The 72089-nt window shown below is 36.6% G+C and overlaps 2 long non-coding RNA genes across 3 annotated transcripts; one reads left to right on the top strand and one right to left on the bottom strand.

The window, feature by feature from the left end:
- Window positions 1-36166: 36166 nt before the first annotated feature.
- On the bottom strand, window positions 36167-61149 carry LOC106033818 (uncharacterized). The gene is made up of 4 exons (XR_007165762.2): window positions 60860-61149; window positions 58707-58817; window positions 42847-42898; window positions 36167-36852 (listed from the first exon to the last, which is right to left on the bottom strand). It is a non-coding gene; the product is annotated as an uncharacterized lncRNA (long non-coding RNA).
- A 1238-nt stretch (window positions 61150-62387) lies between these two features.
- On the top strand, window positions 62388-71591 carry LOC106033800 (uncharacterized). 2 transcript variants are annotated; one of them, XR_001205564.3, is made up of 6 exons: window positions 62388-62473; window positions 63901-63995; window positions 66643-66717; window positions 67325-67373; window positions 68257-68331; window positions 71359-71591. It is a non-coding gene; the product is annotated as an uncharacterized lncRNA (long non-coding RNA). The 2 variants fall into 2 exon arrangements; XR_001205563.3 differs by lacking the exon at window positions 66643-66717.
- Window positions 71592-72089: the final 498 nt, after the last annotated feature.

Here is a 72089-nt window from a genome sequence, read left to right as displayed (position 1 = left end):
ATTCTATTTTAACCTCGTTTGCGTTCTGCTTGATTTCCCTAACTTCTTATCCAAAACCAAGGTCTCAGTGCCCTGCCACATATTTTTCTTCACTCTTTGGGGTAGATGCCAACTGGGAAAGCATGTATATTTTCTCCAAGAAATTATTATTTATTTTCCTGATACAATATGAAAAATAAGGTTAGGTAGAAACTCGTCTCATGCATATGTAAAATTTTGTTTTGTTTAAAAGAAATAATTTTCACATATTGGAAATGCATTTTTGTCTTTAGATTAGTGCAGAAAGTTATCCTTCTCCATTTGCAGCATAGAAATAACAAATGTGTTTAATTTTTGTTTTGTTTTGTTTTTCTCTAGTGGTTTAGCTTGTCCAGTATGTACTCTGTTCCATTTCATCTTTTATTTTTGGTCAAGTATATATACAGTTTTATCTCTGCATGGTACACAGGAGAGGGAATAGAATTGAGCTCAAACCAGTTGCCTGTCTCAGAAGCTAGTCATTTTCAGCATTCAGTGTTTTCCAAGATAGTAGATAGGTTTTTTTGAGGGGGAGGGGATAGTAGAAAAGAATTCTTAGGCATACATGGGTCTTGGATATATATATGTAATTTGTCCTCTTAAGAAACACCAATGTGAAAGTCACTTCTGGAAAAGATATCAAGAAGTTTAGTAATTGTGCATGTGCAAATGTGTATTAGACACTTTGATATCTACAAATGACATTTCATATGTAAGTATGTAGGTATGGAAAGCAATGTTGCTTAATATGTGACTTCTTTCCTTCAAATATCAGAGAACTATGAAAAGTAATTATTTTTTTCATTATCTTTTTTCCTTGATTTCCTTTATCTGTACTTCTTTTACATGTATTTTTCTTAATTATACTAATGTATGTTCCTAGTTATTTAAATTCTTCTTAAGTTTGTTATGTTTTATGACGTTATGTATGTGCTGTTATTACAGAATATACTAGTATGATATCAGTAAGGATTAACTGAAATTTTCAAATATTTCATAATTTGACTTACAAAACAAAATTGAGACAAGAGACTCTATCATTCACTTTAGTGTATGCAAAGTTTGTTCTATATAGCTAATATTTTTGAAAAGTTAGATATAATTATTAGTCTTATCATTGAGTACAAATATATTTTTTATGTAACTTTCATTTTAAAATTGTACTAATTTTGATCATTAAATCTAGTTAGATAGATTAACTTTTTAATTCAACAATTTCTATACTTTCAGTCATCCCCCTAAGAACTCATCTGCCTTACACTTTGATAAAACTAAGAACTTGTGCTGCATTTTGAATGAAACCTTTTAGAAATTTGTTCTGTCTACCCTCAGATTAAGACTGCTATATTTTACATGAAGTGATAAAAATCAAATGATTTAATCCTAATTCACATAACAAGAAGAAAAGATTTAGCATATAGATACATAAAATGCGACTTGTTAGATAAAAATCAATGATATTTCTTCTTTGTAATGACTGTAAGAACTTTAAAAAACACAATATAAGTAAGAAACAAGCCTTCATATCAAATTATGTTTTGGTAATTTTATTTCTGATGAAATTTTAATTATGTTTGAAAATTATTATTTGAAAATGTCTTCTTTTTTTTTTTTTTTAAATAGGTAAATATATGGTAAAGTGCAGGTTTCTCACCAAAAATTAACAGACTCTTTTAGCATTGTTTCCATGAAGTCAACTCAAAAGTGTCTGTAACCGTGATAAATACTAATACAAGGAATTAATTATCTTAACATCATAGAACTTTTCTCAAAATCTCTTTGGAAAATTAAAATGTCTTTTTAAATTTAACTGATGAAATTATGTTGTCTGCAATACGAACACTACAACGATTTATTTTCCTCTTTTTAAAAAACATATAATTGTCTGTATATGAGCTGTGACCTGTTTCCCATGCCTGTGTTTTTTTAGGGGACTTTTGCTGTAGCATTTTGATGACAAAGGTAATTGAATTGATACAGATCACCCAGCACAATAAGTTATTTCTATTTCCATACTAGGTTTTGCTACAGTGTAAAACAATTGCTACATAACACTTGATGTTTTGAATGAAAATGTCTGAAATTGTGTTTAATGTTTGGCTGTGGCTTGTTTGGAAACAACAGGCAGTCACCAGTGCCTCAGAGCCTGGTTTATCCACTTCTCAAAGAGGGTTATTATTTACTACCTCAAAGGCACAGTAAGGATTAATGAATGCGTATAACCAGGTGAACATTCCTGTACAGAAGAGAAAGGCAGGGCAGTTACACTAGGAACTGCCAAAACAGACCAGAAATCTAAGCCAGTGGTTACCATTTTGTTTGTTTGTTTGTTTGTTTTATGTCTTCACTGTCTCATAGTCACCTCCATATCTTAACTAGGATTGTGGCACTCTACCTGTCCCTCCTCAGCCTCATGGCTCTTCTGTCCTTCAGGCATCTGCCCCACCCTGAATGTAAACTCATAGGAACTGATATTCTCCCTCTGAGTATGGTTCACAACAGCCACTTTAGTGTTTAAAATCATTATAGTACTGTCTTAGGGGAAAATATATATATATGTATATATATTCTCCCATGAAAGTTTTCATCCGATTCCCAAAAGATAATGTCAATGCTGTTTACTCTAAATCCCACTGTTCTCAGATAACACTTCCTATCTCCCTTGTGGGCAGCTCCTCTTCCTCATGCGTGGAATAAAGATCATTTTCCAAGGAGCTGTTGCAGATTTTGCCCTTCACAGGAGATTTAAGCTTGTTCTGCATTTGCAATAAAAAAAAGCTGTGTAAAAGCAGAAAGTGTCAGCTTTGAAGAAAGATGCGATATTTCTACAGAACATGAGGGACATTAGAGGATTTTTTGTGAAGAGGTCTTGACACAGATTTCCTCTTCCCTTCCAGGTACTGTCGCCCAAAGAGGTGCTCATTTCAAATGAGTTAGCATTTCAGTCTTGTGCAATTGTTTAATGTTGCTTTCCTTTGACGAATTGTGCCTTTTCAACTAAACAAAACAAGTTTAAAAAAGAACTGTGTAAGAAGCTGGTTAGGTAATATCCATGTAAAATCTTCAAAGCTGTGTGTAGAAATCAAGCTAAGGCAATTGAAACCAACTCAGATAAGTTAAATAAGTGATACTGGGATTCACAACTGGAGTTGTTTTGAAGATACCTGTATACCCTTACAGATACGCTATACGTTTATAAGTGTATTTATTCAAATTGCTTCTGTTCTGGTATTCATTTGACTTGAGAGCTGAATAGCTGAGAGAACAAAGGTCAAATTCTCCCTTCAGATAGGCATGTTCAGTTCTCACTTATTTAATGAGATCTGAACTTTAAGGGCAGTGCTGTTTCCCAAGTGTTGCTAATGCAGCTGAAGTCTTGAAGTAATAGAGTCTCAGGGGACGCTTTGTTCTAAAAATTTCAGATAAACTTCAGCTGGTATGATTCAGATATACTAAAATTAATCTTAGCACAAATATTTGAGCTCATTGTCATCTTTCTGGTTATTTATTAAATGTACTTTTGCTTGGTATGTCAAAAGAATATACTATTATACTGGGATATTGACCATATTGATGATGATGATGATGATGATTATTATTTTTAACATAAGCAGGAGCTCAGCCCTTAAACTAGAAATAAATTCAATATTGAGTGGGCTATAAACAAAATTATATTTTTATATTTTTTCATCACAACACCCCTCTTTGTTTTGGACTGGTTAACTTAGGGGTGAAATCGTCTCTGGCAGGGGAGGAAGAATTATATTTGGTGTGGGGAAATACCTCCATTATTTTTGAGGAACTCACATTCCCTGTAGATAGCAGTGTCCAAAGAGTAGTTTGATAGACATGCCACCCTGGTGGGTTTGCTCTTGTATAACCTGTACAACTGGAAAAAAAAACCTTTGAACGTGAAGTTAGAAAACACTAACTTCTGAAGAATTTAAAAGCTATTCTCTGCAGAGCCACCCTCACCAATTGCTCTCAAACTCCACATGGCTCCTATGTGACAAAGTGCCAGCAGGACTTCGCACTCGCTGTCCCCAGACTGCAGCAAATGAACGGGAAGCTTTGATCTCCTTCACTGCCTGGTTCTGCCAATATTGCAAGGGGGCAAAAAGAGATTGTTTCTTTTATACTCTGAATAATCCTACTGCTGGCAGCAGACAGCTATGAGGGAAACTTCCTTATGACATGAAAAGACAGGAACATGAGGAAGGGGAGGATAAGGATATGTTGAGACGGACAGAATTAGGATTGGGCATTGTGGTTAACATGTTGGGAAGCAAGTGATGACTGTCTGGCAAGGGCTGCAGAGACAAAGGACCAGAGGAGAACAGAGGGAAACGAAGTGAAAAGGGACCCTCTTTTTCTTACAAAAAATATTTATGAAACACATAGACATTATCGGACTATCATGGCTATGAATATCATGGCTACTGTTATAGTCATGAAAGTAACTGAAGGGACAGAAATCTTTCCTCTCTGTGATCGTGAGACAAATATTCCATGGAGTTTAATGAGGGAGGAAGAAATTTATTTACAATGTAATAGGCTGTCATGATTGTGATCACGAATAATCTTGTAAATATTAAATCTAATGATTCTTAAATTGTCAGCATTTATGTTAACCTAAACTAGCTTTTTTCAAATGTAGATGTTTATATGTCAGAACAACCATGGAGAATGGAAGGGACATTTTACTAGGAAAAAAACAAACAAAAAAAACCATCAAAATTAAAATCACCTCGAGTAAGTAATTGAATAAGTCTTCACAAGACAGAAGGCTATCATCCAGCTTGTCCCAAGGTCTCCAGTCACTACATCTGTGCAAGGAGTTTTTAACATCTGGATTCAGATCAAAATTGGTAAATGACATTAAAAATAACTAATAGTCTTAGAGTTTTACTGTAGGTTTTGATATATTTTCAAAAGACTGTTTCTTCATCTCCTAGGTTAATGCATTCTCCTGATAACAGGTTGAGACTACGAAATTAACATTTTTTTTTGCTTGTTTTGTTTTGTTTCATTTTGTTTTGTAGGGAAACCATACCCCTAAACCATTCATAATTACAAAAGAAAATACATACTGAAGGGTGACAATTTCATCATGAAGAACAGCTGTTTTAAGTCCCCCCACATTTCTCATTTGATGAAGCTTTGAAAGCATTTCCTTAATTTTGAAGGCTCTTTTCGAATCATAACACTGATTCTTGGGTATAGACTATATGGACTGTATAGACTATATAGACGATAGACTTGGGTATATAACTGTACGTATCCTAATTTCAGTTCAGAAGGAAGAGATTCTGAAACTTTGTTCTCTGGTTCATCTTCATGAGTTTTAGTATTGCTCTCAGTGTATGAAAGGCAGACTATCATGATGCTGTTAACTTCAGTTATGTGAACATGGAAACAGATTTGCTTCTTGAAAAGTATTTGAGGACTTTACCTCTTTACCCAAATAAGGACAAAAATCTTTATAATCCCTAAATGTTCTTGTGGAAAAAAAAAGGCAGTGAGTAGAAGTGGGAGTAGATGTTGGTTGGATCAATCAAAATATGCTGTGTCAGTCTTTTTGAACCATCTGATCTTTCAGCTTCTTTCTTGTATAATAGGCAAGCTACTACTACTAAGAACTAGGAAGATGACATTTTTGTATTGAAGCTGAACCTTGGATTATTCAAGTCTCCAAGTAGCTGTTGCTTCTAATATTAAAATAGAAATGTACCTTTTTAAAAGGTTACACAGCATTGCAAATTTAACCTCAACTGCAAACCCATCTCCACTAAAGATGGATTACTTGTTGACTGTAAGGTCCAAACATCATCCTTCCTCATTTTTGTGCATGCTAGTTGTTCCTGGTGTTACTAAAGCAGTGGTAGATTAGGTTAGATTAGAATTTAATTAGCTTTTAAAGCAATTATACAAAGAAAGTAGTAATTCAGCTTGATTGATCACAATTCCACTGAGAAACAAAAATTAAAATGTATATTTTATAGATACATATATTTTTAGGTTCACTATTAGCCTCAGATTACTGATAGAAAGAAGACTGCTTTACCCCAAAATATCTCTTGTGTTCATATAAATGCTTATTTAAATATCTCTTGTGTTCATATTAAGTGCTCGAGAGAGTCCAGAGAAGGGCAACGAAGCTGGTGAGGGGTCTGGAGAACAAGTCTTACGAGGAGCGGCTGAGGGAGCTGGGGTTGTTTAGCCTCAAGAACAGGAGGCTCAGGGGAGACCTCATCGCTCTCTATAGGTACCTTAAAGGAGGCTGTAGAGAGGTGGGGGTTGGTCTATTCTCCCGCATGCCTGGTGACAGGACGAGGGGGAATGGGCTAAAGTTGCGCCAGGGGAGGTTTAGGTTGGATGTTAGGAAGAACTTTACTGAAAGGGTTGTTAGGCATTGGAATGGACTGCCCAGGGAGGTGGTTGAGTCGCCATCCCTGGAGGTCTTTAAAAGATGTTTAGATGTAGCCCTTAGTGATATGGTTTAGTGTAGGACTTGTTAGTGTTAGGACAGAGGTTGGACTCAGTGATCTTAGAGGTCTCTTCCAACCTAGACGATTCTGTGATTCTGTGAAATATAGCAATATAAGAAAGAGTGCCAAACTAACTCCTGAAAAAAGAAGGCTGGATTGCAATAAAACATTAGAAGAATATAAGAATTATCACATATGGTTCCCCAGAAATGTTTATGAATCTATTGATCACCCACAATACCTCTTTCTATTTCTTTTAGGTTTAATGGCTTGACATTCTGAAAGTATTTTAATGTTCACCTTTTCTACTCCATTCTCCACATGGAAGAAGTACACTATCAAGCTTTATCACTTTAGTTCCTGAAAAGCAATCAGACATTAAAACCATTTTTTGCTAACATAGAATGTGGCCCTATTACCTTCACACAGGTCTCAGCCAGTACTTGCATATTGATAGCTGATTAATTCAAGTCACCTCTCCTTTCTAGATGTATAGATGGCATGGCATTCACAGAGGAATGTAAAAGCAGGAAGACAGCTGAAGCCTGAAAACTAATAAGCAACCGTCCTGGAGAACTTCATAAGTACAGCTGAATGCTCTCAAAGTCTGGATTCAAAAATTACATTAGTAAGGGAGGTTTGGTCATTTGTTCAAAAATGCATGCCCTTTTTGCTTTCCCTTGACATTTGTAACATACAAAGTAATTGAAACCACATTCAGGGCAGTTAAGGTAGCTTTGTGAATAACAGTAATTCAGCAGGTGGTAACAACACTAATTTGGAAAGGAACAGAACTGACCTCTTCGTTCTTTTACAGCTAGAGATTTTTAACTTTTATTTGTGAGAAAGCTCCAAAGAGAATGTAAAAAAAGTCGGCAATACATTGAAAATTTTAAAATTAATTCTCTTATCACTGAGATGCAGCCTTGATGTCACAGTAATGAATACATTAGAAATACCCAGCAATTAGATTTTCTTTGTTTCTAATCACAGACACTTAGTTTAGGTAGCTTAGATCTACAGTTTTGGATTGATAAGAAACAAACAGCTTATAGTTTCAGAAAGATCTTATACAAGCAAAACACAAATGAGGTTTCCTTTTGGCTCAGAAATGAAAGAGGACCCAATCTGGAACATTAGATCTCCCAGCAAGAACAAGTGGCCCATTTTAAATCATTTTACTGCAACAGCAGCTGCAGTTAGGTTCATGCAGCACTTTCCCAGACATCATAGAGGTACATTGCCAGAAAGTAGGAATACAGATTTTCTTGCAGGATTCCAATTCTGCAAACACAACATCATAACAGGTGTTCATGACAAATTTATTTAACACCAAAAAATCTAGTATTCTGGAAAGTTAAATCTGTCATTTTGAGTCTGAATCATAGTCTTTGTTTATTTGACATCTTTATAGCATGAATCACTTTGAGTGCCTTTCAGTAAATTGTCATAGCACTAAGTCATAAGGAATGTATCATTATCACCTTTTTACAGATAAGAAGAGCAAGCACAAGGAAGTGGAGAGAGCTTTTATTGCAAAACAAGGGCTAAAAACATTATAACCAGCTGAAAGACTGCTCAAAAGATAGCAATATCTACTGCCTTGCTGTAAGACTAAGCTCCAAACTTCAGTTTACATCTACATTCATGAAATGCCTCATTCAGTGCTTAGTGCCACTTGTGCTACCAATACAAACTAGTACTAGCTAATTTTAAAGTTGGAGGTAGAAGCCTTATAATAATTTTAAATAGTTTTAGGGGGTTATATTGATCATTGCCATCAATTTACTGGCAAAGCTTTTCTCCTGTTCTGTTTTTCTCTTTTTTTACGGGGGCAATTTCCTTCTGTTATTACCTATCACCTATAAATATACCTGACTTTTTCCCTTCTCCTTTCTTTCTCCCAAAGAAGATTTATGTTCACTGCCAATACAAAAATCTATGGATACATAATGATCTGTTTTTAACTTTTATTTTTTTCGATGTTGGTTATCCAATTGTTCTGGATCAATATATATGTCCTAATTGAATCGAACATAAAATGTATGACAGTCTGCACCTCCAGTTTTAATACTTCTACTTCCATGGTTCGTTTGCAGCTCCAGTTGTTAAGCTTTCATTATAGCATAATTTTGACATTACATTTATTTCTTCAGAAATCAATTTTGCTGCCATGATAAATAACAAAATTACCTCAAGAAGGTCAGAAAAGTCCATGGCATTTCTTCTGCTTACAGGTCACTTGCAAATGTATCCTTCTCCCTGTGTTTGACTTGACAAACATCACAAATGATAGACCAGCTGAATTGCATTGAGATTTAGATCTAGAAGTGTGTGGGACGGGAGAATGTAATTGAATGTTTTACAACAACATATGTTTGTGACCAATGGTGTTACTCAAAATTGTAAATAATGAAAGAAATTGATATTGTGAGTGTAGTTTGTCTAGCATCTCTCAATTATACAAGCACTGGATATGTATCAAGTTTATGCTATTGTGTAAATTTTTATTAGACACTATAAAGGGTTTACACTTTTGTAACAATATGCAAATAGATGCATTTAATTTGCTTACAGACCTATCAAAATAAAACTCTCAATGGGTATCTAGACAGCAGTAAACAACCCTTTCAGGAGTTTGCTGCTGACCTTTTTATAACTGCTAGGCTTCCTGGTACTGTAGGGAATATAAAACTTACTACAGCTTCTCTAGCTTCTCTTCAGCAGCAGATAACAACAGATAATGCTTTAGAGGGCTGTGTATTCTTACAGTATGCACAAGTTCATGATAATATGTATAAGGGGGCCACATGGACATAATTTTCTTTACTGACAAGTGGGATAGGGGTGTTCTGAAAAAGCATCAGGAGCTGAAGGGTGTAGGCCCAGACTGCTGTTCAAAGACTCCTACTCTAGTAGTGCTCAGGTGATGCAGGTTCACGAAACAGTGATTTTCATAGATATTTTTATTTTTGTTAAGTAAAGCAACCCATGGAAGTAATTCTGTCCTCACTGACCATAGGGACCTCTGGGTGGCTAAACACCTACTCTTGGAGATACACTACAGTTTATTATCTGTCTTCCTGCTTCTGTCAGGAAATGAAAAAGCAGACAAAAAAGCTCCACTAAAGGAAATTTGAAGCCTTTCGTATCAGAGAAAGGAGAATTATCTTCTAGGAAAAACAAACAAATACAAAACATGACAGCTTCAGAAAGACTATGATGATTCTCTGCATTGTTTTTGTTTTTATCCAACGATTGTTAACAATCTTCACTTCCAGCATCATGACCTGAAGAATAGCAACTTACTGCTTCCTTTGCCTGTATTTTAGACTGATTTTTTTTTTTTTAATATTAGCACTTCATTTAAAGGATATTATTAAGAGGGAATCCTGCAGACTACCTGACTTAGCAGCATTCGGATTGGTTGCAGAAAAGTCAAGTACACAGTGGGAAGAGTGGGTAGATGTGAATTAAAGATGGAGTTCTCTTGGATCCTGGGAGAGGAGTTAATCTGTGTCACTCATTTCTCAGCTGAGTATCATTTCCTCTAGACAAGTTGCTCTGAAAGAGAAAAGAAATGGTGAAGGGCAGGAGAGTCTTTTGTGTTGTGAATCTTGTGAAGAGCGACACTTCTGAAAACCTCTAAGTCTAATGCCTTAACTTCAAATGGGATTTAAAACAGTTTCCTGTTATTGACCTCATTTTCTTTCGGTCTAGGTAGCATCTTGGGCAGCACTGCATGTTTCTGGTTGCTGCCTGGGGCACCTGAGAAGTACCCCTGCTTTGTTTGTGTTACTGTTATTGTGCTTGTAATCTGTTTCTAGTCCAAATCTCCACTGAAATCATCAGAATTGTCCTGAAGTAAAACTGGGCAGCAGCATCCGTAACAGGCTTGCCCAATTTGTTATTCTGAAATGATGATTACTCTGTCCCTCCTCCAGCTAAACACCTAAATAGATGTGCAATACAATTGGTCTAATGCCTCCAGTCAAATACTTGTTTAAGTGCACTTCTGGATGGCGTCCAGTCTTAGTTAATGGAGATTTCAAGATGGAAGTGCTACAGAAGCGCAAAGGATTACAACTGCCATTGTACAAGTACATTCTGTTCCATTTATTAACGTATTTATGTCTATAATTTCAATGCAATTTCCCCTGCTTGTATTTTAACCACTAAAAAGGAATGTTTGCTAGAGTAAATGTGCCTAAACAACACTTTTCTTACCTTCTTTTCCTACCTGTAAAAAAAAATAAAATTCATCAACCAAACCACTGAAACATTATTTTCCTTTAAAAAGATTTACAGACTAAAATAGGATTAATATATACAGAAAAAAAAATTAGAAGGAAGTGCTAATTATGTTTTATTTTGGAAAATTTGAAGTCTGGGTTTGATACAACTTAATGTACATTTTAATTCCAAACTTAGTTCATATGTTTCTGGCTGTGTCCTTTTATGTCTGTTATTGGAGATCATTCTTCAGGAATATTTTGTGTAAACTTCTTTTATGTTTGAGTCAAGAGTTTGTATCCTAAAAAACATTTCATTTCCTTTCAAGTTAATTCCTTTGATGAATAAGAAAATGAAAATAAAAATACATAAAAAGAAGATTTGACTCTAGAAATGAGTTTGGATTGAGAGCTGCTGTAGCAACTACCAGATACAATAAAATTCTAAGCTGACTTTTCAGTATCTGGATGCATTTGCGAGATCTCTTAGCTAGGCTAAGAACTAGTTAGATAATTAGATAATTTGACGCATACATATTTATTTGAAAGTGGATGGGTGAGGGGAGAAAACACGTTTTAAATAAACAGTTGGTCAAGGCTGTAGGCTTTGGATGTTACTCTTCACTGATCTTTCTTTTCTGCACATAACTTCAACAGATTGGTTAGTCCATTTGGTGAGGTTTTATTTTTCCTGAAGGTAAATTTTTTTACCCTAATTTTTCAGACTGTTTATTTGAAAACTAACACAAAATATATGTCTGCATTGAACAGAGACCCTAATATTGGTGCATATCTGAGTAACATGGAAGGATTTAAGTTTGCTTATCCAAAGTTTAGGTGGTAATTGAGCAACATGCAAAACATGACATTAATGACATGCTCTGAGTTGGGAAAAAAAAATAAAAGTACAAGCATATTGGTAAGACATACCAGGATAAACTGTTGCACTGCAAATGATAATATTTTAGTTGACAAGATGACTGAAGATGTACAGATAAATATAAAATACAGACCATAGAAGGATATAGTTAATAGATCTTTTCATATATAAGCAGTTAGTTAAAATAAAATCTGAAAAAGCCACAATAAGTAATAACTGCTGCAAAATCCACATCCCCCCCCCCCCCCCCTGCAAAGGCTGTGTTACATTTAGTCGAATAGGTGGTCTAGTAAACTACAGGACTTCTCCTGTCAAATCTTACCAGTTTTGATATAAATAAGAGATGGAGTAGCCATTCTTTCTTTTTCAGTAGAAATGGCTAATGCCCTTTTTGGTTCTCCTTTGAATTCTTCTATTTTTATTTTACAGTCACTGGCTCTTAATTCTTTTCTATCTTGCTGAATGTACATTTTGACTATTCTGCTCTCTTATAATTATTTTTGAGAATTTACACACATTCAACTCTTTACACTTTTGGTCTTTAGTATAATTTTGAGACTCTTGTACATTGTCATTCATTTTTGAGTATCTGTTAAGAAACACTGACAGCAAAACTCTTCCAAAATTGTCATTCACCACCTTTGCTTTTCTGTTGAAGAATGTCAGGAGCTTTTTGGTAATAGCAACATTTCAGTTTGAGATATTTTCCAGTACTGCCCATATAGCCCTTTAGTATCAAGGATTCTAAAACAACCCTTATGTAGCAGTAGAGAATGTGGTGCTGTCGGGAATCCCTTGTTAGAGGTGCACAGCTTTGCTGTCCTAATAACCCTATGCTGCTCAGTGATATACCTCTCTAGTGTAAACCTGTCCCTCACCATTATTTTCCAATCTTTTCATCTGTCACCTAATATATATATATATATATTTTCCAGCAGCATTTTCATATTTATTTCTGGATCATGGATAAAAAAATATTGAATAGTGTCAGATTGAATACTAGCTCCTCTGAAAACATTCTTAATCATTGATGAGTCCTCATTGACAGCTACCTTTTGTTCCACTTAACATGTGCTTTATTATAAAAGTAATTTTAAAAAATTTGAATGTCATATTAAGTCAAAAGTCTCACAAAATTCTAAATATACTTAGTCTACAACAGTGTCTTATCTGTTAAACATGTAATCCCATAAAAGAATTAAATCAGGTTTGTCTGACAAGGTTTATTTTCCACAAAAGTATTTTGACTGGCATTAATCATATCCCTATCCTCTCATTCTTTATTAACTCATTACAGAATTACCTCTTCCATTATTCTGTCCAGATGCCAGGTTGTCATGCTAACCAGACTGTAAATATCCTGGCTATGCTGCTTGTATTTCCTTCATCCTGGCACATCTGTAACATTGTTCTATTGCTCTGAAATATTTCAAATAACTCAAGAATATTAAAAATTAGCATCACTGTGAAATCTTTTAAAGCAGTGCCTGGTGCTTATGCTTAGCAGCTGCTAAAACACTTCAGTTTCGAGTAAGCTGAAATACATTTCTTCTTACATGTACTTACATGTAAGAAAAATATGCTATGTTTTTCTGTGTATTGCAGACATATTTATCAAACACATCTGCCAGCTCTGCATCATTTTCAACAATTTCAGCATTTCCATTTAGTACACCTAATGTACAATGTAGAAATTCTTTTTCTCAACTTTTCTTTGGGGTTAATGATCAACAACATCTTTAGTGCTTTGTTTTTTCCACCTTATTGTACTTTTTTTTTTTTCTTCCTATCCTCCACTTTCTCCTTTGCTATAAATTGCATTTTTTATGATTGTCTTTATAGCATCATTGGATCAAGTTTAGCTTTTAACTTAAGCTGTCCTTTTTGTTTGTCTGTTTGTTTGTTTGACATAAAGAAGTGGCACAGAACTGCACCAGGCAAGGTTCAGACTACATATTAGCAAAAATTTCTTTACTGTGAAGCTGGTCAAACGTTGGAACAGGCTTCCTAGTGAAGTGGTTGATGTCTCATGCCAGTAAGTGTTCAACAGTCATTTGTATAATGCCATTAATATGCTTTAACTTTTGGTTATCCCTGAAGTGGTCAGGCAGTTGGGCTTGATGATCTTTGTAGGTCCCTTCCAACTGAACTCTTCTCTTCTCTTCTCTTCTCTTCTCTTCTCTTCTCTTCTCTTCTCTTCTCTTCTCTTCTCTTCTCTTCTCTTCTCTTCTCTCCTCTCCTCTCCTCTCCTCTCCTCTCCTCTCCTCTCCTCTCCTCTCCTCTCCTCTCCTCTCCTCTTCTCTTCTATCCCATCCCATCCCATCCCATCCCATCCCATCCCATCCCATCCCATCCCATCCCATCCCATCCCATCCCATCCCATCATTTTGTTCTTCAACAGTTCTATTAGTTATGGGCAAAACACAGAGAAGTGCACAGAAAAGTGTATAACTTCTGAATGTCTTCTGTTGCAGCTGAAGCTGAATGCAGTAATGCTGTTTTGTTATCTTCAAGCTTCATAGTCGATGTATGGACAGCCAGCTCAGAAGTCTCTTCATGTAGGCATGCTGTAAAGGTACAAGAGTCCATTCCTTTTTGTAATTGTGGTTCTCTGTTCCTGACTGTAGTCAGTATACTTCACAGACTGCCTGCTTGTGAAGTATGATTTAGCAAATCAGAAAGACCAGGACAAAGAAGTGTCAAGACTTATTCTGTGGAAAACATGATGTCACTCAAATTTTCAAACTCATCAGTTTATTAAACAAATATTTTTTTTTTCAATATTGGATGATTGTTTCATAAGCTTTCTTATTTAAAATGCAATGTGCAAAAACAATTAAAAAATCCTCAATCCTATGATGAGAATTAAATTCAAACTTGTTTTTTCAATATATCTTTATGATCTGGAAACATTGATATCCCAAATATTTTTTTTTTAATCAGTTATTATATTTGAATGACTGTAGAATCATTATCAAAGATCCACACTTTCAATAATGAAAGTGTGTGTATTATGGCAGGAAACCTGGGGAAGCCGATACTGAATTGATCTTTCTTATCTGTGTTGAGCAGTTCAAATTCTGTAAACCCTGGGGTAATTTCAAGAAAGAGCTAAAGTTAATTTAAAACAAAACATCAGCTGGATCCTCCATTCAGACTGGAAATTTCAGTTGCCATTTTACAGTAAAACAACTGTTAAAAAAAAAAGAAAAACCACTTTTTTTTTTGTAAAAAAAAAAAAAGGAAAAACCAAAAGCCCCCCAGTAACTGCATCTCAGATCAGTTGGTATTAAAACATTAGTCTTCCTTACCTGAAATCTCTGATTCCATTTGAAAAGAGGGTGTACCATCTTATTTATGTGTTTGTTGACTTATTTACATGGCTTTTAATTTTGGAAAGGCTGTAAATTGCTTCTGAACTATAGCATTTTCCATTTTATATTTCTGGTGCAGACCATTTCTGATGTTCCATAAATCATCTGCTTTTTATATATGGATATATATATAATATAAATAAATATAAAAATATATATATAAAAAATGTATATATACTTTACCTTTTTCTTTTTTAGTAGTCCACTTACAATATATACACATACACACAGACATATACATTATTTATATACAGTAAAAGTTCTCCAGACAGGTTAAGACTCTTTCTTAATTCCTGACATATGACCCGCTACTCCAGGAAGATCTGACCTTTACAGATTATCTGCACTCTACTGGAATCTTTCTGGCCTTTCCAAGCCAAGACCTATATTCCCATATCACAGGGTAGTTTATTTTGTATAGTAGTTTAGGGACTTATCAAACACACAGACACAACAGAATCTTTTAGATCTATAAATCTTATTGTTTATAATTACAATGATTCCATTTAATTTAGCACTTTTTTTTTCCATATGGATTCCAGAGCACTCTATAAATTATACCCAACAGGCACACTCAGCCATTCATAAGTCAAATGGTTTAGCTCTTGCTAACCCATTTAATCTACGCAGAAAATTAAGAAGGTACAAAATAATTCAACAGACTGAAAATGCTTTTTGAATATAGGTGTTTAATTAATCAAGGAGGTGTTGTGTTTAAACAGCAGCACTCCTACACTACCAACCTATCAAAAGTTCTGCAGAAATTTTAAATGCCCAAGAAGTCACCTAAGGTAAAAATGTGTCTTCTCAGGTTCGACGTCTCCCACAATAGATGGGAGAAGATCTGTTCCAGAAATATCCATCAGATCTCATGAATGAACCTGACTGTCTTTAGAGGTTTATAATCTAAGAAGGTGTAATTTTGTTTGCTTCATGAGATCTGACAGGGATATAGCTCAAAAAGTGCAGGAAATGAGGATGTGTAAAACCACTGCTGCACAGTCACGGAAGATATTAAGATATTAAACAAGAAGGAATATCAGCAAAGCTTTCTCGTAGAAAATTTACTCTTGTTGACGTGATTAAGTTATTTCACAGCCAACAAATTTCATGCTTTCTCAAAGTTCAGGAAAGCTAACATAGAATGACTGTGAGGTAAACTCAAATAAATGTAATTTTAAAAATGTCATTTTGAAACAGTAGAGCAGTTATAGAACAATGTTCATGAACAGCAAGGAAATAATTGCTCAATATCTATAAAGCAACTCCCTTCTCTCACTGAAAGTTGTATAGCTGTCAGTTACTAACTGAAATTTCTTTAGTGGATAAGTAACTGCATCATGTTTCTGTGTTGGATATCACAAATCATACCAAGATTTTGTACCTGTAGCTGCTAGCTTTAGTGATGGTTTCAAGAGAGACATCCCTGGAAATTGAGACAGAACAGACTTTCAATCTCCTACTATTGCTTCCTCAAAATCAGCTTTTAAGTATCATGAAGAAGTATAAATTTTGTTTTTTTCAATTCTTCCAGGAGAAGGAGACTTGGCCTTTATGACAAAGATTTTTGCATTTGTCATACCTCTAAATTTGTTAAACATGGAAGAACAGCCTCTCTGTTTCTCATGAACACCAGTACTCTATGCAGAGACATGCATTCATGCAACCCCACACTTGTAGGAAATATGAATTTAGATAAAGAAGACAGCAGAAATCAGCTTTTATGAAAGAAATGACTGTACAGACTATTTTGCACTGGAAACGTTCTATGGATCAGATTAAGAAGTCCTGAAACAGCAAGGGTAATTGTATTGATTTGGAAGGAATGTCTAGTTAATTTTTCACAAGGCGTAGTTTCCTCAAAAATCAATAACTTTCTGCTGTATCTTTATTCTTCTGAATAAACTGTGTCTGTCTAAGAAACTTGATTCCTAAGCTCAATTAGATTCATAAAACATTCACAGACATACACAGCACAAAAGAAACACAAGCTTTCCCAAGCAACAGTGAGCATTTAACCCTGAGGTAGGACAAAGTAAATTATTCTTCCTTGATATAGTGGTGTCCTTGGACAGATGTGATTTCTTTCTTTCCTTTTTTTTTTTTTAATTTAATGCTATAACTTTCTTTATTTTTGTTGGCAATTCACTGACATATACTCAGAAATTCTTTTTTAAAATTTTATTTCATCCTATGAATATTACATACACCCTATCACATTTTACATTTTTAAAGCATATGAAAGAAAGAGGACTACCTTTACAAATAGTACGAGCAGGGATGCACATGGCATTACAGCTGCAGTGGGCTGGCAATGCTCTTTGAAGGAGAAAGAGCACAGCTGGAAAGATGACAAAAGGAAGAGACTGTGAAAGATCACTGTAAAATCAGGGAATTTTGCTGAGAGAAAACTTGAGAAGACTCCATCTTGAATAACACTCTGAAACCTATCTGCTATGCTAGGTACTGAGTTAACCTTTTTGCATCTGATCTATTTAGCTCCATTGCTCTTGACATACACACCTGAATTTGCATGTCAGAAACTAGACCATATAAATACCTTTCCTCTTTCTTCAGAAAGATGCTTACTGTGACTACATGGCCGTACTACACAACTCCCGATCAATTCTCTCACAACTCCCGAGTTACAATTCTCAAGTGTATTAAATTTCCCTTTGCATCACACAGTTTGCTCTATGCTAAGATGGCCTCGAAGCAGATTTTATGTCATGCCAGGTGGACATAAAAAGTAATCAAGGTTTATATTCTGGACAGGAGCTTCTTCAGTTCATATGAAAGCCCATAACCAAGAGTTGCATCCTGAGTAGGAGACTTCCCTAATCACATGAAAGCCAGTCAGTCAGTAGTCACTGCCATTCCTCTTCTTAAAGGCAGTGAAGTAAATGACTTGTGAACAGCACTCCCCTCTCCTCCTTAATCTGCCTGCCCCTTCCACCTCAGTCTGTTACAAGCAATGAGTGAAAATGCTGGCAGACAGCACAATTTCACACCAACTAAACCCATTTTCTTCAAAAATTTGGAGCCCCTCCCCCCCCCAACCTCTGAGCTGGGTCATATTTGAAATGTTTTGCAGATATTTGTACGTATTTGATTCCTTTTCTTTTAAAAAGGCTATCTAGATGGACTGACATTTGCTGTGGCAATAGGGAGGGAAGGAGAAGTAGTTAATTACCACTAGAATAACAACCTCTGCTCTGGATGCTGAACAAGGAAGTGTAATAGTGGGATGCAAATCTGTGGTAGTAGATGTCACCTTGAGGACTGCTACATGCAGTCATGTCTGCACAGGCACAGACACATCTTTATATGTAGATGCAAGGCATGTTAGGACATATTCTGGAGCCTGAGAGTGAATTCAATAGTCCATGTAGCTACACTGAGCTTGGAGAATATTAAAACAATTGTAAAATTGAGCAGATTGTTTTTTTTTTTTTTCATAGAATCAATAACAGAGAGACTATAAAAACCTGCAGATGCTCTTAAATTTTCCTTTCTTAAAATTATTTCTGATGAAGCATTGCAGCAGTAAAGACAAGTAACCTTAGCAGCACAGATGTCTGTGATAACAGGAATTTCTTTTTTATGCAACTGGCCATACTGTTGGTTAGAATCTACAAAAGGAAAAATAGTAAAAAAGTAAGTCCTAACCTATAAGTTTATTTTCTCTCATTAATTCTGTTTAGTACCATCTAAGCATCTTTTTTTCTTTTTCCTTTTTTTTTTTTTTCCAGAAAACTTACAGAAATATATAGGAAAAATAGTATAAGTAATATTAATTTATTCTGGATTCTAATCTTTCAAAATTAATTTGAAAAAAAATTTAATTACCTTAAAAAAATTCTCTGTAGATGTTGACCTGAGAAATACAACCCTAATGCTTATCACTTCCAATACATGCAGTGATTCTGCTTAAGTAATATCTCAAGGACAAACTATAATAAGTTAGGAGCAGCAGTCAGTATAAGCACTGAAGTATGTCAGTATTTGACTGGAGTGCATCTGTAACTAACTAGATTCCATAACACTGCAAAAGTCGCTTGAAATGTTACAATAATAGACTTTCTTCTGAGCTACCCATAATTGCCTAAACCTGATTTCACTCAAGTTACATTGGGAAATAGCTTTTCTCACAGTTAGACAGTACAGTGTTCCAGCTCACATCCATGCACAGCACAGTAAACTGACTGCATCCTACTGCCATCATTAGAGAAAAACCCTCCCACAGATGAGCCATTCTGATATAGTTTTATTTAACGATGCAGGAGCTAAATTCTATGTTTTTCTGATTCCTCTGCTTCAGACAAATGCAAGATATTAAACTAATATTAAACTAAGGGGGAGGGGGGAGGGAGAGGAGGAGGGAGGAGCAGGGAGAAGGAGAGGAACACCAAACAAAAAAAACAACTTTGCATTCTTACTTATTAATGTGAGAATGATGGAAACAACTTGATATTCAAAAGTACCAAATTCCCTGTGGAATAACATGAGGTCCTAGTTATCTAATTCATCCCACATAAAAGATCACTGATCTCAATAAATCTATACTAAAGATGAATTTGTCCCTAGAAGTAAAATTGCCATAGGTCTGTTTCAGGATGGAATGAAGCTGAGATCTGTCAAAGCCCATGAAGTTTCCCTGGATTTAACGTCAAGTCCATAAGCCTCCTCTGATTTTCATGAGAGCACATACATCAGCTTGAGATTGGCAAAAAGAGGATCTACATATTTGCCCTTTCATATCTTCTGCTGTATTTTATGTGTAGAGAAAAAGTCATGTTACCCTAAGATTACATTGTATTTTGTAGAGATGAATCAGGAACAACCAGAGTATGTACAAAAAATACAGTATGGTATTTTTATTATTGTATTTTTCCATATTTCTTTCAAATACCATTTGAAATCTCTCATTGTAGGAAAGATTGTGTCTTTGAATTTCAAATAAGGGAGGAAAATACATTTTCAATCTCTAAGTTGTTCAAGCCATTGTCACTGAACAAAGACAAAGCTAGTTTTTAAACCACATTCTATAATAATGATAGAAACAAGAATAACGTATGCTGAATGCATAAGCAAAATACCAATGACTGGAAGATTAGGCTTTTTCTTGACTTCATGCAAAACATTTCAGAGCTGGTATTATAGCAGAAGCATGCTCAGTGCGAAGCCTTTCTGCCAAGGAAAATGTTTCATTTTAACGACCTTTTCTCTTTTTCAGATGTTTGTTTTAGAGTACAGAAGTTTATGGAGAATATTTTAGTTTTAAGAGCATAAAAAAAAATCCTTTCACAGAATTGCTCAAAAAATCATTTCATTTTCTCAAATAAATTGCTTTCATTTTTCTTTTCAATTAGGAAGACCATGTTAGTTGTAGAAGTCAAAGGACGTGGGAAAGATCAACTTTTGTTGCTGATGGCCAAACTCCTCAAATATCAGTACATGCAAGACTTGGAGATCAATAGTCCCCCTTCCTCCTCTTTCATACTTCCTCCCATCTCTTCCTCTTGTCATCTCTGTTACAAGCCCATTACAGTGCTGTTGCTCTTGCCTTATATCTTGTTTGCCTGACAAAAGGAAGTAAGATTAATTCTTTGCAACCTTTCCATATTGAAACTAGTCATGATTCAGAATGGTGGGTGAGGTGGAATACAAGAAAGCTTCCTCCCAGATTAACCTTTAGCCAATGCTCCAGCTTAACTGTTATGGTAACAAGTTCCAGGTTTCAGAGAACAAACTGTTGGCCCTATTGAAGCCAATATCAGAAGCAGATTACTTTATATAGAATCAGTGTTTCACACAGAATTTGCAGTCAAATTGTAAAAATACCAATGCTCTTTTCCCCTGCAAGTGGGAGGTGATGTCAAAATGATGCTTTTTGGTAGAAAAAAAAATTGTGTATGGAATCCATTGTATAGGATATGCTTTACCTTGCAAGAATGTGAAAAAATTAAGGTTTCTGCAAGTATCTATGATTCTACGATTCTGTTTGCAGTTGTAATCTAGTTAGAGTCTTCTGCATGCTAACTGGTATATAATTTCCAAATGGGACATCACAGTAACAGAAACTTGCTCCAACTCACTGTTTCCTTTTGTACCACAGTCAGCCAGTCATAATTTTCTAGCTGATCTAAGGTACATTCCTGGCCTTTGGAACATTCAGTGCTTCATTGTTACTGCTTTGACCAGCAAGAGATTTTCTGCAGACTCCAAGAAATCCTTCAGGAGCAGAAGGACCCAGAATTTACTGCCCCATGAAAGTGAGTAGGTGACAACACCACTGACAATACCATGAGGTTGCTCTTGTTCCAAGCTTCAGGATGTAACATTTTGTTGTTGTTGTTGTTATTATTATTATTAATGCTTGAGGTGCAAGCAATGTCAGAAGATCTTGTGGGAAACATGGTACCCATGACATATGAGAGACCATCTTGGAGACAGCTGTTTTAAAAAATTCAGCCTCTGGGAATTTCTACAGTTACATTCACAAGTGGATCGACTCTGTCATTTAGAAGATCTCAGATGCAGTGAAAGTTGAACTAATTGTAAAGGACAGCACTGTGAATGAATATCTGAAGAACAATACAAACAGCCCACGGGAGAGAAGAAGCTAGTACAAGAAGATTAAACTTGAAATAAACGCCAAAAGAGAACAAAGGAAAAATATGCTCCAACAACATGCTTTGTGATGTAAAAAACATCGATCAAGAGTACACCCCTAAAAATCCTTGGGATTATTAACTGTGATAAATCAAGATAGTTCTCACGTATGAGCCTTACCTTTGTACAGCTTCTGGAACAAATACTGAATAAACCCTACAATTGTACTAGTTTAATATTATTATTGTTGCAATATTTCTAAAATGTAGCCCACTTTCACTTTTATTGCACTTCTAGATCAGGATCAGTGAAAAGTGTAGTCTTTTTATGATTTGCAGCACCCAGTCTTGTAGGAGATAAAGTACCATAGGCTCCTGGTCTTCAGATATACATTAATTTATTATTGTTAATTGCTATACTGATAAAAGTGGTGTTCATGAAGCTAAGGTCTGAATATTAGCACTGTTGTTCAGACAGAGGTCTTACAGAGTTCTCAATAGCTCCTTTTAGTGCACCTTAATCCATACTTAATCTTCTGGCTATTACAGGCCTACAACCTTCACACATCGCTCTGCCAACATACATCAATCGGTCTGTGAAGTGTCCCATTATTCCTGTTCCACACCTTTCTTTAGGAGAAAAATAGATGCCATTCTTAATGGTACAGTGAAATCTGTAATGTGGATAAACTGCACCCCAGGGATCAGATTGAAGCCACAAAAATTATTTTCACTATGGGTCCTAATGCAGAACTGGAACCCTAATCTCCAGATACAAAAGATATACAGGCAATTTACTACTTTAACTCCCATTTTTAGTTTTTATGCCATTATTTGTTTCTTCTGTAATTTTCATCTATTTCCCAGACCCTTGAGCATTCAAGAAGTATTTTCAGCATAACTATTGAAATGTACTGTTTGTTTGACAGCTCTGAAGTGTTCAGAAAATACCTTCATTAGCCAGACTGGAATTAATTGACTCTGTAGCACAGATTATATGGATATGAAATAGACTATTATAGAGTAGGAACACAGCATTTAAAAACTTTTTGGAATGGACATAATGCTCACTAGCTTCCTATTGATTTATCCAAGCAAGAATTATGATCAAAAACTAATTCCAAGCTGAGATAAATTTCACTGAGATTGAATAAAGCTTTCTATTAGTTTGATTGTTACATACCAAAGAGTGAGATAAGACTCAAGGAATGGCAACTTGTTTGGAGTGATTTCTAGATCACTGAGATTCTTTGAACACACCTGATAAAATTTGCCAATTTACCAATATGCATTAAAAAAACAAAAACAAACAAACAAACAAAACTCAAAGCTTGGTGCTCCACTTTAAAATGTTTTTTTTTTTGGTACCTAAAGCTGTGAACTTAACTTTTTATTACTCTTGCTAGTGGGTTAGGTGGAAAAATATAGATGTTATGTGCTTTTCTTTGGATCTCCAGATTCATTCTTCTGCATAGGAACAAAGAGATTTTAAATATTCGGGATGTCTAAACTGGAGAGGCAATTAAAAGAGAGAAAAATTGCTTGTTTTGTAGTGTTTTGTGGGGTTTGAAATAGTTGAAGTCTGGCAATGAATTCAATGACTTCACTGTATCCTTAAGGGATACTGAGTGTGAAGAGCAAACATCTCTGGAGACAGGTTTTGAAATATTGCATAAATCATGGTGTCCTGAAACACTGGATGTAAACTGTTTTGATGGTTCACTGAAAAATGTTTCAGTGGTCATTTTGTATAAGAAATTATATTTTCCTCCCTTTCCATTTGTCTTGGATGAAACATGTAAGGACTGGGAAATTGATTAGTGGTTTGGGAGAACTTGCAAGAAGAAAGCAAAAAGGAGAAAAAGGTATAGAAAGGGAACTGGGGTTTCTCTCAGTCGTTGCATGGTACAATCCATTTGGTTTTGACATTTTGCCATCAAATCTTTCCAAAGGTCTGCAACAGCATGGTCTTATTGTCAACAAAGGTCAGAACTGGTATGAAGTATAGAGTGTGGTTATGGAAACAAAATCCTATAATGGCTAGACCGAGTTGATACAGAACAGTTGGTAAAGAAATGTTCAGTGTAAAATCACCAATTATGTAACTGCAAACGTATCACAAAAGACCTTTACAAGTACAATATCTTCTAGATAGCTTTCTCCTTTATGAAGGAGAAATAATGAAACTAATTTCTTCTTCTGAGGTATAGGTAACATACCCAGGGTGTTGAATTTCATATAAGCAAACTTACTGCTAATCAGGACATGCTAATCTTTCATCAATAGTTATCTTAATTACTTTCACAAATTGCAACAAACCAGAACTCTCCTCTAGTCTCTGGATGAATTAAAGAAGTAAGGTTACTACTACAGAAAGTTAAGCAAATTATGTACATCTAATTCCTTATTGTGAAAATACTTCTGCTTTTAACTATGTATCTTCTGTGATATGTTTCTGTGAATGTTATTTTTAATGCATGTTACTATTTGAAACCCTCTGGTATACTTAACTACATAAAAGGTAAAGACTCAGGAAGAATTAGGAGAAATTTATTAGAAGAAATTTCTTTACTGAAAGGGTTGTGCAGCATTGGTATAGGCTACCCAGGGAAGTGGTTGAGTCACCAGCCCTGGAGGTCTTCAAGAAATGTGTAGATTTCGAACTTAATAGCATGGTTTAGTGGTGAACTTTAGTACTAGGTTAAAAGTTGGACTAGATGATCTTAGAGATCTTTTCCAACCTTAATGATTCTAAGATTCTAAGAAGCATCAAGACAAGATTCCTTCCTACTCTCCAAGGGTAGGAAGGCTCTACAGAGGGATCTGGACGGGCTGGATTGATGGACTGAGGCCAAATGTATGAGGTTCAGCAAGGCTAAATGCCAAGTCCTGCACTTGGGGTAAAATGATGCCATGCAACACTACAGGCTGGGGGAAAAGTGGCTGGAAAGCTGCCCTGCGAAAAGGGACCTGGTTGATAGCTAGCTAAATATGAGCAAAGCATCCTGGCTTGTATCAGAAATAGTGTGGCCAGCAGGACTAGGGGAGTGATTGACCCTCCATCCTAGGATATGGTGAGGCCACACCTTAAATAATGTGTTCAGTTTTGTTCTCTCACTACAAGAAGGACATTGAGATGCTGGAGGGTGTCCAGAGAAGGGCAATGAAGCTGGTGAAGGGTCTAGAGGACAAGTCTTATGAGTAGTTGCTGAGGGAGCTGGTATTGTTTAGCCTAGAGAAAAGGAGGCTCAGGGGAGACCTTATGCTCTACAGTTACCTTAAAGGAGGCTATAGCAAGGTGGGGATCAGTCTCTTCTCCCCAGCACTAAATGATAAGGTAAGAGGAAACAGCCTTAAGTTGCACAAGAGAGGTTTAGGTTGGATATTAGGAAAAATTTATTCACTGAGAGGGTTGTGAATTATTAGAACAGGCTTCCCAGGGAAGTGGGTCACCATCCATGGAGATATTCAAAAAATGTGTAGATGTAGTGCTATAGTGACATGGTTTAATTGTAGACTTGGCAGAGGTAGGCTGAAGGTTGGACTAGATAATCTTAGAGGTGTTTTCTATCCTAAATGATTCTATGATATTTTCTGTTGGACAACTCACTCTTCCCTAGAAACATAGGAAGCATCTTAAACTGGAGAATGGCCTTTTCTTCATGAGAATTCAATGAATAAAAGCTGACCAAGAGAAATAATGAGTATCAAAACAAACAAAAAAAACAGCAAATAAGATTTTATAAAATTCTTAGTGAGGTGGAGGGAAACTGAGTTATCACAACTCTGCTATTTCAAGTCTTCATTCTCTACAATCACCGCTACTGAGCTCATCAAAGGAAAAATTGAAAACAGGCCAGAAGGGACCACTGCAGAATCTAACCTGATTGTCTCTACACCGAGTATACAATTTTACATCAATATTCCATGACATAGACTCTTGTGTCCCGTTGACTGAACAGAGTGGGAACTAGTGTAACTCTGATGACCTAGAAATTTTTAGGAGGAAGTGAAATTAATATCTTTTGGGTAGTAATTAGAAGTTGTTTCTAGTCACAAAAGAAATAAACGTCTAAACCATCTTCCAATAGAAACGAATAGTGAAAACAAGGCCCTGTCCCAAGCCATCTGTAGCTAGTGTGATGTGACATTATGAATTACATGTATAAGGCACTATGAAATAATTGCCTGCTTTTATGGGAATTGGATTCACTGACCTTGGAGGTTCTTGCTAGTCTTATGTTCCGTGTCTGTCTTTTTGATCACAATGGTGGAAAGGGTGCACTCAGCCCTTGCCCTCTGAGACTGAAACTCAATTTATCTTCATTATACAATCACCTAACCCTATCATTTGATTTTTTTTGTTTCTTTTTTTCCTCTTTTTCACTACACTATGGACTAATATTTCATGTGTACTTTTTTATTTGTGCTGTAGCAATATTTTCTTATTAATTCCACATTTTTTTCCTCACAGTTTTCCTGTTTTTCAACCTAAAGTAGAATTCAAATTTAATACTATTTTAGTCAAGCTTAAATTCACATAGACCAAGTAGATTCAGAATCAGACATAAGAAATTTCTTCAACCTTACTTACAAGGTATTACGATATCAAGTGGGCACTTGACAGATCTAGAAACTTTATTATACAGCTTTGTGCATTTTAATCAAGTCTGAAACACATAACTAATATGGTTTGATGGAAAGGTTTTACATAGTAACTTTGCTATGTCATGTTGGTAGCATAGTAGCAGCTAAGTAAATATGGATACTTAATGGAGTATGCTGCCAGAGCATTGTATATCAAATTAATGGCCCTATTTATAACTTGCATTAAAGTTTCCACTTCCTTGTTTTAAGACCAGAGGCTTTTTTTTTTTAAAGTTGATATGGAGTGTTTTTTTTTTTTTTTTTTTCTCCCCACCTTTCTCCATCAATCCTGAGATTAAGCACCGCATTTTGAGCTGGCATGAATTGTTATCACCCTTCTGAAGGCAACAAAGCAATTCCAATTTACACTAACTGAAGTCTGTCCAAACAAAATGAAGAACCTGATCCCTAAAGGGAAGTAGGTACATAGTTTCTCTGACTACAGTGATAGTTCGGTGCTTGAGAACATTTTAGGTCTTAGGCAGAGGTGGCTTATTTGTACAACCAACTTCTGTAATTAGTGGTTAAGTCTTATTTATATATTAGAAAAAGATGTTGTTCTAGCACCTCACACAATCTGCCAGGCTAAAAAATATAGAGATTATCAACTTTAAACCAGTTACCTTCTGATACTGATAGTAAAAGGAAAAATAAATAAGAAAAAATAAATAATGAGTTTAAAGAAGGGTGTCTGTTCATATTCTTTATGAACTTAAATAGCCATACCTAGTAACAGTACAATTTTTTCATTGTATTGTACTATTACAGTACTATTTTTCTCCCATCTGCAAAGGTCTGTGTATCAGTACTGGAAACATCATGTGATATAAATGATCATTTTTTCCAGAGAAGGGTTACAAAGACAGTGAAGGGCCTAGAGGGGAAGACATACAAGGAGCAGCTGAGGTTACTTGGCCTGTTCAGCCTGGAAAAGACGAGGCTGAGGGGAGACCTCATCATGGCCATACAGCTTCCTAACAAGGGGGAGTGGAGGGGCAGATGCTGATCTATTCTCTCTGGTAACCACTGACAGGACCCGAGGGAATGGAGTCAAGCTGCGACAGGGGAAGTTCAGGCTGAATATCACAAAAAGGTTCTTCACCAAGGGGGTGGTCGTGCACTGGAACAGGCTCCCCAGGAACCTGTCACAGCACCAAGCCTGCCAGAGTTTAAGAAGCATTTGGACTATGCTTTTAGTCATATGGTCTGAATATCTGGGTAGACCTGTGTAGAGCCAGGAGCTGGACTCAACGATCCTTGTGGATCCCTTCCAACTCAGGATATTCTATGATCAATATTTCTTAAGTAATAAAAAAAAAAAAACACACACAAAGAAAACAGCTTTGGATATTTACCTGTCTTCATATAGTTTCTCCCTTCATATAAGAAATTTACCAAATAATCAAAATGGTGTTATAGGTATATATGATAACATGAAATCCCAGGGTTTTTTATCCACAATCAAACAGCATGACCTTAAGATAAACTTGAAGTCCTGACAGTCACAATGATTGCGGATCAGCTTACAGCATCACTGTACCATAGTAGCAGATGTTTGCAATTGTACTTGTTCCACCACCTCTCTAATGATGTGCAATTGTCTTGAGGGAAAAGCAAAAAGCTAACCTAATTTAAGGATCGAAAAAGTGTTTGTTTGAACAAATTAAGAGAAGATATACAAAGCAGGCAGTATGAGATCTCTAAATAAGGCACACCTCTAGGTATGAATTTGTTTGACAATAGCTTTCATTAAGCTTACAAAAAATTGAGATACCAAAAGTACATCATAATATGAATTAGTGTATCTTATGCTTTGGTTGTTTAATCTCAATCAATATTAACTTAATATTAAGTCAACATAAATCTAGCTGCAATTCTCAAATGTGTTTCAAAACCACTTCCCTGCAATGAAGGATGCTTTCATTTTATGCTTCACATAACACAAAGGGATACATTTTCATTGTACTTTCCTCATTTCACCTCACCTTCTAACATTGTTATAATTTTGATGACTTCTTACCCTCTTCCCAGTGATACACAGCCTGTAGTTGTGCTTACAAACCAGAGACATAGGATAATACATCAAGTTAACAGCTATTTTGTTATTGACAAAACAAAACAAAACAAAAGAATATGGGGAAAGGAGAGGAAGTAAAAATAAAAAAAATAAGAAAACCTTTAAGTGATCCCATTACCTTTTTGTATCATTATCTGTACTTTAGCAAAACATATGATACTGCTTCACACAGCATTCTCCTGGAGAATCTGACTGCTTATGACTTGGATGGATGTGTTAACTGATGGGTAAAAATTTGTTTGGATGGCTCGGCCAAAACAGTTCTTGTGAATGGATTTAAATCTGGTTGGTAGCTAGTCACAGGTCATGTTCCCCAGGGCTCAGTATGGTGGCTAGTCACAGGTGATATTCCCCAGGGCTCAGTATTGGGGCCAGTTTTGTTTAATGTATTTATCAATGATCTTGATGAGGGGATTGAGTGCACCCTCAGTAAGTATATAAAGGGCACCAAGTTGGGTGGAGGTGTTGATCTGCTTGAGGGTAGGAAGGTTTACAGAGTGATCTGCATAAGCTAGATTGATGCATCGTGTTCAGCTGCATGGCATTCAACAAAGCTAAATGCTTGTTGCTGCACTTGGATCATAATTACCCCATACAGTGGTACGGGCTTGGGGAAGAGTATCTGGGATGTTGTCTGGCATTACAGGACCTGGAGGTGCAGGTTGACAGCCATCTGAACGTGAGCTGGCAGAGTGCTCAGGTGGCAAGAAAACCAATGGCATCCTGGCCTACATCAGAAATAGAGTGGCCAGCAGGACTAGGGAAGTGATTGTCCTCCCTCAGCCCTGGTGTGAGCATATGTCTAGTACTGTGTTCAGTTTTCAGCCCCTTGCTAGAACATTGATATTGGGTTGCTGGAATGCATTCAGAGAAGAACAATAAGGCTGATGAAGGGACTAGAAAACAAGACATACGAGGAACAGCTGAGGGAACTGGGGTTGTTTAGTGTTGAGAAAAGGAAGGTGGGGGGAGACCTCATCACTCTCCATAACTACCTGAAAGGCAGCTGCAGCAAGGTGGGTTTTCTTTTCTCAGGTGACAAGTTTCTTTTCTCATGTGGCAGGGTGACAAGGTTTAGGTGGTGGCCCTTCTCCAGCTCGTTCACAAAAAACAGTCTGCTTCAAGAATAAGAATTCATCAAAGACATCTGTTCCTTGTTTCAGTGGTAAAACAGACTCCTTCTTCCAGTAACACATAATTCAATACACTGATAAAGCCAATCCAATGCATTTGATTTTATGCCTGTGCCAGGCTTGGATTTATAAAGCAAACCTATGATTGTAAAAATAGACATTGCATTCTTATTTGTCATATGTTGCTTGAACATTTAGCACTGTACTCAGTTTATGAATAACCCAGCATTTCGACACAACATGCACTATGTGCATAAATATACCAACCCAGTCCAATGCATAAATATGATTTTGACTTGAATATATGAGTGGTCTTTTTGAAGACATCTTCAGCAAGACAGGTCAGAAAATAAAACTTTTCCCAAAGTTTGCACATCATTGAACTACCTGAGGCAACTACCTGTGCAAAATACAACAATAAGTAGAGATGGTCCCACAGCTGCATGTAATGCTGTTGTCCTTAAAGGATCGTTTAACTTTCCTCATACTTAAGGACAAAAAGTCACTCGAAGTCCATATTCTCATCAGCTTGATCTAATCTCAGCACTTTAGACTTGTGGATGCTGATATGTCAAAAAAAAAACAAAAAACTTCTTTTGGCTCAAGGTACTCATCAGCCATCTGGAACTGCTTCCCCATTCTCATCCACAATGTAAATGAGATATAGTATTCGTTATGTTTCATCTACTGATACTAATACATTAATGTGGATGTTACAGCTTGAGCCCCTGAGAAGAAATCGTCTTCACATCACTCACTGGCTTAAGATCACATCCCATTACTTTTAATGGCTCTGTGGCATTTAAGGCCACTTGATCTTTAATACAAAAGATTTCTGTGATGTCAGTGAAAAGGTAGCTACCCGTTCTTTTTTCCTTATCTTTTTTTTTTTTTCATCCCCAAGAAATTATCATATTTCAGGCCACTGCGTATGGGTATCTCATTTGTTCTGTGAAACTAATTTCTGTATTTACATTCATAGCTTTTTGCTCTTTGAGAGTAATATATCTGAAAAATTCTTTCTTTATCCTAAAATTAAGTAAAGGGGAAGCAAGATTTAAAATATCAGGGAATTTGTTAACTGAATTAGTAAGGAGATTTAGATAGAAACTGAAAAAACAATCTGTTTAATATGTCACCTGTCTTTGATTTGTGATATGTTAAATGAGACAACTTCAGTCTGGTAACATCATACCTGTGTAAATAACCCTTCCCCACTGAAGTGAGAAGGTTTAAATCAATGCGTAAATAAGCATTATGGCTCTGTCCTTGAAAAGAAGTATTTGAAAGTTCTGCAGTCAGCTGTATTTTTAATGATGAAGTACCATGCAGGATTGAGCCCCCTCAGAATAGGACAGTAGCCTTTGAAGGAAACAGAGGGTGTATTACAATCCAGTACCATTTAACTTTTAAATGAAAACTCACTACATGTCAGGGATTTAACACTTGTGTAATATTCCAAATCACCTTTAGTGTAAAAGGAAAAAAAAAAAAGTACAAAGTGCAAGTATAATTTGTCATTTAGCTTAGATAATTTAAATGTTATTTTCCTGTATTAAAAAACTGCTTGCCATATTCAGAGTGGAAATGAACTTTAAATTTAATCTAAGCCTTCAAAATGAGCTTTCTGCACAGAACTATCTGAACTAGAAAATATAACCAAATTGGTTTTGCCAGTTATGGAAATGCATTGCAATCAATCAAGAAAAGTAAAACATGCAGCTGTATTGAATAAGGTAAATGTGTGTTAATAATAAACATTCAAAAATCTTGCAAATTTTTCTTATTCACATAACCCACGTCTACTTGAGCAACCCCAGAGTCTTGAGCAGGATTACTTAAATTAGCTGGGAAGTAGGACGGAATTTCAGCAACTATTTATTTGAAGATGATGGCTTTGGGAGAACATCTCAGCTCACAGCAGTTTCTATCACTATGTGTGGCTACAATATAATACATTTAATAAAACGCACATGATAATTTTAAAAGTGAAGGAACTAACAAGATCTTAGTTTGTCCATGCTGAGGATGATTCACCTGATCAGATGAAATAGTGTGCAGTCTGGGATTAGGACAACTATAAAGCTAGTATTTTCCTCTTCCACGCTATTCTTTCATCTTCTTGTAATATTTCTGTATTTTTTATTTTGAAACAAACTTTAATGTTTTGTTTCAAAGTAAAATGGAGATAAAAATATATTTCTAATTCTCCATTTTATCTTAAATAATATTAACAGAAGTTCATTTGCATTTTCAATTTATACCCCAAAAGAGAATGATAGATAGAAAACATTTCTGTTATAAATACTCTCTCACATCCTGGAAAAACAAATTCTCTTCTCTGATATCAGCAGCTGTAAACAAATGACAGGATGAGATTATCCTGCAGTATTAGCTCTCATATGCTCTGTACTTGATTCAAGGATGGATTTGATTCTGGCATTTTTCGCTTATGCCACACATCCATATATTTTAAACCAATCTTCAGCTTGGCAGGGAGAGTGACACATTAGCAAACAATACTCATTCTTGTTTGGTAAAGAGAAGTCTTTTCTGAATTTTAGCTCTGGTATTGTTTATCTCTTTTTCACATTACTGCTGCACACTGTTATTTTCATGCTTTCTGCATTCAGTTGCAGTGTTGGCATTTAACTTCATGACTAAACTATCAAATTCAGTATTGTTCTTTACTCAGCACAACCTATTTAGAGTTTGTTTGTGTGGCAGTATATGATATGCACTTGCTACCTGCAGCACTATCTAATTACAAATACAGTTTTCCTTTCACAGAATGCTGGAGACTTTTGAATAAATTATGTTTTAACACTGACATCAAATGAACTTGCAAAATTTAAAGCAGAATTGCTTTCAGAGTTTTTCAAGGGAAAAACAATGCTGTTTTTATTGCTGCTGTTTACTATGTTGTTATTTACTGATGTTGGATGTCAGTACAGAAAGACACCAATACCAATTAAGAGTTTAATTAGAATTGAAAAGGTATATTTGTAATTGTGTTCTCATTTTAGTCAGCTGCAAATGCCTGCTACAGACCCAACTGAAGTAAGAAAAAAAGTAAAAGCAAACTATTTTAAATACCTTCTTCAAAGCTGTCATATTAAAGTAACAATATTCTGATTAATTCTTGATTGGAACATTTTATAGAACAACACATACACAGGAATAGAAGATTACCAAATGTCATGGTGCAGCTGGAAAGAAACAGGCTACCATAACACATTGGTTTCAAAACAGGCTAATTTGATCAGAACTAAACTAATAGCTTTGAATTTCTGCTACAAATACAGTTTACAAAGTCAGATTAATCTCACTGAATTCAAGATTGTATTGTACATGTTCATAAACAGAAACATTTGTGAATTCAGATTAAAACTTGTAAGTCAGGTATAAAAAAAAAAAAAACAAATATGTGAGAGCTGGGACGTTATTTCAGTTTTGCAAAAGGACTTAGCTTTCCATTCTGCAATATTCCATGGAATATTTTTGTGCTTGTGCCAATAGAATCATAGAATCATAGAATTATTCACTACAATCTAGAGCAAAACCATAATTTTGTATATCCCAGTTGTGCACCCCCAGTTTTCCATCTGCTCATTGCCCATACTGTTTTGGCCTGTATTAGAAGTACAGGATCAAATATCAGCATCAAGCATTCTCAATGTCTTATCTGAAGTCCATGGCCAAAATGTGGGCTTGCCTGCAAGCAGTGTGGATGCTCAGTAAGTGTGGACATGAGAATGGATTGAGTTAGGCCCATTCTATACTGGGACCATTGTATAAGCTGTGTATACATAAGCTGAAGAGCAGTGCTTTTGTTCCTCAGGTAAGTGGGTTTGTATTACATATTTTTATTTGTTCAGTCATGTCATAAACAATACTCTGTAATGAGCCATAGTGAGGACCATTATACTATCTTTACTTCTGACATCATGATCTGATTTTAATTATTGTGTGTATAATCAGTTTTAAATGAAAATTTGCTGATGTGAAAATTCAGCATTTTTTTCAACTCCAGTTACATATAAGAGGTTTGTTTTTTTTTTTTTTGTCTGTTAGTAAGGATTAGAGAAAGACGATTTTATAGCAGACAGATGAAAAAGCTTGGTAATTTTAAAGCAAGCTTGAAATTTTATGAAAATACAGCTTTTGTTTCTGCATATATAGTATGACTCTTCAATTTAAAAACAAGGATAAAAATAAAGGGTGTAAGTCTGGGTATGAAGAACTCTGTGAAGAGTTAATCAGAAATACTGGCTCTGTCTAGAGACAGAAGAGATAAGAAAAATGGTCTGCAAAAGAAGCAAATCCTGAAGCAGATCCTAACCTTTGTTAGAGAGCTGAGAAGATCAGTTTTCAATGAAATAAGGCTGCCTGTCTACAGAGAAACTTAGGGGCAGATTTTTAGAAAACTGCCAGGGAATATGTGCTGGACTGAAGAAATCTCCGTGAAATCATGCCGAAGCCTTTCTAGTTGGACAACGCAGATTCTACATTTTCACACCTGTCAGTCTGCTCAGAGCAGTGCTACGCCTGAGCTATGGTAAATGTATTGCTGTTATGTGAAAATGTGTCTCTACCCTCTGAGAAATTGTGTCTGTGACTTGGGTTTGGCCCTCATTTTGGTTTTCTAACTTATGTACAGATTCCTATTGAGGTTGACATATGTTGTAATTGGTGCATTTGCTTCCAATAACACTCCCTAATTCTATCTGGTCTTCTTCCAATAACCAGATTTTAAAGAAACTACTGCTGAAAAAGCTCATGGCTCATGGAGCAGAACTTTTGTGGAGGGAAGGACAAGGCTGGCTTCTCTTTCCAGTGAAAACAGCCTTTCAAAGCCATTTGTCCAAGAATCATCTGGGAGTTGTAAGTCTCTTATTAGAAAAACACAGATGTTGGGACTGGAAATTAATTTTGTGGCTTTGTTTGTCACCTCCTGGAATGGAATTAAACTAGTGTCCCAAAGAGTGTTCTCTGTAATGGCTAGCCTGTTTTCTTGTTTGCTAGTTTGTTCATCCCTCATTGACATCCATGCAGTGTGAAAATGAAGCACGGCCTCCCTGCTTCAGCAACTCTGAAATCCACTGGTCTTTCTGCTCTCATGGAGCTGGAGGAGGAGAAGATCTGTGTGTATTGTTGAAATCTCTAGCAGGCATATTTAATTTCTCTTTACTTGTTGCTACCCTTTGTTACACATAGCCATATTACAAAACAAAGGCATTTTCAAATCTCTGCATTCTGTTAATCAACATCAGTCCACATCACAGTAGCTTAAGTAAATTGTTTTTCATTTCATGACTCACTGGTGCAGGTGAGCAACACCAGCGAATACAGTCAGAGATGCTTTTGGAAAGAGAACTGCAGAGAAAGCCTCTCTGAAAACATCTCATTCTCTTTCTTTGAAAACAGTACTAAATTGAAGATTATTAGCTGTATAAAATCCAGTCTGGGAATTTCAAGCTGCTGACATTGTGGCATTGAATATACAGAGCTCAGCAGCAAGACGCCAGCAGCAATCTGAAACAACCTTCACCAGACCCCCCCCCATCTAATAACTACTGATTCAGAGCATCATTGGATGTGCAGCCTCCCAAGGTTATTGAACAACAATCCTATTTCTGCTAATAGTAGGCACTCCTAGTTCTTTTATAATTAGTCACCATGGAATTTTTATAAAGGTTATTGGGTTGAAAGCTGATACTATGATTTGTTTTAAGGAGGAAGGAAAACACACAGACACATGCACTCACACATTCACACACAAACAGAGCAAAGGAAATTAGCTTTCTACCACTCATTAGCAATAGTCACAGTTACCTCCGGCATTTTGTGCATACATTGCAGCCCTTTTATGTTCTGCATCCTGAGTGATTATTGTGCTGGGAGAAGCTGGGACCTGAACATCTGCAGCTCCCCTAAAGCCACTTAGTTGGTACACTCTGCATGATCTGCAATGGCCACCTAACTCAAACACAACAGATATTCCCGGATCTAGCGGTGAGAACATTAAATCTTTCCTCCAGCAGACAACATGACTGCACTTCCTACTGCGGATAAGTGGGAGCTTGTGTTCTGTACATTGTAAACTGCAACTGGCTGGAGAGAGTAGAGGTTGCCACCTTAATGGTGATATTTCTCATTTATTCAGTTTTAAATAAAAGTTTTACAACTTCGCCTTGTGATTCAGCAATGGCGTGGTCAGCAAGCTAGTGTGACATCAGATTGATGCTGTCTGTTTTAGACCTCCCCCTAAAGGTCAGTGGAACGAGGCATGAATAGGAAAACAGGCTCATCAATAATAATATCTTTTATGTTTCAGACTGCTGAGCCGTAAGTCAGATTGTTATCACACTGTAATGCGTGGATGCAGGCAGGTTTTAACACCCATAAAGGCAGCTGTATCTGCAACATGGGAAGCTTAAATTTTAGCTTAAATATTTAGAAAATGAATACTGAAATGACAGATCTGATGATTCCACAGTGTTTCTACCCTAATAAGCACTGAAAAGCATAACTGAAAAAGCACAGACTGGATTTGGGGCCCAACTGATCTATTCTTTTGCCGTTGAAGAAAAGCACAGCTCAGTGCTGGTGTTTTGCAGAAATCTATCACAAAAGTGTTGGCTGGGGAACACGTGCAGGGTTGCAGTAACGAGAGTGCTCTGCACAGTCTCAGGGATGTGTGCTTGCTCTAAATACATCCATGCAAACACATCGACATCTGTCTGCCACTGCCCTTGCAGCGATTGCACTGCTTGCATTTTAATGCAGAAATCCTCTGCAGAGTTTGCCTAAGTAACACACACAGTTTGTTAAAATGAGTTCAATTGCTCTCTCTTCTTCTGGGCCTTCCCAAGTCTCAAAGAGAACCAAAAAGTAGGATTTCTTACTGAGCATCAGGAAACACAGACTGTGTTTTCTGTTGGGGAATGTGCAGTGTTATCCAAGTTTTCTGTTTGCAATGAAAAACCAAGTTATCCAACTACAGGAGATGCATAGCTCTGCTATGATGTAATTCATTTTCTAAAACAACCAGGAAGGGCCACACATTTTCCCAAACTTATAAGTATTCCATTACCAATGAGATTTCATCCCTAAACTACAAAAATTAAAGTGTTGGTTCATACTGCAAAATTGCTTCTCAGGTCATGTTTGCTAAACTAAACAAATACTCTTAGAAGTCTCAGATGGAAAGCCTCTTAAAGCCACTCTTAGCAACTTGTGTCATTTGAAAGACAAATTTATTTCCTCATTGCCTATATCTACATTTTCATTTCAAAGGCTACTATTTTGCATTCAGTTCCAGCATGCTCAGCCATTGTCTCCCCCTATCTCATTGTTAACAGATGTTCTGCAGGTTGACAGTTATTGCTGTGTGCGAAGGGAAAATGAAGTTAACAGTTACATGTGGTATTTCCATGATCAGCACGCATGTTATCATCCTAATCAATGTATCATTCAGTAGTCTTACCTTGTTTCCAGGCTTGATTTAAGATACATTTTGAAAACATAAAATCAGTGTGTGTGTCATTCTGTTCTTTACTCTCTTTCACAAATAATTTGAAAAGTTATATATTGCTGAGGCTACTGTGATTCATTAAACTAATATTCTGTTTCTGGCAAATGAACTGTGTCCTGTGAAAGGATATAAAAAGTAGAAAGAAGTTGGACTTGATTATTTTTATTAAAGTGACACTAGAAAGTTTTAATTTGTGAACGAAATATGAGGAAAATATATTGATAGTATGCAATAGTGCTTTAGTATTCAAACTATGTCAGAAAATATTTTTGCTTTGTCAGAGTTTCATTATCTTAGACGATGTCTCTAGATTTTACAGATTCACAGATTCACAGATTCACAGATTTCTCTAGGTTGGAAGAGACCTCAAGATCATCGAGTCCAACCTCCGACCTAACACTAAGTACTCCACTAAACCATATCCCTAAGCTCTACATCTAAACGTCTTTTAAAGACCTCCAGGGATGGTGACTCCACCACCTCCCTGGGCAGCCTGTTCCAATGCTTAATAACCCTTTCGGTAAAGAAGTACTTCCTAACATCCAACCTAAAACTCCCCTGTCGCAACTTTAGCCCATTCCCCCTCGTCCTGTCACTAGGCACGTGGGAGAATAGACCAACCCCCACCTCTCTACAGCCTCCTTTCAGGTAACTGTAGAGAGCGATGAGGTCGCCCCTGAGCCTCCTCTTCTCCAGGCTGAACAAGCCCAGCTCCCTCAGCCGCTCCTCGTAAGACTTGTTCTCCAGACCCCTCACCAGCTTGGTCGCCCTTCTCTGGACTCGCTCGAGCACGTCCATGTCCTTCCTGTAGCGAGGGGCCCAAAACTGAACACAGTACTCGAGGTGCGGCCTCACCAGAGCCGAGTACAGGGGCACAATCACTTCCCTCGACCTGCTGGCCACACTGCTTCTTATACAGGCCAGGATGCCGTTGGCCTTCTTGGCCACCTGAGCACACTGCTGGCTCATATTCAGCCGACTATCCACCAATACTCCCAGGTCCTTCTCGGCCAGGCAGCTTTCCAGCCACTCATCTCCCAGCCTGTAGCTCTGCTTGGGGTTGTTGCAGCCCAGGTGCAGGACCCGGCACTTGGCCTTGTTGAACTTCATGCAGTTGACCTCAGCCCATCGCTCCAGCCTATCCAGATCCTCCTGCAGAGCCTTCCTGCCCTCGAGCAGATCGACACACGTACTTAGCTTGGTGTCATCTGCAAACTTACTGAGGGTGCACTGGACGCCCTCATCCAGATCATCGATAAAGATATTAAAGAGGACCGGCCCCAGTACCGAGCCCTGGGGGACTCCACTAGTGACCGGCCTCCAACCAGATTTGACTCCATTCACCACAACTCTCTGGGCCCGGCCATCCAGCCAGTTTCTAACCCAGCGAAGCGTACGCCAGTCCAAGCCCCGAGCAGCCAGTTTCTCGAGGAGAATGTTGTGGGGAACGGTGTCAAAAGCCTTACTGAGGTCAAGGTAGACCACGTCCACAGCCTTTCCCTCATCCACCAAGCGCGTCACTTGGTCATAGAAGGAGATCAGGTTCGTCAAGCAGGACCTGCCTTTCATAAACCCATGCTGACTGGGCCTGATCGCCTGCTTGCCCTGCAAGTGCCGCGTGATGACCCTCAAGATAATCTGCTCCATGAGCTTCCCCGGCACTGAGGTCAAACTGACAGGCCTATAGTTCCCCGGGTCTGCCCTCCGGCCCTTCTTATAGATGGGCGTCACATTGGCTAGCCGCCAGTCAACCGGGACCTCCCCCGATAGCCAGGACTGCCGATAAATGATGGAAAGCGGCTCGGCCAGCTCCTCCGCCAGTTCTCGCAGTACCCTCGGGTGGATCCCATCCGGCCCCATCGACTTGCGCACATCCAAGCTCCGTAGCAGGTCGCCAACCATTTCCTCATGGATAGCGAAGGCCACATCCTGCTCCCCATCCCCTTCCACCAGCTCAGGGCACTGGGTGTCCGGAGAACAACCGGTATTGCCGCTAAAGACTGAGGCAAAGGCGGCATTAAGCACCTCAGCCTTTTCCTCATCCTTAGTAACTAGGTTTCCCCTCGCATCCAGTAAAGGATGGAGATTCTCCCTAGTCCTCCGTTTCGCGTTGATGTATTTGTAAAAGGATTTTTTGTTGTCTTTAATGGCAGTAGCCAGGTTGAGCTCCAGATGAGCTTTGGCCTTTCTAATTTTCTCCCTGCACAGCCTCGCTACATCCTTGTAGTCCTCCTCAGTGGCCCGCCCTTTTTTCCAAAGATTATAAACCCTCTTTTTTCTGCTAAGCTCCAGCCGCAACTCTCTGTTGAGCCAGGCCGGTCTTCTTCCACGCCGGCTCATCTTTGGGCACGTGGGGACGGACCGCTCCTGTGCCATCACGATTTCCTTCTTGAGGAGCGCCCAGCCTTCCTGGACTCCTCTGCCCTTCAGAACCGCCTCCCAAGGCGGTTTTCTCATCCTTTTTTTTTCTCTCATTTTCTTCTTCTCATTTTCTCATTTTCTCACTTTCTCATTTTCTCACTTTCATTTTCTCATTTTCTTTTCTTCTCATTTTCTCATCCTTTTTTTTTTTTTTCTTTCCTGATTGGGTTATTATTATTTTTTTAATTTTATTTTTTTTTCCTGTGGCATTGTGGTGTTATGACATGCCAGGACATATGTCTGCAGTCCCTTAGGATTAGCAAGTTTGTGCATCTTCATACATGCATATTTTAGTACATGTATAAATACATATTTTTATATAATAAAATGTATTTTATTTAAATTTTATGTCTCTGTATATTTTGTATTTATATTTAATTACATGCACAATTATACACATATTGTGGTTTTGGAACAAGACTATTTTCGGGCTTTTCTTCACTATATGTGTGATTAGAAACTCAGTATGATTTTTTAAAAATACAATTATATGTTATATACCAGCTGGAAGCTAAGAGGCATGCATTATGAACACTGAATAGTTTGAAAGCCAAAATAGCTTCTCAATAATATATTGTCAGTAACAAAAGTTAAAAGATGATTTTTCAAGTTTTCTCAAAACAAAAACCAGAGGGACAAAAAACATAAGCTTTCAGCAAAACAAGACATACATATCATTTCACTGAAGTGCTACCATGCATGCCAATATAAAGTGTCTGGGAATATTATTTCTCCTCCTTCTTCTGCACAGAAAAAGGTGGATTTGTTCCATTCAAAAAGATATTTAGATTTTGAAAAATATTTTAATGAAGATTGTAAAAGGAAACAAGTGGAGTATAAAAATTACAAATTTTAATCTTTAATTCAAAGCAGCTCCTTTTTGAAATTCTTATCTTAGTAATGGCAATTTTAAAATAAACATTAAAGATTAAACAAACATTTCAGAATTATCAGCATGTTTCAATTTATTGACCAAATAATTTGATATCTTAATTTTTCTGTATCATTTTACATGTATTTGATTATTTGACTTAATAATTTAATAACAAAATGTGAAATACACTTACTAATCAGCTCTAAAATAAAAATGTGAGTTCATCTGAGTAGAACCTATGTAGAAACCTATGTCTGCAAAATTTCTTTCCTACAACACAACTATTCATATAATTATCTGCCCAAAATAACTAATTAGGTATACATCTAGAAATCAATTGAACAAATATTCAGATGTATGAATGTCCTTTTGTATTAGTAATATATCACAGACAATATAAATAGAGCTACGCTATAATTGCCAGGTTAATATTATGATGTGATATTAACTTGCTAACATCATAATGATAGAATCTGCATTTATCATTATCTTTATTTATAATGTTCACAATCAATTAACTGAGTCAAATGTAATTCTAATATGTGATTTCTATTTCCTAAAATACCTACAGTTTCCTTTGTTGATAATATACTGGGTTTTGTTTGTTTGCTTTCAGAACACCGTTGAAATTCAAATACAGTTTTAAATTAAAATGAAATTTTAAAATCCATTTTAAACCACTAAACCTTTCTGAAATAAAGCATTTAGAATTTTAAATGTTGACATAAAAAAATCAGATATCAGATATTTGTTCCTTTTTTTTTTTTTTTTTCCTAAAGTTTTAATACTCATTTCTAAGATCAGAGATGAGCTGGAATGAATGCTCTGGAATTATATATATATATATTTAATAAGAAAATTTTGGCTTCGATTTAGAGAATTAAAGAAATAAAAATTAGTGTCTTCTGCAGCAAATATATATATTATTAAACAACCCTGTCCTATCAATTTTCATTCTGATGTCCTTTCAAAATGAAATATGTTAGTTACAAGCTTAGCTTTCTGAAAAAAATAGCAAGGAAAAAAACATGCAAAAACTTGAAAAAAAAAAAAAAGGCTAAATGGTAACAGATCTTATCATAGACTTCCTTCTGTGGAACACAGAAAATCTCAATGAATAAAAAATCAAGATCCTCAAAAGAAAAAAAAGGAGTGAGGTAAGTTTATTTACATAATTATTCATTTTACAGCTCTTTTGATCTGGGCTCCAGTCCAAAGGTCAGAGTCAACTAGTCAACTATAAGTGTCCTCCTTGGTAATATAATATGAATTTCAGGACCTAATTTTCTCCACTTTTTTCTTCCTGCATAATTTTATTGCACATTAAGTCATCATAGAAAACCTCACCACCCCAAGCACTTCTATGCAAAGACTCTATACAAATTCTTGCAATATTAATCAATAATCATTAACTGGAAATAGAGACAAGACTACCTCCTTAATGTTGTTGGGGCTTTGAGAGCATCCATAGGGTTTGACTGCCCTGGATAGTCCCCTAGCCCCCCAGCATACCCTAGCCCCCTCTGCCCCACCCTGCACCTCAATTTTAAGCTCTAGCTGATGGTGTCTGGGAATATCCGAGTGCAGAGCAGGGCCACAGATTGCTCCTGCCTCCCTGTCTGGGTGATGCTACACCAGCCAGAAAAAACGCTGAAGGGGAACACCGTTACCATACTGAGCATGCTCTGTGTCCTTTGCCCTCAGATGCAGAGAATGGACTCTGGCCTGTTTTGTTTTACTGTAATATTAAGCTGAGACACCACAGGAACTGTGTATTTTGAACTATATCTTTTCATCACTGTGCAGAGTAAATAATATTGAGTATGTGAAAGTCAGATGATTGTCTAAATGACTTACAAAATATAGTGAAAAATATCAGAAATATTGAGACTGAGCCCTCTTTTATGAGGCAGAGTATTAATGAAAGAAGCTGTTGTTTAGGATTCATCAGCGTGTATAGTTTACCTGACATCATTTTTGGCATAGAAGTCAATACTCTATAATCCCTAATGTAGACCAAGTTAGAGTGCTAGGCTGTTCTGAGTCAAAAATCACCACAGGCCTTTGCTATATTTCACTGTTTGAATTTGTCCACCAGGAAATCAAGAGACATCATGTAGATACAGGAAAGAGAGACTTTCTGTCATTCCAAAGCTATTTGAATCAAATGTATTCCCAAAATTTAAACAACAATGCACTCTTGGTGTGATGTTTCTTCGAAAACACTTTTTTTTTTTTTTTAAAGCAGTTTGCACATTTTAGAGTAAACAGCAGCACTATATGAGCTTGCCTATTAAACACTTAGCTGCTTGTAACTATTCTTATTAAAAATACTCGTCTAATACTTGTCTAATGATTGTAGCATGAAACTGCTTGCATTTGACAATACGGTACTGCAGAGATGCAAAAGCTGACAAACTTCACTATATTAATAATACTTATCAAAATGATTTATACTGTAGATTTGTTGAGTATTAATCCCTGACTGGGTGATTTTTGATACACTTCTAAACCTTCAGCAAATCTATGTGGTATGACAGTGTTTGCTTACCTTGTATCTTTGGAGAGGTTTGACCACCTGTTCCAAGATATGACTGTTATATCTGAGGGAAGGAGAAGAGAAAGGGGAATGTCTGTGTGACAGATTTATTCATTTATTTTTAACTCATTCAATTTCTTAACCTGGGTGGCCTCATTTAGACTAGAGTGATAAAGTCACATTATTCAGTAAATAACAGATTGGAATTAGATTAAATTACATTTTAGTATACTTTTCACTTAATACTTACTATAAATGATCCATCTCTTTTCCTCTTTCCTCCTCAATCCAAATTAAACCTTTGCAAAATTCTGATCCTATTTTATCCAGACTTTTAATCTTCTCACTATGCAATACATGCATAGAATAAACCAAATATTAAATTCCTATATTAGGATAAGAAGTTGAATTTTAAGAATTCTCACTTTTTTTTTTTTTTTTAAGTAATTTTACTTTAAGCATATGATTCCATGGTCCTAAGACCAGGTGAATCCTGACAAATATTGTGTTTAACTACTCTGTTTGACTTAAAAGTTAAATGATTAAATTCCTACAAGCAATCAGAAAAATAGGCTTATCTAAAATTTGTAACAACCTGTGGGGTCATTTTGCATAAGACAGTGTGAGTCCATGTTAACTTCCCTGCTGACTGATGACAGTGTGTTAAATATCTAAATACAGATACATTGGATTCTTAGCTCTTGCTTGGATTATTTCCTGGTAGACTAGTGGGCTACTTTGCGTAGCCTCACAGGTTCTCTGCATTAGAATATGAGCCTAAAAACTCCTTGGAAGTGCTCATTTTCATACTACTTTTTCTGATTTATTTGTTCTATAAAGAATTCAAAACCAAGATTTGCTGCACTGTGATCTAAGCTTCACATTAAATGATTTAAAACTACCCTGATTTCCTTTTTGACTTCAAGTAAGAAATATGGAATACTTCACCCACACACATAGACTTCCATAACAGGTTCATAAAATACATTGCAAATGCCATTCTGCTGACTTATGCAGTTATTTAGCTATTGATCCTGCCTTGAATTCTTATTAAGATGATAATTGATATGGACATGATAAGTTGAGGGTACTCACAAAAAATTTTATTCTGGTTTAGGTCTAGTTAAGCTTTTTTATGATGTTTAGCAGAATGTTTTCTTAGATTCCTTAAATCTCCAAACTGTTGATTAACTACTCTCTTTCCAAGGAAAGTGAAAGACATCTGTGACTTACACTATTTTGCACCTTACTATAAGTACCAGATGTTACTTGGTCAAACCATTGCCACTGTGGAGCTATGTAAATGATATTTTAGGAAGATTGTTCATCTTCTTTCAAAGGCAAGTAGTGTGAGTTAGATAATACTATAGTGAAGTCTAGAGTGAAGGAAGTCGAAGCAGACTAAAAATGGACCTAAGTATGTCTGACCAAACTATTTTTTTTTCTTTTCTTACAGCAAATTCAGAAATAAAGGTAAAGATGGTAATACAGGCTGTGCATGTGAGATGATTAAAATGAACATCTTCTACTTCAGTTTCACAGCACAGTGATGAGAACTGAGGAGCACCAACCCTTATTGTGTTCGTGTAAATCACTTTGAGGGAACTCATTTCCCTGAACTTCAGACAAGCTGCCTAACTCTTAAAAGGCTAAACTAGTTATTCAAGCATCTTTGATAGGGGAGAAAAATGAGCATGTTCAAAGGCAATTACCTGTGTTCAAAGCTAGGTATGCAATGCTGTAGTTTAACAATCAGTTTAAACCAGATTAGGCTGACAGGACTGCAGAAAGAAGTGGCTCTGTCCTTCTTCTGCAACCCTATTTCTCCCTTGTGTCAGCACAAGCATTTACCTTCCAGCTAAAACTAAACAGCTGGGCTTTTGCCATGTTAGTTTTAAGCAAGATCAGTTTTCTGACCTACTTCACTGTGCAGCTTTACGAAGTGCCCCCAGGAGAGGGAAGATGGCAGGAGGGTGAAAGGGGAGTGATAGAAACACTTCTTTTGGCATCAGTGCCAGATGCTGCTGCTGCAAATTGATTGTTAAATTACATGTAAGATGCAATAGGTTGCCTGCCTCTATTGATTACAAATAGTTACTGTAAGGATTACAGATGATCACTGACTGGGTTATAAGGGAGTCACAACCACTCTGAAGATGCTTGTGTAGAGCTTGTGTAGCTGAAAAGAATTGCTTTAAAACATTAGACTTCTTTAAACAAAAGTAGATTTCTTATTGAAAAAGAAATGATTTTTTTTTCCTAAGAACTTTTCAAAACATGCTGTATACACAAACCTAAGGAGAATAGTTTTTAATAGACATCAAATAATTTATTCTCAGAATACTTAATAGATACATATTGTACTTATTTTTTAATTTTAAGTATGCATAAGGGAACTAAATACAAGACTAAATCATATAGAAATATGGGAGAACTAGACCCACAATATATCTTGTCTACAGTTTCTAACAAAGGCTTGAGTCCCTTGGGATTCATATGGATTAAAAAAAAAATAAAAAATAAAAAGGAAAAAAGTAATAAACTGTAATGGAAAACATGTTTCTGTTCTGTGCCAGAAGGGATTATAATATTCTGAGTACTATATACCTCTCTGAATGAAAAATGGGCACAAAAAAGGAGGAAGGAGGTGCATGGGGGAAGGGAGGAAAGAAAACATACATTTGTTTTTATATCTTACAATATGAATGGTTTGAAGGGGCTCATTTGATAAAAAAATAGTTCTTTTATCTTTTAATGCACCAAACAGGAAAAAAGCTCAGACTACTTTTTACAAAAGAAGAGGAAAGGGGAGAGGGAGATCTCATAACAGACTGAAAACTTCCTATTAGTTTGGAAGCAGGACATTTAGATGCATTTTCTGGAGGTACAAGATTTTGTTAGAGAGGCTGATTTCCTTCTCTGTTCTCCAAAGACTTTGCAGTAAACTTTGTCTGCCCAGCGCTCCTATGTACAGCAGCACTGATCCAATTCCAGGGACAGAATTCCTCCTCCATTTAAGGAACTGATGACCAAGTTGTGTAGGAGTCTCTGGCTTCAGCAGTCTTTTGTGTTGCTGTATTTTATTGTTATTCGCTGTGGGTAATTGAAAGGCTACCTCTACTATTAGAAAGAGTTGTCCCAAGTATAGAATTATGGTTTTCGTGGAGATTTGTCATCAGCATGCCAGAACACCAGTTAAATTCAAATTCTGCCACACATTACATAAAACACATTACATAAAACTGAAAAACTTTCTGAGGTTGGCTTTCCCTTATATCTTAATATATGCAAGCTTTGTCTGGAAGTTTTTGATAAAGCTTGGCAATGAGTCTGGGTAGCAGGAAGGTACTGACAGTTATAGCAAGAATGTTAACATTGTTCTGTTTTAGGTTAAAACTTGATTTTTACTTTATCCTAAATCAGGAGCTTTAGGCAGTTGTCAGGTATGAGGTTGGTCGAATTAGCTTGGATAAGATTTGAACTGATTTACCTTTTTAGTCAGTTTGCTTTGTCTTATGGTATGTCCTTTCCTGCTTGTGGATTGAACGTTATTCATGGCCTCTGAAACATACCACACCCAATCAATATTACCAGTTAGATGTAGTCAAGTATTCAGTAATTTATTATTATTATTATTTTTTTTTTTTTTTTGCAGAGAAATATTTTCTTTCTTCTGGAATTCGTGATTCTTAGAGAAAAAATGGCTCTGACTTAGTTTTTGCTTTTGTAACTAGTATTGGGGGAAGCTAAAATCCCAAACTCCCCAAATCCCCAAACCAGGTTTTTCTAACTTTATCATTGAATAGAGAAAATAATCCCTGTTTATCCAAATTCTAATCTTTTCAATTATTATGACCTACTTGATTTCACCTACTTTTAAATCTGATTCAGTTTAGAATTTAGGTTTTCATTGTGAAGTAGAAACATTCATCTTCCCCTTTTATGAAGTTTCTGAAAGTATTTAACAAACGCTTCTGTTAACTAAAATTGAAAAATAGTTGTTTTCTGAATGAGAAAAATATTTTTCTGTACTCCATTGGATTGTCTTATACATTTCCTAATATTAAGGTTCACCTGTTTTTTTTTTCTTTTTTTTCTTTTTTTTCTTTTTTTTTTCTTTTCTTAAATATAAGAGCTTATTAGTAGACAACTCAAGTAGTCATTCTGTTTAAAGTCTTTTTCTTACTTATAATCCAATTGTAGTCTACTTATATAGACTATAGTCTATATATGTAGTCTGTTCTCTTTTGTCTAAATCAAAACTATTTTTTTCTCCAAGTCTTGATGCCCTTATTTTAAATTACACAGAGATATTTAGGAATTTGTCCTGGTTAAAAACTGAATATGTCTCTCATATAAAAAAACTAGTTTCACAGACTTTGTAAGTTTGGGAATCTCAGCTTTTGTCTGTAGATTCTTAACTGTTTTATTCCATTCCTCAGCCTCCAGCACTATAATTGAAAAGATCACTTCCACTGCTTCCTATGTCCACTCCTACTCCTGACCCTGGACATTTTTCATTAAACAAAATAGATACTAGCACTATTTTCAATTGCAATTTGACATGATGCTCTCTACACAATTTCTGAAGATAAAGAATATCAAATAGCAGTGAGAAGTCATATTTGATGAACTATGATCATTGTGATTACATAAATGAGAAATGGTGGAGAAATGCTGAGATACACTGACACATACTGAGATTTTTTAAAAAGTAGCTAGAACAAAGACTAGAAAAAAGAGATAGTGTGCACATAACTTCTGAAGACTAAAACTTGGCTAAATATCTTACCCATAAGAGGAAGAAAACAATTATTATTGTGGTAAGAAACTTTATTATTCACTGAGAAATTAACACAACTATTGAAAGATATTTTCTAAATCTAAAACTAATAGAGCAACAGAAGCTACAGGAATAAAGTAAACCAATACAAGCTTTTGTGTGGTTTTTGGCATAAAAGCAAAACAAAAGCTGGAGCAAATCATAGTTGATATAAACAGTAGAATCCAAGGTTTGTCTGATATCATTTATGGAATTTTAATTAATACAGACTGGTGAAGCTGTCAGACTACAGAGACTGAAGCAGAAAATTAGGAGTACAAAAATACGTTTCATACAACTCAAGTTAATGCAATTTCAAATGCTATCTTTTTCCTTTATAGTTGTGGCAAAACTTTAAGTTTTGCTTGCCTCTATTGGTAGTTTGTCTTCTTACAGACCTGTTTCCGCTTCCTGAACATTTATTTAGGGTGCAACCATTATAACACACAAAACAAACCAAAAAAAAAAAAAAAAAAAAAAAAAAGGAGCTCTTTTAAAATGTTGAATTATCTAATCTTTATTGATTAATATTATAATTTTGATTAGAATTTTAATCTGATATTAAGCCATTTGTTTTACTTTACAGAAAATAGTCAAACTGGGGATGGCTATTCAGTCTATGAAACATCTGAGCCTCTCAAATAAAAATAAAGCTTGTCATTAAAACATAATTCTCCTGAAAAGAAGTGTTATCCTCCTTTCAAAGACAAGGAAGCACATAGTATTGTGTTTTCTCAAGTTCAAAGAGTCAATCTGAGGTCGAGGGCTGAGCCTGGAATCAAACTGAGGTCTTCTGAGCTCATCCTCAGTAAGGTGCCAGAAGAAATTGTCTGTCTCTCCATCAATCAAGCTAGGTTGATTTCTGGCAACAAAATCTATCCTTACTCACACATCTTCAGGAAATGTACACACCACTTATTCTTGACAAGAGAATATTTTCCACCAATCCATCTGGAGGTATGCCAGCAATATACTTTATTCCTCACCTTTTCATTATAATTAATCTGCTGTTATTTACTTTATTAAAAAACACATGTACCTTATTTTCTCTTTAGATAATTCTCCAATGCTAAATCAATGATGGGGCGAAACAATGGACAAATTCACCTTCTTTTTTGTCTTGTGAATCTATGAACAATATGTCATAGAATTTAAGGTCTACAATGGTGTAAGCAATCTCAAAAGTAAGAGAAAATGGGAATGTAGTTTGAATCAAAATAAATTAACTACCTTGAGTTAGTAAATTGACTCACCAAGTTAACTGGACTAATATTTGGCTAGTGCAAGAAAATTAAGGACCATGTGACAAAATCTGAGCAACAAAGTAGAAACTGGTACAGAAAAAAAGATCAGTACATAGACCACAGGAATCGAGACTGGAAAGAAGATCATATCACGTCTTTAAAATTAATATATATATATATATATAAAAATCAAAAGGGTGTGGGAATTTCCCAGATGAAAACTCAAAGGCAGAAACATAAAACCTACAATGAATGAATACAATCAGGGAAAATAAACGAAAGCTTTGAGTCAAGTAGAAATAGTGCCCTGAAATTGGAGCCATGTGTGACATAATAAATGGAATAAATGCAAGTTAAAGAAAAAGTTTGTTTTGTAAGATATTAGATATATGGGAAACTGTGTCTTAGTGGTAAGAAAAAAAAAAGGCAGAGAGAAGTGGAACAGAAAGACAAGAAGTTAAAGGGCAAAAATACTTCTTTTGGTCATTTAATGTCAACACACTTGACACTACCACATGCAACTAGTACATGCAATCAATACAAATGAATAAAATATTCAAAGTCGCGCAGACTAAATATAGATATAAACAGAGCAAAAGACAGTAAAGAGAGGATTATGGTCAAGAAAACAGACATTTAGTTCTTCTCAATATCCATTGTATGTTTTATCAGTTCTCAAACACAGGGATAATACATAGGGAAGTCTGCTTCTTGAACTTAGGTAACACATGACTTTTTGCAAATAGCAGTTCTTTTCATCCATTCCTACCCAGTGAGGACAGCTTAAGCATCATTTGAGGTAGATAAGTGGTCACAGATGAGAGCAAAAGACAGATGACTGTGCCACTCAGTGGAACTAGAAATAAGCAAATAAGAACCTGGAACAAATAAGCAAAACCATGGAACTCATCAGAGTTTTCCCACTGATTCAAGATGTCGTCAGTATTTAGTTCAGAATTGTCCCTTTTTCCATAAGAGACAAAGTTAAAGAGGAAATCATGTAGAAGAAACTTCCCTGGAATACGTTTATGACCATAAATAATTCATCATTATGTAATGATAAATTCCCCCCACTTCAGCATTATACATTTAGAGCTCATATAATTCCACAAAGAATGGCATGGAATTGAGATACTTAATTTTAACTTTGGTTATTGCCCAAAGCTTTCAAGATTAGCTTCCTTACGGTATGGTTCACACAGCTGTATTTTATCATTAACTGGCAAAACCAGAGCACAGACATAGATATAGAAGCAAAAATAACAGCGCTCCTAACTCTAATAGAAACCGTGTGGGCCAAATAAAGGACAAATACATGGCTAGAGAAACAGGCAGGGCTGCTGAACACTTCCATGACATGGAGATGTTTCTATTGGTTTTTGTTTGTTTGCTTGTGTTTTTTTTTTTTTTTTTCCTGACATCATTCTCTTACTAGTGCCTCACCTTACAAAGTAAATGGTTCTAGAATCTGGTTCTTCTGGATCTTCTAGAACATTACTCTTTGGTGTATTTACTGTAGGTGTGGAAAACGATGTTTCATCACCTTGCATCTACAAGGCTCTCCAAGCCTTTATAACCCATGATTTAACAAGTGACTATAATTCATGGTGCACATTTTGATAGCTATTAAAGAGGATAATTCACTAAAATTCATTCTCTCTACCTTTACAAGCAAAATAGTTAGGCATGGTTTTATCATACAATTTTAAATCACTTAAATTGACACACAGTTTGAATCCTTGATATGTTACCTTTTGTTAGTCAAGAAAAAGAAATATGTCTCTCAAAATATTAAAGTATCAGACAAATTGACCTGCTCTCTTGAGGAATGTACCCAGTCTATTGGGTTAAGAGAGACAGTAGGGAAATAAATACGTACCTTTTAAAATACTCTAATCAAGTGACTAGTGTAAGGTTGAATTAGCCCCTCAGACCTAATTCAACAGTGCTGTTACTAAAAGTTGTAGGATCTAATTCTTGTAGAAAATGTGTGTTTAACAACTGCACCAAGTCCAATAATGACAGAATCTCAAAACTTTTTCTTTTTTATTATTTTACTTTACTGAGAGAGCCTTTCCCTTATTTTGCAGCATATCTCTTTTCACAGGTACTCCTATTTTACACATTATTCAGTCCAACTTAGAGGTTTTGAGCTTGTGCAAAATTCTGTGAATGTTTTTAATCTTAGTATAGTTTTGTAGTGGAAATTCAATAACTGGAAAATTCTATATTAGTGTTTTATGAGGTCTGAATTTTTTTATAGCTAATTGTAGCTATTTGCAGTTCCAATGTTTAAAGCCATATAAGACATTTCATTAAGCATCTAAAACTATTTTTTTCAACTGTTGAACCTCAATGACATTTCAAATCAGCAATGTTGTATGCCTAAATGATAACTTTTTTCCTGAACTTTCTTCTTGACAATCAATATATTTGTCTTTGCAGTCTCCTCTGAGACTGGTAAATTGTACACTTCCCCATTTTACAGATGAGAAAATGCAGCTTAAAACTCAAATGCCTTGTTCAAGATCAGACAGACGTTCTGCGGCAAAACTACAGTCTTTAAATCCCAGATTACCACTGTAGTCATTGGACTTTTTTTTTTTTTTTTTTTAAGAATGAGCCTCTCTGACAAATATTAGTTTTGAACTTGTTGACTTCTGAAATTACTTTTCTCTTGGAAATGACAAAGATATGTTAAATATTTTACAATATTGAGAAAATTGGTTGTTATACAATTTTCATCAAAGTGAAAGTCCTGAAATACGAAAATGACAGTATTTCCCCCTAGTGGCATTCCTAATGTTTGATAGTATCTGTATGACATTATTTCCCTCCATCTTTGTCTTCTGGCTTATTCCGTCCAGAGATTTTTCACTTATTTAGTAACTCAGCTTTTAAATTTCTTCAAAATAAATCATATACCTTGTATTACTACTTTACACATAAAATTGAAGAGAAAGAAGAAAAAATTTATCAAACCTTTTTTAAACTCAAACACGTTTGAAGTAAATGAACTCCAACTGTGTGGGAGAGCCCCCTCACAACTTTCAAAAACAACCCTGAGTCTTCTGGTTTGGCTTTTTTTTTTTTTCTCTTTTCCTTTAATGTTATTTAAAACTTCTCAAAGAATTCAGAACAGATTGCTTCTCTAAGAATTTGAACTTGGTAAGTGTCAACAGCTAGCTATGAGCAGAATAAAGAGGATAACACCATTTTTTCCCAGGAACTTCATCCACCTTTATTATTATTAAATCATCAGAATTTAACTCACCCAAATATCCCTCTGAATCCATATCACTGTTTTCTGATGCAGATCAGCTACCTAACAATGTTCTTTCCTTCATTTTACCAGTACAGAGTGAAGAGCTTGATTGACTTCATAATAACTTGATGCCTCAGTACACTCTGCATACCAGCTTATTGTAATGCAAGTATTTCTTCTTCATGTTGTTTATTCAATATAAAGTTCTATATAAACAGCTCTAAATAAAGCTGTTGAAAATCTTTATTATAGCACTGAGTTTAGTTAGGTTTAGGGATCAGTCTGGATAGGATTGACAAGAATATCAGCAGCTTCAGACAATAAGATAAACAGTCAAATGTTCTTCTAGAAAGCCTCTGAACAATTATGTCTACTACTTCTACTTATGACTCATTCTCTTAGTTATTAAAATATACTTTCTAATATTTATTATGTTTTTCTTGGTAACCTGGTTGAAAATTGTGTATAAGACAAACTTCTGACAGACTAATATAATGTTTTCCGCAGCCAACTCTTATTATATATTGAATCTTTTTATCTAGCCTCAGCACAGGTACCAGCACCTGTACATATATAAAGAATAAATTCTTCCCTATGCCTAACTTTCTAAAGAAAGATGAAGTCTTTTCAATGGGCTGGTATAATGTTGGTATGATTTAGAAACATTTACTTTACACCAGCTGAACCTACACTTTATCATTCCTAGAACCAGTTTCTAGAGATGCAAATAATCACAAATCTTTGTAAGATGTAGGATTAGATATATGCTTTCTGTTATTGTTTGGGAGAGCTGTCTCCAAGAAATGTGTGTCTTCTATCTCATTTTATCAAGTTGTTTCGTGTCAGGGCTTGTACTGCATCAGAAAAACAACATGATGGGGAAGGGAGAGAAAAAGAGAGAAGTAAAATATAGCTTTTGTAATGACTTTCCTTGATGCATTTGTGCAAGTGAATAAATGAAATATTCCCAAACTCATGATTCATGAACACTTTGGAAATTAGCAAAACTATATATAAATAATTCGTTGCACTACACTTTCTGATTCCAGAAAGTAAGTTTTCTTAAGACCTGTATCTTGGTTTTCTTTTTCTTCCACAATTGTATGGCAAATATATGTACCAGCTCTAAGAGAGAAAGGAAAAAAATAAATTCAGTAGGTTTACAGGGAAAAAGAGCACCTGAAGGTCTTTTTACACTAATGAAATTCTGGATGTTCAGGTCAGTGTTGGAAGCAGTTTGGTACAGGAAATGAAGTAGTTTTGAAGAAAGTTATGAAAGTTTTATGATGAAGATGGTGTTAGTATTTTTCTTTAGAAATTTATCAATTACATTCTTGTTAGTCTATTGGTTTTTTGGTAAGACACAGCAAGTTCTTTTCAAACTGCATGGATCTCCATGAGAGTTCACAGGTTATATTCTTTTTGTTAACTTCTCTTTTCTGTTTTCTTGTCATAAACAAAGTAAATTTTGAAGCAGTCCTTATGATATGTAGTCTGAACCACTAACTTCTTTTCTAAAATTGAATAGGTTTTTTTTCCTTCTATTTTTCTTTTTCTTTTTTTTTTTTTTAATTTTACTGATTTATTTTAGAATGGAGGAACTTAAACTTTTGTAAGATTTCTTATAGGAGATGGGCAGAACAGCTCATGAACAGTTATCTTCATGAATTTTCTAAATTCTTTACAGTGAACTGCTTTCTCTGTGAATGAGAAATGCTGTGTTTTGGCAAGACTATCAGATGTTTTGTATAACTGATATGAAAACTCTCTCTCTAGTAAATTTTTGAGATGTGTAAATCTGGAATTATTACATAGTCTTTTCATTTTGTTCCACAGAGATTCTTTCAATTTTTTCCATTCTTGCCATTTTCTTTTATTTAAATTGCTCTGGTTTTGAGAATTTCCCATGGTCAATGACAAGCAGTAAAGCATTAAATATACTTAAGAAAGACTGTGGAAAAGGAAAGTTTCCAAGATCTACTTCTCCCTTCTATCTACTTCTGCTTTTTAATAGCAGTGATGAGTTTATATATAAAACTGTTTTTGTTTTTGGAAACTGCATACAAACTTATGGGATAACTAAGCAAGGGCTAAGGTGAAGGGCTTAGCAGAAGGCTAAGTTAACTTGAATTTCCTTTCTTATATCAATGGATAAAATTGTGCATAAAAATTGTAATTTCAAAACTGTGAAATCTAGATTTGTATTTCCCAGAGTTGATTCTAGTTTTAATATGTTCAATACAGTGAAGAAGGGTCACTGTTCAAGGACCCTCAAATGTCTATCATTTACTGTATTTCAATAATCACTCCTCTAGTGGACTTCAGAATTTGAAAATCAGAGCTATTACAGTTTTAGCAATTAAGGACTAACATTTAAACTTTTCTAATTCAAATAAAGCTTCGTTAAATTAGTAACTAAAACTTTTGGGTTAATAGTAATGGAATTAGAGATATATTAGATTAAGTAAATATAGTGATCATTTTTTTCACCTGGTAATGCAGTAAAATATGTCAGTATTTTTTTTCAGTAACATAGAAAATAGTTAGAATATGTATATCAGAGTTCAAAAAAGTAAGAATCTCTGTAGCTATTGTACCTGTAATTCAGGGCAACTAAATATGAAAAAATATATTACCTTCTGGAATTTTACCAGAAATGTTGACTAGTAATTAAGATATGAGAAAAATACAGTGTTAGATGCAGTGAAGGGATAGACATCTAATCGTGCCATTTAGTTATTGTCCATCATGGCCTTTCTGTAAGTAGTGAGGGCAAAAGTTTTCCTATCCGACAAGATAACTGTGTATATTGATAAGCCATGCTGAGCTGTAAGCCAAGCTTACAGAAAAAGAATGAAGCTCCTGCACCTTGCCTTAATGAGAGGGCCCAGATTAGTGACCTTGAGAGGGCAAAGAAAAGATCTGTTCTTCACTGGCAGTAATGTGAACCATACAGGAATGACAGTAGGTAACTGCATCTACTTGTCTGAAATAAAGTGTTAGGTTTATAAATATCTCAGAAAAAAAGGTAGGGTGGTACAGTGGAGGGGTAACCTGGGATAACCAGGTAGTGCAGCAGGTGTGAGAGTGTAGGCTGACAATTCATTAATTTTCTGGTTAATGAAACGAGAGAAGAAGAACAGTGAATGTTGCCATAATCATTTTGAAATACTTCCATTCACTGTTGTTTGTATTGGAATTAGATCAGAACCACTGACTGAACTCATCCTACTGTTGTTTCCCCCCCAAAAGCGATATAGTTCTAAAATACTGCCAGAATTTTCAAATAACTTACCTTGATTTTCCTAGTGTCTACAAGCATTCAGGCAAAAAAAAGCAGTTGGTAACAGCTAAACAATTCATCGATACCTTTTGTAACTCCAAAGAAACACAGGAGAGAAAGAATATTAAGAGAATAAAATATTAAGAATATTAAGAGAATAAAAAGGCATCATCCAAGTGATGTGGGGGTTTGCAGAGGGTGTATGTGTAAAGAAATGGAGAAAAGGAAAAAAAGCTAGTGATTTCCTCTTTAAGAACAAACTTCGGCATGCTGAAAAAAACACACACATACACAAAAGATTTGAGGGAAAGAGGAGGAAAGTCATTCTTATATTTTAGCTATTTCCAAATGAGAAAGTAAAGAAAAGTCAATAGAAAGGAAAGGGAAAGGGAAGGGGAAGGGGAAGAGGGGAAGGGGAAGGGGAAGGGGAAGGGGAAGGGGAAGGGGAAGGGGAAGGGGAAGAGGAAGGGGAGGGGGACGGGGAGGGGGGAGGAGGAGGGGGGACGGGGGAGGGGGAGGAGGAGGGGGGACGGGGAGGAGGAGGGGGACGGGGACGGGGAGGGGAGGGGTAGGGGGTGGGGGTAGGGGGTAGGGGGTAGGGGTAGGGGGAAGGGGAAGGGGAGGGGGAAGGGGGAGGGGAGGGGGAGGGGGAGGGGAGAGGGAGGGGGAGGGGGAGGGGGAGGGGGAGGGGGAGGGGGAGGGGAGGGGGAGGGGAGGGGAGGGGAGGGGAGGGGGAGGGGGAGGGGGAGGGGGAGGGGGAGGGGAGGGGGAGAGGAGGGGGAGGGGAGGGGAGGGGAGGGGAGGGGAGGGAGGGGAGGGGAGGGGAGGGGAGGGGAGGGGAGGGGAGGGGAGGGAGGGGAGGGGAGGGAGGGAGGGGAGGGGAGGGAGGGGAGGGGAGGGAGGGAGGGGAGGGGAGGGAAGGGGAGGGAAGGGGAGGGAAGGGGAGGGAAGGGGAGGGAAGGGAAGGGAAGGGAAGGGAAGGGAAGGGAAGGGAAGGGAAGGGAAGGAAGGAAGGGAAGGGAAGGGAAGGGAAGGGAAGGGAAGGGAAGGGAAGGGAAGGGAAGGGAAGGAAGGGAAGGGAAGGGAAGGGAAGGGAAGGGAAGGGAAGGGAAGGGAAGGAAAGGAAAGGAAAGGAAAGGAAAGGAAAGGAAAGGAAAGGAAAGGAAAGGAAAGGAAAGGAAAGGAAAGGAAAGGAAAGGAAAGGAAAGGAAAGGAAAGGAAAGGAAAGGAAAGGAAAGGAAAGGAAAAAGGAAAGGAAAAAGGAAAGGAAAGGAAAGGAAAAAGGAAAGGAAAGGGAAAAGGAAAGGAAAAAGGAAAGGAAAAAGGAAAGGGAAAGGAAAGGGAAGGAAAGGAAAGGGAAAGGAAAGGAAAGGAAAGGAAAGGAAAGGAAAGGAAAGGAAAGGAAAGGAAAGGAAAGGAAAGGAAAGGAAAGGAAAGGAAAGGAAAGGAAAGGAAAGGAAAGGAAAGGAAAGGAAAGGAAAGGAAAGGAAAGGAAAGGAAAGGAAAGGAAAGGAAAGGAAAGGAAAGGAAAGGAAAGGAAAGGAAAGGAAAGGAAAGGAAAGGAAAGGAAAGGAAAGGAAAGGAAAGGAAAGGAAAGGAAAGGAAAGGAAAGGAAAGGAAAGGAAAGGAAAGGAAAGGAAAGGAAAGGAAAGGAAAAAGGAAAGGAAAGGAAAGGAAAGGAAAGGAAAGGAAAGAGAAAATAACCAAAGAAGAAATATGCCCATGAATGAGGAAGAAAAAAAAAAGCAACAACAACAACAACAAAAACACAAAGAAATAAAAGCCAGCACAGCCCTATGCTTTGACATTATGAATTACATTTAAGATCTCCAAAAGGAGGTTTTACTTTTCCTTTCTCCTGGATAGAAACAACTGTCAGAGTAGTGCATGTTGGTTCAGCACAATGCAGCTGGGGAGTGGTCAAGTTGCTTTATCATCAAACAGTCAATCAAAAAAAAAAACAAAACAACTCTCAGTTTTCATTAGGATTTCTAATTGTTAATCCTGAGCCCCTGAAAGAGCCCCTGTACTTGCTCTTCATACCTGTATTGCTTGGCATTTCCAGCTTCTAATTCAGTACTCTCAGTACTCTCAATATAATATCAGGGGCTAAGAGCAACATAAGCACAGCTCTGTTTGCAGCAAGCAGGCCATAGACTGTGCACAAATGTGAGAGCCAAGTTGATGCCACTATTAGCTCATTGATTTTCAATCATTTTAGAGGCCACTACATTTTGAAATTATGCATTTAAATTGTGATAGATTGCATCAGTTTATAACCAGGGAAGCGATAAAGAGGAAGCCTATGCTCACCTCTCAATAATGCAGCCTCTCCCAGTATTGTGCCTCAGTGATAATAGGAATACTATTACTTATGACTTTTTTTGATACTTAAAGACCATTAGAGCTCTACAGGATGCTATGCACTAGTAAACATTATTGTTTGACTGATGAGTCCACTTTTTGAGAGAGTGACTGTAGCGCTATGAAATCAGGTAATAAAGAGTTCAGGCACTACAGGTTTGCACTTAACTGCAGTTTATTATATTCCAGAGTTGATTCAATAGGGTTGAAAAGATAAGGTATAAATCAAGCACTTCCCTTCTCAGTACACAATCACTGCTACAAACCGCCACTTTTGCAGAAATAGGGAAAAAGTTTGGAAGAGGTCTCTGGAGGTCAGGTATTCTGACCTCTTGCTCAGCAGTGCTAACTTCAAATTTAGACCAGCTTCCTCAGCTTCTCCTCCAGACAACACCTGAGGATATCCTGTGAGGAAGATTTCATAATTTCTCTGGACAACTCTTTCCAGTGCTTTTTATGTTTTTTATGTTTATATTTTATGTTTATATTTTTATGTTTATATTTTATGTTCGATGTGAAGTTATCTGAATAAAGGTTAATCAGATTAATAGAAATACCCAGTAGGGATCAGAGGAATAATGACAGGGTGGTGGTGACCTCTGAGTTTACTGCCTAATAGAGCTGGCTTTAGCTGCCTGTGAAGAAGAAATCCTCTGCATCCTGATGTCCACTAGATTCAGCTCATGTAAGTATTCATTTATTGCAAATTGTGACTGTTTATCTTGTCCTTTCACTGTGCACCACTTGTTCTGTCACTTTCCAGGAAACATTTTCATACTTCTTTTCCTTCTTCACTACCACCTGTCCTCACTGTCATATTCTTCTGCCTAAACAAAGCCAGTACCCTTGTTTCTCCACTCTTCTTGCCAGGGTCTCCTGGTGTCCAGAACTTACCATCTTTCAGCTCTCACCAATGAGGAAGTCCACCTATCTTGAATCTAGCCTCTGTCAGTCCCTATTCCTGTGGGAGGTAAGTCTTTGATTCCTCTTCTGCACATTCTGAGTCTTTAAAAAAAAAAAAAAACAAAAAACAACAACAACAACCTTCCATTTTTTCCCCTTATGCTACACAGCGTGCTTACCACATCCTTTACCTGGCAGCTTAGTTATTCAACCAGAACACACTCTTACACTTATGAGGTTGTGTCACCACCAGCTACAGTCTCAGGGAATAACACGAGCTATTACATCAAATTTCTGCTGAATAGTCAAATACTCACTGCTAAATAGGTTGCCCTTCCACTGTTGTAATCTTTCAAACCTTAAGTACTTTTTTTTTTTTTTCCAAGTATATTATGCTGTACCATACTATCTTGGACACACCTTTGGGAAACTGGGCATGACACCAGCTGGGTTGCTGCTGACCAGATGGAGCAAGAGTATTCTGGTCTGGACTCATTGGCAGAGCTTTAAACTAGGTGCAGCAGGGAAAGGGGATGTATCTCTGAGTGACACAGAAGAATCAAGGAACACCAACACTTTAGGAAGCACTGGGAAAATATCTATGACTTGTCTCAAAGGAATTAGGGAGAGCTCCTCTAAAAAGGTGATGCAGCCAATAGCCCAAATGAAGTGCCTTTATACTGATACCTGCAACACAAGAAACAAGTAGGAGGGGCTGGAAACCACATTGCAATTAGAAAACTATGACCTAATTACTATCATGGAAATATGGTGGGAAAAATCACATAAATGGAACACTGCAGCTGAGGGCTACAAGCTTTTCAGAAGAGATAGGCAGGGAAGGAGGGATGGGGTGTCACCTTCTATGTTAAGAAATTGACAGATTGCAAAGAGATGCCTCTGAGAAACAGCCACAAACAGGTTGAGAGCTTGTGGGTAAAAATTAAGGACTGGACCAATAAAGGACATCTTGTGGTTGGGGTCTTCTACAGGCTGTCTGATCAAAGGGAGCCTGATGATGAGGCCTTCCTGCTTCAGCTACAAGGAGCAATGCACTCGCAGGCTCTCATCTTGATGAGGGATTTCAACCACCTGGATGTCTGCTGGGAAAGCAAGCTGTAAGCATCCAGAAGACTTCTGGAGTACATCGAGGATAACTTCCTGGCCCAGGTATTAGACAAACCAACCAGAGGAGAAGCATTATTGGACTTGGTGCTCACCAATGTGGGTGAACTCATTTAACGAGGTTAAGAACAGAGGCCGTCTCATCTGAAGTGACAATGCCCTGGTTGATTTCATGATCTCGGGGAATATGGGCCTTGCAAAGAAAAAATTCAGGACCCTGAACTTTAGAAGGGCAAAATTCTAGCTACTCAAAGACCTAGTGGATGAGATCTCCTGGAAAACTGTCCTTAGGGTTAGAGGAACTGATCAAAGCTGGCAACTCTTTAAGGACCCTTAGGGTGCAAGAGCTCTCCATCCCCATGTGTAAGAAATCAAGCAGGGAAGGCAGGAAATTGGCATGGCTGAGCAAGGACCTGATGGTCAAACTGAGGTGTAAGAAGGAAATGTACAGGCAGTGGAAACAGGGACACATGGCTTGGGAAGATTACAGGGATACTGTCCAGTGTAGGGATGGAATCGGGAAAGCCAAGGTACGGATGGAACTGAAATTGGCAAGGGTTGCAAAGAATAACAAAAACAGATTCTATAGGCACATTGGCCAGAAATGAAACGCCATAGAGAGTGTACCCCTTCTGATAAATGGGAAGGGAGAACTGGTAACAACAGACATGGAGAAGGCTGAGGTACTCAACAAGTTCTTTGCCTCAATCTTCACTGACATTCAGGCCTCTTGTGTCTCTCAATCCCTTGAACATCTAGGCAGGGTCTGGGGGGGCACAGTCCCTTCCCCTGTAACTGAAGAGCATGTCTGAAACCACCTATGGGATCTGATGGTGTGCATCCCAGGATCCTGAAGGAATTGGCTGATGTAGTTTCCAAACCTCTCTTCATCATATTTGAAAAGCCATGACAGTAAGGCAAAGTCCCCATTAAGCGGACAAAGGGAAACATCACTCCCATTTTTAAAAAGAGTGGAATGGAGGACCTGTGGATCTACAGACTGGTAAGCCTCACCTCACCTCTGTTCCTGGAAAGATCATAGAACAGATCCTCCTGGAAGAAATGTCAAGGCACATGCAAGACTGAGAGGTGATCCAAGATAGCCAGCATGACTTCATCAAAGGCAAATCATGCCTTACCAAACTGGTGGCCTTCTATGATGGAGTGATTGCATCAGTTGACAAAGGAAGACCAACTGATGTCATCTGCCTAGAATTCTGTAAGGCCTTTAGCATGTTCCCACACAACACCCTTAGCTCTAATTTGGAGAGATACAGATTTGAAGGGTGAACTATTCAGTGGATAAGGAATTGGGTGAGTGGCCGCACCCAGAGAGTTGTGATCAATGGCTCTATGTCCAGGTGACTAGCAGTGTCTAGCAGTGTCCCTCAGGGGTCTGTTTTGGGACCAGTGCTATTTAATATCTTTATCAAGGCATAGATAGTGGGATCAAGTATACCCTCAGCAAGTTTGCAGATGATGCCAAGCTGAGTGGTGCAATATATTTTTTAGAAGGAAGGGATGCCATCCAAAGGACCTGGACAAGCTTGAGAAGTGGGCCCACGTGAACCTAATGAGATTCAACAAATCCAAGTGCAAGGTGCTGCATCTGGATAAGGACAATCCTGGAAATGAGTACCGACTAGGTGAAGAACTCAGAGCAGCTCTCAGTGAAGGATTTGGGTGTCCTAGTGGATGAAAAGTTCAACACAAGCCTGCAGTGTGAGAGTGCAGCCCAGAAGACCAACTATATCCCGGGCCTCATCAACAGAGGCAAGGCCAGCAGGTCGAGGGAGGTGATTGTCCCCCTCTGCTCTGCCCTTGGGAGGCCCCACTTGGACAAGGTCTGGGGCCCCCAGCACAAGAAAGATGTGGACCCATTACAGTGAGCCCAGAAGAGGTCCATGAAGATTATTAGAGGGCTGGAGCCTATGAAGAAAGGCTGAGAGATCTGGGGATGTTCAGACAGATAGTGATAGGACAAGGGAGAGTGGTTTTAAACTAAAAGAGAGGAAATTTATATTAGATGTTAGGAGGAAATCCTGCACTCAGAGGGTGGTGAGGCACTGGAAAAAGTTGTTGCCCAGAGAATTTGTGGATGCCCCATCCCTGGAGGTATTCAAGGCCAGGTTGGATGGGGGCCTGGGCCACCTGATCTAGTAGGTGGCATTCCTGCCTATGGCAGGGGGATTGGACCTTGATGATCTTTAACGTCCTTTCCAACACAAGCCATTCTGTGATTCTATGATAACAGTAGAAATACACCACTGAACTAAGAGTAAAGAGGGATTCACCCTTCTCGGCCTCCTCGTTTCCAAACACATACACAGAGAGTGAATATTTCCCCTTCAGTACATGCAAACTTCTGGGAACTGGATTTTTCCATGTCTCTATACAGCATCTAGCCCTGTGGTGCTTCTGTCTTAGATCTGAACTTCAAAGTGTGACTGCTTCAAGTAATCAAATTACTGTATGTGTTTCTCAGTGCAGTTAACTGCCACCTCTTTAACACCGATGTATGACATCACAATGTAAAACTGTAGTAGAGAATAAGCAATGGAATCTGTAGAAGATCACCAGCCAGCTTACTTTAACATTTAGCTGATGAGTCTTTAAGTATGTTTCCCATCAGGGTGAATCTCTAAATGAAGATCTGCACAATGTCATTATTGGTGAAGGAAAAAGCAGCAGCTGCATTTAATTAAAAATTCATAATAGCTTTGATTGTAAGCATTTCCTATTTTACTTGGTTGTATCTTTTGCCCCTAAGGCTGTTGACCAAATCTGAATTTGTTTGGAAAGACTGAATGCAAAAAGTTCAGCACATGATAAATATTAAATATATATTTTTTGTTGATGTAAAAATATTATTCTGTTATAAAAATATTTTATTGAGCAGCTTTATAGCTGGAAAGGCTGTTAATAGAAATTTGAGATTTCATTTGGCATCCAAACAGTATATGGTGAGGAGACATGTCTCTCTATGATCCAGTTTTAATTACTTTGAATTAAGATTGAAAAATTGAGATCTGAATGTAAACATCCATTCTTCACAAATCATTGCTTCTACATTTATGAATTTTTCCATAAAATGTATTTGTGTTTTATATCCAGGTACAACTTAGCTTGAAAAGTAGAAATTATACAGAGATTATACAGGATAAATAACAGTTCCTGCAAAACAAGACAGTTTGGTGGGTGGAAACTCCATGGTATTCTATCATTACAGTTCCCAAAAGCTAAAAAATCTTAGAGAATAAACTTCTATTGCTAATTTTGTTCTGTAAATAGATTGTGAAACTTAATATACATTTCAATAAAGTACTCAACAGAAATTGCTGTTATTAACAATATACATACAATCTGATGCAATCTGCAAATAAGTCTTATATATTCCTCTTTACTCCAAAGAGTGGACCTAGCACTTAGGGAACTCTTTTATTTATTTATTTATCTATTTATTTATTTATTATGACTTATTTCATCACTAGGTAAGATATAATTTTATCTGGAAAACCTTCCTTCTCCAAGAACACTGGGACACTTCTACAGAAACAGTGTTGGTTGACATTCAACATAATCTTTAATGTCCCTCTATATAAAATTAATGAAGACTGGGGCTGGGAGGGGAGAGGGGGGGAGGGTGAAGCAGAGGAAGCAAGCAAGCAAACCAAGAAACAAAGAGAAAAAAAAGAGAGAAAAAATTGGAATTGTATTCCTTGTGTTATCACTGTATATATTTCATCCAGTTTTACACCTCTTCTTGGCCAGCCTTCTGTGTCCGTCCTTCTTGTTCTTTCTCAATAACATTGCAGCTTGTAAGATGTAAATCTTTCTTGAACAGGATGCACAACAAAGGTGTAATAAATTTACATTAACAAAACCTAGTAATTCTGAGGAGACAAGGTTCGGAACTTGGAAATGTGTTTACTCTATGTACCCTTGCACAGTGTGGGTATAACACTCAGCAACACTTCAAGAAATCATTTCTCATTCAAAATTAATTATATTGTAGCTACAGATTTAGTAACATACTGGCAATTTCTATTGATTAATCCAGGGATATTGTGGAAACCTGAAGCATACTGAAAGTGCCTTTAAAAGGAGATGCTGATTTTAATTGGAGGGAATGGTACACAAGCCTGCTAAATAGAGGTGAGTGATGTCATTCTTTTAGAGCAGTCACAGTTGATGATCTGTGACTTATCACACTGTATGTGTTCTTCAATTAAAATAGTTTGTTTCAAAATAAACCATCTTAATATCCTTATAGCAGTTTAGAATTACAACAATTGTGATTTGCATTGATAGAGATGAAAAAGAGAAAGAAAAGAGACACAAAAACAACTAGAAATTGAGGAGAGCCTAATAAATTCAGGATTACCAGTGATTACAGCACATTGTCAAGCATATACTACTTACAACTCATCTTGAACTTGCATCATACTTCCTAGTTGCTCAGTCTTTATAATATATGAATTTAATCTTTTTGTTATGACAACAGGTGGTGGCTTTCTGCACTTCCAGGCACATGAATACTGTCAAGCATTACTGCATCTGATGCCTTGTAAAATAATCTGATATAATTGTTTCTATGTGCTTGGGGGAATCTCAAAGGAGATCTCAAGACCATTTTATTTTCTATCAACTTTGTTATTATTCCCTACAATCTTACTGAAGTTGCTATTTGGAGAAAAATTCTAGTACCTTTCCACCATAGGAACTGTCTTTTCTGCAACTTGCTTTAATGTTTATTTATTTATTTATTTTTCCTATATCATTATCAAGTTTTACTCAACAACAAATTTCCTTGAAATTACTTAAAACCAAGAATCCTGGAGTCATTTTACAGACTAAGAACTTGACCATGACTTGATGATTTATCTTCAAGTAACTTATTGCAAGATCCATCTCTGCTATTGTTAAGTAGCTGAAGTTTCCATACTTTTTCAGAAAAGTTCTAATTTCAGTTATTGAGGATATGCCAGTGAAATTCAGAGGGCACAGATTTATACCAATGTTGAGCATGTTTGAGGAAGCCACTGTCTTTAGCAATGGTATTTGTGTCGCTAGCAAAATGACTAAGAAACAAATGATTACACTATGCACTACATGTACCAGTACTGTAAATCAAACAGATTTACTGCTTAAATGGAAGGAAAAAGAAGGCTTATCTACCAAATCCCTTTCTTTTTATAGCATTCATTAAGCATATTTTGAAAGTCATTCTCCTATATGTGTAAAATCTTTACTATATTTTTTCACAGGTACATATATCTACATTTATTTATTTATTTATTTTGTATGTTTGTATGTATACACACAAAAAAAGCAAGCAAAACTTCAGTCTCTCTATATAAATTATTTTATGTCATCAGAGAGTCTGCAGTTATTTACATTTACAGTGTTTAAAAAATAGTGTTTTTGTTTTGTTTTGTTTTTAATAGCCATGTCCTTGACTGTTAAAGATGAGGACTCTCTTTTATTTTTATTTTTTTCTAGTGTTATTTAACTAGCTTCCTCCCTCCACCTACCATCTTTTCTTAATGTGATTTGGTAATTTCATGCCTCTGGAATGTCACCAGAAGTAATAAAATAACAATTTAAAAACAGGTTAAAAGCTGATCTAAATGACACCATTCTTCTGAGGCTATTAAAAACAGAACTCACAGCAAGTCCTCACGTTGCTAGACAGCTCTGAAACTTCCATGCTTAAAAAGAATTGTTTTGTCTCAGGGAATATTCTATTCAATAAAGGGCCAACTGAGATCTCACAGATTAATATGTTCTCATAGCAGATTACATAGTTCATCTTCTTCCGCTCTTCTAAAGAATGCCTTTTCCTTTACTACTCTAATCTCACCCTGATTTTTATAACACAGATGTTGAAAGATTTTATGATTTAAAAATAAGCATTATTAATGTAGAAGAAATATTATATTGTTTAGAGTCCTATCATAACAACTAAAGGTGCAAGTGCTGACAGGTTTCCCAGTCTTGGAAGACTGAAAAGCTTATTCCTTCCTTCCTTCCTTCCTTCCTTCCTTCCTTCCTTCCTTCCTTCCTTCCTTCCTTCCTTCCTTCCTTCCTTCCTTCCTTCCTTCCTTCCTTCCTTCCTTCCTTCCTTCCTTCCTTCCTTCCTTCCTTCCTTCCTTCCTTCCTTCCTTCCTTCCCTCTTTTTCTCTCTTTCTCTCCTTCTCTTTCTCTTTATCTTTTTTCTTTCTCTCTTTATCTTTTTTCTCTTTCTCTCTTTCTCTCTTTCACCCTCCCCTCTCCTCCCTCCCCTCTTCCCCCATCCCCATTCCCTCTCTACCTCATCCTCCCCACCTCTTTCTCCCCCTCTCCCAGCCCTGCCTCTCTCCCCCTTTTCCACCCTGCCCCTCCCTCTCCCTACCCCCTCTCTTCCTCTCCCTCACTTACTTTCTCTCTCCACACCTCTCTCTTTGTCTCCCTCTCCCCACCTCTCTGTGTCCCCCCTCACCTCCCACTCTCACTCCCACTCTCCCTCTCCCCATCCCACTCTCTTTCTCTCCCTCTTCCTCCCCTTCGATCTCCTTCTCCCTCCCCTCCCTTCTTCTCCCCCTTCCCTCTCTTCCTTCCTTCTCCCCTCCACCTCTCTCTTCTTTCTCTTCCCTCTTCCCCCTTTCTTTCTCTCTTTCCTTCTCTTCCTCCCCCTTCCTCTCTTTCTCTCTCTCCCCTCTCTCCCCCCCCCCCCCTTACTCTCTCTCTCTCTTCCTTCCTTTCTCTCTTTCTCTTCCTTTCTTCCTTTCTTTTTCTTCCTTTCTTCTTTTCCTTCTGGAAGGGGAGTGAAATAGTGGAGAGAAAAAAAGTAGAAAAAGGAAGGCTATAATTTGGAACTTCCATTACTGAGAATCAGGTGAGACAAAAAAAAAAAAAAAAAAGGTAAGAAATTAAGGTTAATGTTTCTCACTTCTCCCTCCCTCCACATTTGGGTTCTCAACTGACAACACTGCAGTTGCATTGACATTAACATTATAGTTCTGATCAGGGAATGCATTTTTGAAATGAATCTCCTGGTCAATGAATTGAACAAATGTATGATAATTTGGTTTGCACTGGGGTTTGTCTCAGAGAGCATGGCTGGATGCCTTTCAGAAGAGAGTAAAGAGGAAAACACAACCATTAGCATGCCTGCTGAACTCTACCATAAGTGAGATGTTCACAACAACAGACTAGAACTATGTCAAAGCACAAAGTCTTTCAGTATTAGGCTCTCAACATCAACTGCTTTGCTGTATATATCCATTCCTATTGGTCTGCATTACATACATTTTCAGGCTACAAGAACCTTTTTCACTACAAGTCTCCCCTCCAGGAGTAAACAAATTGTTTCTTCTACCCTTTCCCTGCTCCTGTCACCAGCCCTCCTTCCCCCCATCAAAGAGGGAAAACAAAATAGAGGGTCACTTCAGGAACAGAAGGCAAATGACATATAAAAAGTTTAAAATGTTTTTCAACTTCAGATACAAACAAGGAAGTTGCTGTGAGAAGAGAGAGGAGGCTCAGGCAAAGGTATTACTACATGTTATTTTATTTTATTTTATTTTATTTTATTTTATTTTATTTTATTTATTTTATTTTATTTTATTTATTTTATTTTATTTTAATTTATTTTATTTTATTTTATTTTATTTTATTTTATTTTATTTTATTTTATTTTATTTTATTTTATTTTATTTTATTTTATTTTATTTATTTTATTTTATTTTATTTTATTTTATTTTATTTTCCTTCCAAACTGTGCCTGTACAAAGCACTAACTTTAATGGTTAGGTGATTTTGTAGGCCACCATGGATATTTATCTCCAGTGAGTGAGTGAGGTCTTTGTCTGGTAATTAAAAAAGCCATTAAATCTTGAAAACACACCATGGGGAATCTTGAAAACACAGAGCTTTGTATTTGTATCTGAAAGAAAATAAGTGGTACCTTTTCCCCATGCCACGTATCAAGACACCATTAGAAGAAATCTCCATGGAAATACTTGTTTCTTATCCAGATCTATCTTATGATTTGTTCAGAGAGAGTTTTGATATACAGGCAAGATTTCATAATACTTTTGTAATACATCCCCTACAACTACAAAAAGAAACAATCACAGTACTCACACAAAGGTACTACAATGACTTCATCAGTCTGATTTAGAAGGGATAGATTTCCAAGGGTTTGAGTAGAAGGAGCAATACAAAAGAAAACATGCTGATGAGCGGGACTGGTAAAGCCATTTTGTGCACTGTCTCACTTATGCTTTCTAAGTAAGTCTTTAAGTGGAAGAAGTATCAATACAACCAACGTCATATCAGAAAATTGAACAATTCCAACAGAGTAATTGGTTACAAAAAGATCCATTGTGTTGCATTCACAATATTTCTGACACTTTTGAAATTTCTGCTACAGTATTTGGTCTAATTAATCAGCAGCTATGTTCACGATTGGGTATGGACGTCTGGAAAGGCCTTTGCTCCTTAATATGTAAGTAGAAATACTCAGACTGTGTTTTTTTCTGTGATGGTCAAATAGAATTGACAGATCTGTATTAAGGACAGCTGCAAGCCAGCAGTACACAACAGTATAGGATCTTGCTTGTGTGCAGCTCTGAATCAGAGACAGACTGTGCTGATTTTGAAATTTTTCACTTATCTCAAAGTCTACATCTGATGGTGTGTGTCATCTACAGCCAGTAGTGTCTCCTGGTTTCCTGTATCAGATCACTGTATTACCATACATAGCACAACCATGCAATAAATACCCAGCAATCAGCTTATTCAATCTTTTAAAGTCTGGTCTGGTCCAATTTCTCTTTTCCTGCCTCATTGGCCAAAGATACTGAAATTTGGCTCTGACTGATATATCTGGAATATTGATATTGACCATAAAAGCTTGTAAAACACCAAAGCTGGAAGATTGCTTTCTATCTATATATTTTATATATGATATTATTTATAGTTTTGGTATGCATGATGTTCAGTACTTGAAGCCTGGTTTCTCTTGATGGCAAAGACATAGATTTTAGTCTGTTTAAATTGGCATTGATTGTAGTTACAACCTTTTGTAAACCTGTGAACCCAGAAACATTCAGTAGTGTCTGTGTTCCTGTTAGTGTCTTATTCATGAGACTTCCTGCCAGGGTGACAAAGCAACATGCTAAAAACTTTTGTCATTGTCTCATATAAAGTTTTACATATAGTGATGAAGAGATGTGAAATATGTATGTATTGATTTTTGGCTGGCAGAAAGAAATTTCTGAAGGAAAGACAGAGGGAAAAACAGTGGGAGCCAGACTGTCAGATTTGTATCTGTGTTTCATGGAAGAGGATGATCCAAGTATGCAGTGGATTTTTGTTATATCGTAAGGTGGCAATACCAGAGCGGACTTAAAGGGCAGGCTAGTGTGTAGAGAGTTTTGTAAGCAGAGAAATTGGATTCTAGGACAGCACAGTAATAGCCTTCAGGAAATTTATGCCTTCTGGAAAGCCATGAAATAAGAGAATGTCTAAAGACTTCAAAGAATGTTATTTCCAGAGAGTATTTCCAAAGTGGATTCCAATGTATAATCCAGATTTTTGAAGAGAGAAACCTCCAGAACTTCAGTTTTCTGAAGATATATAACTAAAAAATAAGTAGGTTTCTCTTTAAATGTGGTTTCTACAATGTCGTGAATGAATTACAATGTTATTAAACAAGAGCTTCGGCTTTCAATGGTAGGAGAAAACTTAGTTAACTGAATTCCTTGTTTCCAAGGAAATTTAATTTGTTTCCTAATTTTCACTTAAAAAAAAAAAAAGTACATAAGTACATATTTCTTATACTTCTGCACAAATTTCCACTTCTTACCTCTTTTCATCCAACATCTTTAATGCATTTGGCATCTTCAGTGAAAGAGACAACCAACTAGATTGATTGAGAGGAATGTTAAAATAGACAATAGGCATATGTTTATGAGTGTTTAATTAAATATATCTCCTTTCAAAAATACACTTTTTACTCTGTTCTATTAATTGGCATTGTGAAGCTTTGAGATATATGAGTTCAAATTAATCTTATACTTTGAAAGTCACGTAATTTTAATGAAGCTAAATATAACAGAAATTATATAGAACAATAAAAATACATTCTTTAGGACAACTATGAATTCATCTGATGATGTTAAGAAAATAAAAAAAAGTCTTCATTTGAGTTCAAATTGCTTATATGTTTTTTTTTGTCCTGTTCCAGTTTTGATTTTTCCCCTTCTTGTCCATAGATAGGTTTTGTATTAGATTCAGATCTGAGTGCCAAAGTCAATGAGCCCCTCTCTGTTTCAACTCCAGTTTTCCATTCTCCATTCAAGAGGGTTACAAATAAGTGAAACCATATATTTTGAACTGTAACTCACTATTTTGTATAAATGCTGGTTAATATTTATAAGCTACTTGCGTTTTTCCCACAATCTGTCTTATTTTCTTTAGTACATCAAGCGCCAAACCTACATATCTATAGCAGTATGTTTTTTCGCCCATCTCAACATACAACCAGCTTTAGTGTCACGTGAAATGCATGCAACGGAAATGCCTATGGAAGGTGGAAAGGAACCAGAAAAAAAATGTATCAAAGTTTGCTTCTGGGCTTAGTAGCTTGTATGTTTTTCAAAGTTTCTGTGCTATAAAATAGAAAAGAAAGGGTTAACCAGTTAATTACAAATATCACCCTCTCAACCCCATAGAAACAAAAAATTAAAATTAAAATTAAAATTAAAACCATCACACCTATGGACCATACCTGACCCTCAGGTTTCCTCCTTCCTGTATGTACCTCCACTCTCTCACTTTACTGGGAGTACAGATGCACTATATTTAGCATTACATGTAACTCCTTCTTCAGGATAGTTTGCTCTACAAAGCTATAAAACAGCATTGCCCCTCTCCATGTTTGTAGTTCTCCTGTAGCTTATTTATTTAGTGGAAATATAGTTTTGGATTTTTGTCATACGTGGTTGTGATGATTTTACATTGATTCTCTCCTGCCTTCCATTCTGCTCTTTACAAGTCTTTTCTCATGCAAATGCTGCAAATGGAATTTCTGAGACTACAGTATTAATTATCTCTCAGCTGATACCTTCATTTTAGGTTGAAACTTTTTTTTTTTTTTTTGAGATAATCCTTTAAAAGTTGTTGCATTACCTCTAGTCAGGTACAAAAGTTTTTCACTCTTTGTACATCCTATCATCTCCTCCAATTTGCAGCACACCTTCAGCTACCTATGGGTGTTGTATCAGACATATAGGTGACTGAGGGTGTTACATTATTGCCTTTTGTCAGCATGAGGTTCCTTAGCATCTGTAGCTGTGTATACCAATTTTTCTTCAGAATCGGGGAAAAAAAAAGGTTTGGAAAAGGTTATGGTTCTAAAGTAATTATCAGCAAATGATGGTTTTTTCCACAGGCAGTTCTTTATGCAGGAAAATAGCAATATGTTCTAGTAAACAATTATAACTCCTGTAAATTTCTGTGTATTTTACAGGTCCAAGGGTTTAAAAGTCTGAGGCAAGTCCAAGTTCACTGACTAAAGACTGCTGGATATATAAGACTGTAACCACCCCTTTTATCCCACTACTATGACCTCAAAAGAAAGACTTGTCAAAAAGCATTCATAGTAACAGCATATGTGAATATTTTCACTGTTTAAAGTCTGCCACTTATTCCTTTGTACCACTCTCGTTGCTTTCCTGAGATCACATTAAACTCAGCTGAGCATAAAATGCAAAGGAAAAGTGACCCTGAAAGGTCCCTTTTAAGCACTCTATGCTTCCCTGACTCATTTTAATGTGGCTGCCACGTGGTTCAGTAGCTGCATAAGTGCATGTGCTTGTTTAGTCCTGCCGTAAATGTTTCATCTCTCCCAGGAAGATAAAAGGACTGCCCCCTTATATTGACTCCAAAATTATTATTACTTTCAAAAAATATATATATTTTGTACATAAGCCTCCCTTCCATGAATGTGAAGGGAGATGGCAGTATCAAGACAGCACTTTGACAAAAAAAAAAAAAGGCAAATGCCAGTCCTCATTGTAGGTCTGTGGGGTCGTGCATATGAAACAAAAACACAGCTACAGAGGAAGAAAAAGAAAAAGCAGAAGTGCATAAGTGTGGTTAAAACTAGGATAGTTGCAAAAACTGGCAAAAAAAAAAAAAAAGGTTAAGTTGAGAAAAAGCAGCGGACATAAAAGCTTCAGATTTTACAAAGGTATATAT

Source organism: Anser cygnoides, chromosome 5 (assembly GCF_040182565.1).
Source record: "Anser cygnoides isolate HZ-2024a breed goose chromosome 5, Taihu_goose_T2T_genome, whole genome shotgun sequence".
In the NCBI taxonomy this organism is placed as follows: Eukaryota; Metazoa; Chordata; class Aves; order Anseriformes; family Anatidae; genus Anser; species Anser cygnoides.
This window is presented reverse-complemented; position numbering and strand designations above follow the sequence as displayed.